Source organism: Bos mutus, chromosome 16 (genome assembly GCF_027580195.1).
Source record: "Bos mutus isolate GX-2022 chromosome 16, NWIPB_WYAK_1.1, whole genome shotgun sequence".
Classification (NCBI taxonomy): Eukaryota; Metazoa; Chordata; class Mammalia; order Artiodactyla; family Bovidae; genus Bos; species Bos mutus.
Window position 1 is genome coordinate 45,889,424 of NC_091632.1, and position 61,437 is coordinate 45,950,860.

At 41.8% G+C, this 61,437-nt stretch overlaps 1 protein-coding gene across 1 annotated transcript; it reads right to left on the reverse strand.

The window, feature by feature from the left end:
- Positions 1 to 27,080: 27,080 nt before the first annotated feature.
- FASLG (Fas ligand) lies at positions 27,081 to 58,146 on the reverse strand. Its single transcript, XM_005892281.2, has 5 exons — positions 57,992 to 58,146; positions 36,731 to 37,489; positions 36,086 to 36,131; positions 31,720 to 31,776; positions 27,081 to 30,465 (listed from the first exon to the last, which is right to left on the reverse strand). The coding sequence occupies exons 2-5, from the start codon at positions 37,064 to 37,066 to the stop codon at positions 30,071 to 30,073; spliced, it is 834 nt and encodes a 277-aa protein (XP_005892343.1). The 5' UTR covers positions 37,067 to 37,489; positions 57,992 to 58,146; the 3' UTR covers positions 27,081 to 30,070.
- Between the last annotated feature and the right edge of the window lie 3,291 nt (positions 58,147 to 61,437).

Here is a 61,437-nt window from a genome sequence, read left to right on the forward strand (position 1 = left end):
CATTGAAGAGGGAAATGGCAAACAACTCCAGTGTTCTTGCCTGGAGAATCCCAGGGATGGGGGAGCCTGGTAGGCTGCTGTGTATGGGGTCGCACAGTCAGACACGACTGACGCGACTTAGCAGCAGCTACAGCAGCAGCGTATAATATTTATTTAATTTACTATTTGTCTCCACCAACTGCAGTAAAAGCTCTGTGAGGATACAGGTCTTCTTTGTTCACCAATATATCTCAAGTCCCTGGAATTTTGCTTCCACATATATGCTGAATGAGTGGACGAACGTGTTCAGCAGCCCCCTCCACTGCAGAGCAATAGGGAACTGTCTACTGCATACTGCCTGGAATGAGGAACATCAAACCCAAAAAGGACTTGACTGTTAATCAAAGTAGAAGTTCAGGTCTTAGGATTTCATTTTCTCTTTCCTTCTCTCACGTAGGTCACCTGTCACTTTTTATGTGGACTACTGTACAGGAAAGAACTTTCACTTTCCTGCAGTATGGGTTCTACTCACTCACCTCAGAACAGGAAAGAAATGGAAGATTGAGATGATGAATTCTTACCGACACCCAAGCAAGGAAAAATTCTCTACCTTCAATAATCATCGAGCTCTAATTCTGTGCCAGGAATGGAAAACATGCTAAAGAAGGAAGGAAAGGACGCTGATCTCCTGGAGATTAAATTCCAATGTGATTACCTATCCCACCAAGGTCTGTGTCTGGGTGCCAGTTACTAGAACTCATTTGCCTTGTTGGGGACAGAAGAAAAACCCAGATATTCTATGTTACATTCACCCCTAGAACATGTGGCTCATGGTGTGACCCCCAGCTAGCTGCATGGGCCCACCTGGAAGCCTGTTAGAATGCAGACTCAATGCCCCTACCTCAAGCCTATGAATCAGAGACTGTATTTAAATAAGATTCCCAGGCAATTTTTATGCACAGAAATATTCCTATGCACTGCCTTGGAGCCCCCCACTCACAGTAAACCCATTGGTATCACGTGACTTGTGGCCAACAGAAATTTGAGGAAGAGAAATGAGAGAATCCAGCTCATATTCCCTTTTTCTAATAAACAAGGGTGATCATTTGATGCCATAGATGATAATAGGAATTGTAGTAGAAGGCTCTAGATTAATGTCCTTGATCATTTAAAAATTCATAGAACACAAAACTGTTCTGAAATAGATACACGATAATCATTGGCTAAACACTTTGAGCTTTCAAACACATTCAAGAGGCAGTATTTAAAGGCCTTAATACATTCGAGTCTGAAGCAAACATCCTGATTTCTAAGATGTCACTCTATCATTGGTTGCGGTTCCTGGGTCAGTTTGTTTGGTCTCTCTAAGCTTCCGTTTCCTCTTCTATAAATTAGAAATAATAATAGTACTTACCTTATATGATTTTTATGAGGACTAGATAAGGTAATTGTGTATAAAGAAGTAAGCATCCAACATACACACAAACTTTCTATTAGAAAATAATTTCTAGAGATCTAATGTGAAGCATGATAACTGTACTTAATAATGTATCTACCTCTGGAATGAGTAGATTTAGTGTTCTCAGCACAAAAAAAGGTAAAGAAAGGAAAAAAGAAAGAAACACAATGCTAAACATATAATAAGAATTCAATAAATTATAGCTTATATTATTATTATTATTTTGTTTCCATCAACATTTCATCTATTTGAAAAATATTTTAGGAATATAATGTAATGTGTCAGTCATGTCTGACTCTTTGTGACCCCATGGGCTATAGCCTGCCAGGCTCCTCTGTCAAGAATACTAGAGTGGTTTGTCATTTCCTTCTCCAGGGCTCTTCTCAACCCAGGGACTGAATCTGTGTCTCTTGCATTGGCAGGTGGATTCTTCACCGCTGAGCCACCTGGGAAGCCGTATTTTAGGAATAGGGTACAAAAATGGAGACAACCAGGGTAAAGTATGAGGCACCTACTTAGATTAGCTGATAAAGCAAGACCTCTCTGGGGAAAAAAGGTTGACATGGAAAGCTGGAGGATAAGAAATAGCCAGTCATGATGAGTCATGGAGTCATGCTGGGGAACGGAAGAGGAGTTCAAGACAGATACAGATCACACAGGGCTTCAGAGTCTAGAAGAGGGGAATGGAATTCATCCATCATCATGGAAAGCTACTGAATCCTTTCAGACAGAGGAGTGAATTGGAGAAACACAAATGTATATTGGGTGCCACTGGGGACAAAGGTCTGGGAAAAGTCCCTGGGACATATGAAGATGAATCAAACATGGGGTCAGCTTCTAAGGAACTGTTATTCTAATAGTCTGGCTTGAGACTTAATGCCAAAGTGGCAAAGTTCTCCTCCCATGTCCTCCCACCCTTCCTCTGCACCTCCTCACTGAACATGTCCAGGAACCAGCTCACCCATCAGCTCCTTTCCAGAACTTGTACTGACCTCTGTCCCCTGGATCCCTAGCTCCTTCATCTGGTCTCTCAGAGAACCTGGCACACGCCTGTGTAATAGAGCCTCGATCTCCTGTGGCTGTAATTAGTTGCATCCTTTCTATACTTGCTTATGGCTAAATCTATGCTTTCCATTTTGGTAATCTCACTACCGATTATAACGCTGGCAGATTGGCGCATGGTCAGTTCTCAATAAATGTTATTGTGAATAAAAGAACTAACATTTGTTTGCCATTTCTTTCTTTATGGCCAAAAATGTGTGTGCCAAATTCAGTTTCTGTGTTTCAGTGACAAACCAGAGACCCCCTGACTAGGGGTTTTCTCGAAGAGAATTATCTCTTTTAGTGACTGCCCCCTGGAAGAGGAAAATCAATTTGAAACGCATTTTACTACTAAGTCAATGTGTATTTTACACAACTTGTGGTTTCTCTTTTTAAATTCAGCCCAGAATTATTACCGTAGAAACCATAGAAGAACATATCCACCACCAGCATCTTGGTCTATTTTTTTAGCTTTTCCTCCCCATGGCCTTTTGTTGTGCTTCTCATCTCACAGAAGGGGAAACTGCAGCACAGGAAGGGCAGGCCACACAATGAGTCAGTGATCAAACAAGCTCTTCCTGTGAGCAGGGTGCTCTGGAGGTGTCTCTGAGGTGGCCACACTCATCTCTGACCTTGTCCTCCCCTCTCAGCACTGCTTTCTCTGCTAGGTCTCCTCCAGGCATAACTTCCACTCTTCCCTGGTCCTATTAGTCCCGCCCTGCATCCCCGGTCAGCCCCGGCTAACCCAGCCACGCCCACCGCAGACTCCTCACCCAGACAATCCCTCCTATGCTGGCCCCCTACCCTGCCTCAGAGTGGCTCATCACCTCCCTCATGCCATTCCCTCTCTGCCACCCCTTCTCCTACGGGTCACAAATGCTAGTTGAATCTTCAAGTTCTGCCCTTCTTTCCCTTGAAGTCCTGCTATTTGAAACAAATATAGAACCTCAAGTTGACAAAGAACTCAAAGAGTCATCCAATCCCACCTATGAAGGTACCTTACAAAGTAATAGCAGCTAGTCTGGTCTTCCAGTACAGTGGATGGGAGCCCACCTGCCAACGCAGGAGACAAGGGTCTGATCCATGGTCTGGGATGATTCCACATGCCACCAAGCCTGAGAGCCCCGACTACGGAAGCCCGTGTGCCCTAGAGCCCGCACGCCACTGAGGCCACGTGCTGCAACTGCTGAAGACTGCGCCTAGAGCCTGTGCTCCACAAAAGCCACCACAAGGAGAAGCCCGAAGTGGAGAGTAGCCACTACTCACTGCAGCTGCAGAAAGACTGTCCAGAGCAATGAAGACCCAGGGCCGTCAAAAATAAATAAATAATATTTTTTTTAAAAAATAGCAGCTAATCTGAAAAGCAGTTTGTTTTCCTGGGTAGTTAATGGAAAAGAAAGAAAGGTCAGCACTGAGAGGAGCCCAAATTAAGAACCAATTCAAGAATCAGGGTAAGCTAATTGCCACATCTGCTTGGTCATTCACTGGAAGAGTTAGAACTCAGGTCTACCAAAACTGTTCTTGGATCCAAGAAGATGGGAACAAAGAAGTCTGTTACATGAACATTCATCCTTGCTGGAGAAGATCCAAGTGTGGACAACAAGAAACTTATACAAAGTAGTATACAAAACAAGGAAAATACAATTAGGTATCAAAGTGAGCATTTCTTTAAAATTCGAAGAGAAATTGTAATGAATTCAGTTAAGTTCAATTCAGTCACTCAGTCGTGTCCAACTCTTTGCAACCCCATAGACTGCAGCACACCAGGATTCCCTGTCCATCACCAACTTCTGGAGCATGCTCAAACTCATGTCCATTGAGTCAGTGATGCCATCCAACCATCTCATCTGTTGTCCCCTTCTGCTCCTGCCTTCAATCTTTCCCAGCATCAGGGTCTTTTCAAATGAGCCAGTTCTTCACATCAGGTGGCCAAAGTATTGGAACTTCAGGTTCAGCATCAGTCTTTCCAATGAATATTCAGGACTGATTTCCTTTAGGATGGACTGGTTGGATCTCCTTGCAATCCAAGAGACTCTCAAGACTCTTCTCCAACAGCACAGGTCAAAAGCATCAACTCTTCAGTGCTTAGCTTTTTTTATAGTCCAACTCTCACACCCATACATGACTACTGGAAAAACCATAGCTTTGACTAGATGGACCTTTGTTGGTAAAATAATGTCTCTGCTTTTTAATACGCTATCTAGGTTGGTCATAGCTTTTCTTCCAAGGAGCAAGCATCTTTTAACTTCATGGCTGCAGTCACCATCTGCAGTGATGTTGGAGCCCAAGAATATAAAGTCTGTCACTGTTTCCATTGTTTCCCCAACTATTTGCCATTAAGTGATGGGACCGGATGCCATGATTTTCATTTTTTGAATGTTGAGTTTTAAGCTAGCTTTTTCATTCTCTTCTTTCACCTTCATCAAAAGGGTCTTTAGTTCCTCTTTGCTTTCTGCTGTAAGGGTGGGTCATCTGCATATCTGAGGTTATTGCTATTTCTCCCTGCAATCTTGATTCCAGCTTGTGCTTCATCCAGTCTAGCATTTTGCTTAATGTACTCTGCATATAAGTTAAACAAGCAAGGTGACAATATACAGTCTTGATGTACTCCTTCCTTTCCCAATTTGGAACCAGTCCATTGTTCCCTGTCCAATTCTCACTGTTGCTTCTTGACCTGCATACAGATTTCTCAGGAGGCAGGTAAGATGGTCTGATATTTCCATCTCTTTAGAGTTTTCCGCAGTTTGTTGTGATCCACACAGTCAAAGGTTTTAGCATAGTCAATGAAGCAGAAGTAGGTGTTCTTCTGGAATTTTCTTGCCTTTTCAATGACCCAACGGATGTTGGCAATTTGATCTCTGGTTCCTCTGCCTTTTCTAAATCCAGCTTGAACATCTGGAAGTTCTTGGTTCATGTACTGTTGAAGCCTGACTTGGAGAATCTTGAGCAGTACTTTGCTAGCATGTGAGATGAGTGCAGTTGTGCGGTAATTTGAATATTCTTTGGCCTTGCCTGTCTTTGAGATTGGAATGAAAACTGATCTTTTCCAGTCCTGTGGCCACTGCTGAGTTTTCCAGATTTGCTGGCATAATGAATGTAGCACTTTAACAGCATCATTTTTTAGGATTTGAAATAACTCAGCTGGAATTCCATCACTTCCACTAGCTTTGTTTGTAGTGATGGCCCACTTGACTTTGCACTCCAGGATGTTTGGCTCTAGGTGAGTGATCACACTATTGTGGTTATCTGGGTTATTAAGATCTTTTTTATATAGTTTTTCTGTGTATTGTTGCCACCTCTTCTTGATATTTTCTGCTTCTGTTAAGTCCATAACATTTTGTCCTTTATTGTGCTCATCTTTGCATGAAATGTTCCCTTGGTATCTCTAATTTTCTTGAAGAGATCTCTAGTCTTTCACATTCTATTGTTTCCATCTATTTCTTTGCATTGATCACTGAGGAAGGCTTTCTCATCTCTCCTTGCTATTCTTTGGAACTCTGTATTCAGATGGGTGTATCTTTCCTTTTTCCTTTGCTTTTTGCTTCTCTTCTTTTCTCAGCTATTTGTAAGGCCTCCTCAGACAATCATTTTGCCTTTTGGCATTTCTTTTTCTTTGGGATGGTTTTGATCACCACCTCCTGTACAATGTTATGAACCACTATCCATAGTTCTTCAGGCACCCTGTCTATCAGATCTAATCCCTTGAATCTATTTGTCACTGCCACTGTATAATCATAAGGATTTGATTTAGGTCATACCTGAATGGTCTAGTGGTTTTCGCTACTTTCTTCAATTTCAGTCTGAATTTGGCAATAAGGAGTTCATGATCTGAGTCACAGTCAGCTCCTGGTCTTGTTTTTGCTGACTGTATAGAGCTCCTTCATATTCGGCTGCAAAGAATATAATCAATCTGATTTTGATATTGACCATCTGGTGATGTACATGTGTAGAGTCTTCTCTTGTGTTGTTGGAAGAGGGTGTTTTCTATGGCCAGTGCATTCTTTTGGCAAAACTCTATTAGCCTTTGCCCTGCTTCATTTTGTACTCCAAGGCCAAACTTGCCTGTTACTCCAGGTATCTCTTGACTTCCTACTTTTGCATTCCAGTCCCCTATGATGAAAAGGACATCTTTTCTTGGTGTTAGTTCTAGGAGTTCTTGTAGGTCTTCATAGAACAAATTGCACATTTTTAAAAAGGTGATAAATATCACAAAATCCTAAGTAGTCCAATGTCAGAGCAGTGAGGATCCCTGGAGTTTTTTCTACCAGGGTAGGTACATCTGACTTTAATCCTGGAGTTCTTTTTCTTTTTTTGTTTCCTGCCTATATTTTGTTGAAAAGTTGTCTGTCTTCCTCTCCTCCATTTCCTCATCAATGAATCTCCCCCTAATTGCTGACACTGTTTTCTAGTCTACACAACTCCACTGAATCATCTCTCAAAGGTTCCCAGTGCCTCCTCATCACCTAATCAGATGGCTTTTACTCAGCCTTTGTCTCTTTCTCGTGGCAGACAATCATCGCTGAAAACAAGTCCTCCTGAAAACAAGTTCTCTTACTGAGTTGTGATTCATCTTTCTATCCAGAACTTTTTTCCCTTTCTTATCCCCTGACCTCAATTCTGTGCTGACCACTAATCAACCAGAATCAGATGATTAAGATTGCAGTTGTCCGTAAATATTGTCAATGGTCTAAAGTTGCTATTGTTATATTTCAATATTAATATACAAACTAAAGTTGCTTTTCCAGGACAAGATGAGCTCAGAGACCCCTAAGCCTTGGGCCACCTGGCTAGAGAATCATAAACTGGACACTTCTTGACTCCTAAAAACATGATTAAGAAATGTCACAGGATGATGATTTATCCCAGTTTTTCTGTTCTTCCCCTTAACAATATCCCTAACTGAAAGACCAAGGTTGAATGGCTCTGAGTCTTGTCTCCCACTCCTTTGCTTGACTCCCTGCAAATAAATCCTTGCTTTGCTGCAAATAATTGGTACCAGAGTTTGGCTTTCTGCCTTGTGGGCACACAAGCCCTTGCTTAGTTACATAAGCACACATGCCTTCTCAGAATTCTATCGGTGTTTGCATGCACAAGGCTATATTGTCACAATCTCCCTACCATATCTATTCATCTTTTTTTTTCTTGGTTTCACTTTCTCCTTCCATGTACCAAATTGGGTATAACCCAAGGCTCAATCCTCAATCCCTGCTTTGGCAGTCCAGGAGTTTCCCCATCACCTCACAAAGCTTCAAACATACAAGTAATGACCAAATCTGTAACTCTGGCCCTGATACCTCTTCTATGTCAGCTCTGCCAGTTGGACACCTCCATAGGAAAATCTCGCTGAACCTTAAACTCCATGTGTTCAAAGCCTAATGATACGCACTTCAAAACTGGATTCTGTGTTCCAAAAACTCACTAGATTCTGAAATTCAATGTTTCTAAAATTAAATGCATCATCTTCCCTCATAACTAGCTTTTTATCAGAACTTCCCCTTTCTGTTAAAGATCTGAACTAAGTAGATGAGTATCAAGTCATAATCTCAGATGAGAAAATGACACTATCTTTCTCCTATCCTGTCTACATAAAGCAATTCATTCTGGTTTGTTCCTCATGAGAACAGGAAGTTGCTCTGAAGAGTTGGCTGGAGGAGAGCATCTGCAACGCACTTCATGAACTTTTGTTTACATGCAATTCTGTGTCTGTCTCCACCTAGACTTAGAGCAGAGGCTCCAGGCCCCATTAGAACGAAAGCATGTTTTGTGGTCAACGATGCTATTGTGATTCTGGTAGCTAACAGGAACATTTAAAAGCATTTAAAAGATGAACATTGTGTTATCAACACTATTTTTAAAAACAAACAAACAAAACTAAGAAGCAAAAAAACTTTCCTTTATACTTGTAGAATTTGAGGTGCAAGAGCAAAAACAGCTCTTAACCCTCTTCTTAGTACCTCAAGGAACTAGAAAATGTCCCTACAAAAAGGAGCAGAATGGCGGAGTTCAGGGGGGAGCGTTCATTGAGGAGAGAGAGGAAGAAGAAAAGGGGAGGAGAGGGAGTGAGGAGGAGAAAGAAGAAGAAAAGAGAGAGCACTGAAGTAAAACAGGAGCCTCCAGCCTTTGCAGAAGAAAATGGATTCTTCAGTGCCCTAAGCAAAAAACAAAATTTTCTCAACTGAATATTGAGGAAAGAGAAATTGACTAATCAGTTTCAAAGATTGACACACTGAGTGGCTTCTAATGGAAACTGACCTGGAAGTCTGGAGAGAAGTTTTGTTAAGGAGGCAAAATTCAGGCAACCAAAGAAGCTGGGATGTAAAATGAATAGAAGCAAGAGCAATTTCCTTTTTAAAATCATAATATGATGACCAACCCTGGGACTTCCCTGGTGGTCCAGTGGTTAAGAATCTGCCTGCTGATGCAGGGACATACGTTTGTTTCCTGGTTCAGGAAGATCCCACATGCTGTGTCACAACTACTGAGCCCACGTTCTACAGCCTGTGCTCTGCAACAAGAGAAGCCACTGCACTAAGAAGCCCACACACCACAGCTAGAGAGTAGCCCCCTCTCACTGCAACTAGAGAAAAGCCCATGCACAGCAATGAAAAACACAGACTTTGTGGCGAAAAATACAGATCGGTATTTCATCATATCTGAGTAATCCAGAGTCTGTGTATATATCACAGCTGTAACTGGCTGGGCAGAATATACAGGTAATTCTTACAGTAATACATAATACATATATATCCACATTTATACCTAAAGTATATAATACAATCACAGCAGAAAATACCTTCAGTACTCAGAACTGAGCATGTCCAAATGACAAATGGCCAATTTGTCAATGTTCCCCAGGGTTCTGACTTTGGTTCTTCTCTTACACCATTCTTTTTCCTTTGTGATCCTCTCTTAATTTTGAGACCTGCGTATCCAGATCCATACTGTGCATTTTCACGTGTGTCCTTCAGGGTTTTTGTTTCTGTCTTATTGCCACGTAACAAACTACCACACATTCAATAGTAAAGAAACATTGATTCTCACGCTCATGAATCTGCAGATTGATTGTAGTTCTTTCAGCTCATCTAGAATGAGCTTGGCTAGGAAGTTCTGCTCCAAAGTGTGGGTTAAGCTCAGATCTGCTCTGTATGTGTTTTGTTCTGAGACCCAGAATGAAAGAGCTTTTTATTTTCATGGTAGATGGTAGAAGTGCCTTCCCTGAGCACAAATACACAATGCTGCTATGGCTTAGGCTTTGAAAGGGCAGCTGTCCTTTTCATCTGCATTCTATCAGTTGCAAGCCACGCACCCAAGAACACCATCAAAGGCTCAAAGAAGAGCAGTTTTCTCATAGAGGCTGAGAAAAGGAAGTGAATGATATTCAATCTGCTAAACTTCTCAAACTCAATAACTCCAAATCTTTCATGCTTGTTGTTCTCTTTTATTTAATGTCTGGCACCACTATACACTCAGTTAGAAAACCAAGAGTCATTATAACTTCTTCCTACCTTCAGGAACTGTTTATCAAATCTTACTGATTCTCATTTTTACATTTTATCTGTATTTAATTTAGGCCTAAAGTGAAAACTATAACGATTTTCTGACTATTGCAACTGTATTATTCCAGAGCTGGTTGTTCCTAAAATTAGAGAAAGCAAGTAAACCTAGGTAATCATTAAAAGCTCTTTTTTTTTTACAGTACTCCATTTAATAAATGTGGAAGAAATTGAGAGGGTAACAGGCAGGAAGGCCAGGGGTCTCCAAATGGAGGAAATAGCCTGCAAGTGTCAGACATTTTTATCTCTCTTAAGCGGCAGGAGGAAACAAACTAGCAATATTTTTTCCTTCTCTATACAAATTTAAAGGGAGGTTTCTCTTAAAATACTGTGTTGCCATAATGACACCTGGTTTCGCCTGAAGTTAGCTATTCTTGAGCCTAGAGATAACCAATGCCTTTTTCTTATGGAAATGTTTGTCTTAAGCTATGCTAATGTACTATGCCTTTACCCCGAACTCTGTCTCCAACTCGGTTCCGCCTCTTGGCCCAGAACCTACTTGACAAACCAGTATGGATATTGTTCCCCTAATCTATGTAAATGAAACTATTTGTATGGTGGTCTGCCCTTCTTCAAGATTCAAGTTAATCATTTCATGGCCTAGGATAAACCATTTGGTGCCAAGATTATCCCAAAATGCATCTTACGGGTGAGGGGCCTGGTGCCATTCTGAATTTTAAGACATTCCTTTCTTTCATTAACAGACTGCTAGTGACTATATAACATCCAGCTAAAGACTAGCAGGGGGGTACTCTTTCTGCCCCCTTCTGATGCCTATGTCAGAAGCTTTCTCTATCTCCTTTATACTTTAATAAAACTTTATTACACAAAAGCTCTGAGCGATCAAGCCTCGTCTCTGGCCCCGGATTGAATTCTTCTCCTCCGGGGGCCAAGAATCCCGGTGTATTTGCGTGATTCAACAACAACCTTTCAAAATGACCGAATTTGTAAACCCTAATCAACTATTGATGGCTTCCCTGGTGGCTCAGAGGGTAAAGCAGCTGCCTGCAATGTGGGAGACCTAGGTTTGATCCCTGGGTTGGGAAGATCCTCTGGCGAAGGAAATGGCAAATCAACTATTGACTCAAGGAAAAATCATCTGCAGCTGAAACCATTAGATCAGGCATTCTCAACCTCAGCACTACTAACTTTTCTCATCATCAGAATTCTTACTGTCTTTTTCTAATTTCACATCCTTGGAAGGCAAGGAGATCCAACAAGTCCATCCTAAAGGAAATCAGTCCTGAATATTCATTGGAAGGACTGATGTTGAAGCTGAAACTCCAATACTTTGGTCACCTGATGCAAAGAGCTGACTCATTTGAAAAGACCCTGATGCTGGGAAAGATTAAAGGTGTGAGGAGAAGGGGCTGACAGAGGATGAGATGTTTGGATGGCATCACCAACTCAATGGACATGAGTTTGGGTAAACTCCGGGAATTGGTGATGGACAGGGAGGCCTGGCATGCTGCAGTCCATGGGGTCACAAACAGTCGGACACGAATGAGTGACTGAACTGACTGAACTTCTCAAATGCTTGGGATACTGCACCTGTCAGTATGTTCTCTTCACTTGTATCCCATCTCAGTTCCCAACAAAAGTTTTGTTTTTTTTTTAAACTGGAGTATAGTTGCTTTACAATGCTGTGTTAGTTTCTGCTGTACAATGAAGTGAATCAGCTGTGTGTGTGTGTGTGTGTGTGTGTGTGTATTTCCTTCCTTTGGGACCTCCCTCCCAACCCACCCCATCCCACCCCTCTAGGTCACCACAGAGCACTGAGCTGAGCTCCCGGTACTATACAGCAGCTTCCCACTAACTTTCTGTTTTACATGTGGCAGTGCACATACGTCAGTCCCAACCTCCCAATTCATCCCATTCACCCCCACGTTCACACATCCACTCCCTACATCAGCATCTCTATTTCTGCCCTGCAAATAGTTTCATCTGTACCGATTTTTCCTAGATTCCACATACATGTGTTAATACACAATGTTTGCTTTTCTCTTTCTTTCTTCACTCTGTACGAAAAGTTTAAGCAATTTTGTATTACTCACCACATGTCTCATCACTTCCCTGGTAGCTCAGATGGTAAAGAATCTGCCTGCAATGAGGGAGACCCAGGTTTGATCCCTCAGTCGGGAAAATCCCCTGGAGAAGGGAGTGGCAACCCACTCCAGTATTCTTGCTTGGAGAATCCTATGGACAGAGGAACCTGGTGGGCTACAGTTCATGGGGTCGCGAAGAGTTGGACATGACTGAGCGGCTTTCACTTTCACCACATGCCAGCGTCTATTAGAACAGTAGCGACAGGATTCTTATTGCCAGCCAGCTGATGGGCTCTCCAACTCTAAAATCCTATTTTGTCTGCCTTCTCAGACAGACTTTCTTAAGTTGGGTTCCTTGGGAATAGACACCAAGAGAGAGATTTGTGGAAGATCTCATTTGTGTTTGTTCTCAGGAATACCACATTTCTGGGAGAGAAAGAAGCAGGACTAGACAAAGGGAGAAATTGAACTGCAAAGAAGTTGTGACAAAGGCCACTACTTATCCCATGGGTAGCTCTGGGAATAGAATGGCCCTTCAAAATTGTTTTGTTTTGTTTTTTTAATATTTTTTCCAAATTAAGTTTATCAAGTAAATTTACATTCAGTTAAATTCTCTCTTTTTAGTGTACAGTTCTATGAATTTTGACACACACACACACACACTCATATAACTGCCTCCACAATAAAGATATAAAATGCTTCTATCATCCCCAAAAGTTCTCTCACATGACTTTGTGATCAATCCCCACTCCCTTTTTGCCATGGCGACCACTGATTTGATTTTTGCCATTGTGGTTTTAGTCTCTTCTGAAATATCGTATGAATGGAATCATGCAGAATGTCACCTTCCGAATCTGGTTGTTTTAGACTGTGGCAGTGACACTGTGCCATCATGTCGGCCTGACCCTGATGCACACACCTACAGGAAGGGTGTGAAACCTTGCAGAAGGCAGCTGCTTTCAGCTGAGGGCAATTTCCATCAGCTGTGAACCTTCCACGGTCAACATTCTCCTTGCTTGAAAATGCGTGCCTTGGTCTTGAAGCGATGTGGGCAGTGCACCGTGCTACCCACTGTGGTGTAAGTGTGCTCTAAGGTTTGGACAGAGTCAGGTTCAACATGTTTTGGGGGTGGGGGTGAAGGGCATATTACATCAGAGTAGTTGAGGCACATAATATCCGCTTGCCCCACCCTAACGTCCTTTTATCTCAGGCAGTGGTTCCCTACACAGTCAGTTTTGCCCCAACAAGGGAACATTTGACACTGTCTGAAGACGTGTTTGGTTGCCACAACTGGGAGGGTAGGGGGTGGAGGTTGCTACTGGCCTCTCGTACGATGCTGCTAACCACCCATTAGCACACAATACAATATCATCCCCAACAAAGATTTATTCTCATGCTCAAAATGTCGATAGTGCTAAGGAATGAGAAAGTCAAAGGGCCTCCTGGGCAACATCAAAGACTAACCCTTGAAGCTGGAGGTTAGAGCTCTAAAAAAATCTGAGAATTGGGTCCCAGTCTTAACCTTGGTGGCTCAGACGGTAATGCGTCTGTCTACAATGCGGGAGACCCAGGTTCCATCCCTGGGTCAGGAAGATCCCCTGGAGAAGGAAATGGCAATCCACTCCAGTACTATTGCCTGGAAAATCCCATGGACAGAGAAGCCTGGTAGGCTACAGTCCATGGGGTTGCAAAGAGTCGGACACAAGTGAGCAATTTCACTTAACCTCAGTGTGCTCCAGACAAGTTTAAAATCTCAACTCTGACAAGTCCAGGATGCCAGAGGAAGGACCCTGCTTCAAAAAGCATGGTACCTTGAGACTGGAAAATAGGACATTTAAGTCAGTGCTCTAAAAATCCTTGAAACATCAGATTCCCTTGACCTTTCTGGGCCTGCAGAAGAGGCCCACTCCTCCATATTAAAAATTAACATTCCCCCTTGCTTGAAGATGACACAGAGGCCTCTGCCTTACAAGAAAAAAAAAAAAAAAAACTTGCAAAGATTAAAATTTGCTTCCACCTCCTCCTCTTAGCCATCAGAGCAAACTAGAGTCATTCACAAAGTGGCATATTATGGTGGGAAGACCAAACTCTACCACCGTTACCTTTCAGCTGAGATAGTCAATCAAAACAATCTTGCATGCTAGGCAGGGGGACGACAGGAGTGGTAGTCCTCACCGTATTTCCATTTAATTCATGTCTCATTCATAAGGAAACCATGTGGATCCTAGAGGATGACACTGGGCCGCAACAAACTCCATCCATACTACCTCTACATGCAGCTGCGGTGACAGACATGCCATTTTTAGTTAGAGCACACTGGCACTGTCTCGACAACAAAGAGTTTATCACTGATCTGGTCAAAGAATTCTTTTCCATATTATCAAAACAGGGCAGAAACAGTTCATGTTCCCATGGAAGGGACAATATTGTAGTTATGGCTTTGCTCTAAGGTGATACTCTCTCCCTCTGTCATAATCTAGTTTAAAGGGACTTGGACCATCTGAACATATATTAGTATATTCCGCAGGTGGCACCATGTTAGTCAGTTGAGATAAGCAAGAAATGGCAGGTATTTTGAAGGCCTTGGTAAGACACAAACACTCTAGACAATGGGAGCTGCATCCCATGAAGATTCAGAGGCCTGACTCACCAGTGAAAAACTGTAGGGGTCTAGTGGCCTGGGGGATGATTTAAACAACTCCTTTACTAGGATCTTCATGTCTCCTTGCCCTTATCCTTCCACTACAATTCATGCAGACCTCCAATCACCTCTGAATGACACCAAAAGCTACATGTCCAAAACGAAACTCACAACTTTCCCCAGAGACCCTGTTCCTCTCCTATGTTGTATCTCTTGGTGAGTGTCTCTACCACCCAACCCATTAATCCTATATGCCCCAGCTTTATCTCTCTCTTTACCCCAAATCCAATAAATCACTGAATCCTAAGCATCTCTCAAATCAGGCTTCTTATTTTTTCCACTGCTATTACTCTAATTCAGGCCTTCCCCATTTCTTTCCTTGTCCGACACTGGAGACAAATACACGAGTGGAAGGGATATCAGTTTTGGAAACCTGCTGGTCTGCTGACCTGGGTTTTAATTTTCATTTTACCCATTCTCTGCTATATGAACTTGAACAATTAAACTAACCTAAGACTTAGTTTCTTCCTCTGTAAAAAGAGATAATAAATATCCAAATAATAATGTTAGTATGAGGATACAATGAAACTAATGTGTAAATTGCCTGACGTAGAGGTCAGCATATTTTCCTAGAAGGGTAGACTTCATAGTGTAAAGCAGTCAAATTCCCTCCAAATTAAATTATAATAAATTTTATATAATTCCAATCAAAAGTTCAATAGGAGTTGGCACATAAGTGAATGAGGGGAGAGGCACTGGAGGAGTTGATTATAAACTCCACATGAAGAGTAAATATATAAAAATTGCCAGCAACAAAAAGTCATAAAGATGCAGTTATCAAAATAGAACGACTAGCCCAATAACAGACAAAAGGACCAAAGGAACAAAAGAGAGAGTTTGGAACAGTTAAAATATAAAATTCAACTGAGAAATTTTGCTTTCTATTTAGCTTTATCCAACAACTCATGAATTGAGGTGCACACCATCTAGTAAACAGGAGAGTTCTCCAAGGAGCTGTATAAAATGGATGCTTTTACAGAAATGGAACAGGACAAAGAGGTTATTAGCAAAAGAAAAGAAAGTTTCAAGCAAAGCTACCTCATCAGTGCTGACCAGAAATTTCCAGAAATTCCATTCCTGAGAGAAGTAGAAGCTGGAATTAAGTCTAGGTTTGCTGTTCTGGGGACAAGTGGTTCCATCTTAGGCCTGTTGACTTTTTTTCCCCTTTTTTTTAAACAGAAACAAACCCAAGCATAAGCAAAGCTTAGTCTAAGATTGTGTTATCCTTTTAAATGAATGGGAAATTAAAGCTAGGTGTGACTTATCTGATTTGAAAAATCTGTGTACTACTTATCTCAACTGTATAAAAGTAGATTTTTGTTATGGAACTGAAGCACAGTGAAAGCTCTCTATTAGAAGAAAACAGAGACATGTGTCTGTAAGTAGAAGGCGAGGGAAGTCTAAGTGTGACAAGAAGCTATAAAGAAAACAATAGATTTGCTTTTAAAAAGTAAACATTTCTACATGGAAAAAGTTAACAGACAAATGACACAATGGGAAGACACCTTTGTAATACATGTAACTGACAAAGAAAGAGCCACATTCATAACACACAAAGAGCTGTCGTAAACTGGTAAAAAAAATACAACAGCTTAATTTTTAAAAGTAAATTATATTAGCTAATTCACTGAAGAAGAACTATGAATGGCAATAAAGCCAAAAATTAAAGAGTTTCAACTTCGAAAATATTTTAAGGCAAATTATGGAGAGCATTTTTTTGCCTGCTAATGTAAAAAGTTTTAGAAATGAGTTAAAAAATAAAAAAATTAAAAAGCCAGGAAAAAAAAAAAGAAATGATAATATAAATAAAGCTTACAGTATAGAGAAAAGGTGTTCTCACCTGGTGTGGGTAGGAGTGAAAATTAGTACAACTTTTCACAGAGAAATTTGATAATACCCATTGAAAGTCATAACTACATAGCTTATACCTTCCAATTCAGTTTTTCTATCCTAAAGAAATACTAACAGAAATACACAAACACATATGTAAACATAGTCATTATAGCTTTTTTGAAACAGCAAAACTTTGGGAACAAATTAAATGTCCCTTCATAGAGAAATGACTCAAGATGTGCTGATGGTCTATGCACACAACCATTAAGAAGAAAGAGGTAGATGTGTAAGATAAATAGCTAGTGGGAAGTAGCTATATAACACAGGGAGCTCAGCCTGGCGTTCTGTGATGACCTGGAGATTTGGGGTCGGGGTAGGGGAGATGGGAGGGAGGCACAAGGGTACGGACATATGTATACTTATGACTGATTCACTTGTTGTGTGGCAGAAACCAACCCAACATTGTAAAGCAATTATTCTCCAATTAAAAAAAAAAAACTTTATAAATGAGGGACTTCCCTGGCCATTCAGTGGTTAAGACTTTGCCTTCTAATGCAGTAGGGCGCAGGTCCGCTCCCTCTTCAGAGAGCTAAGATCCCATATGTCTCAGGTCAAAAACCGAAAACATAAAACAGAAGTAATATTATAACAAATCAAAGACTTTAAGAAATGAAAACAGAAAAAAAAAAAGAAAAGAAAAGAAATAGGTAGATCTGTATGCTCAGAGAAAGAGATGTCCATATTGTTCTGTTCAATCATTTTTTCAACACAATGTTATTGAGCACCAGAATAAAAGTCGACCTGGATCTAATTGGAAAAATACACAAAGGAAAAAAAAAGTCTAGGAAATCATTACAATAGGTGCTGTAAAGGAAACAGAGTAGAAAATAGTAGGCGTAATCCTTGATTCATCTCTTTTCCATGCACCCAACACCCAATCAACAGACCTGAAAATTTTACTACTAAAACTAACAGATCAAAACTTTCCACTTCTCTCCAGTTCTCCTTTTATTATGCTTTTCAGCGGCTTCCACTAGAACCTAAACCCCTCACCCCAGTTTAGAAAGCCCTGCATCATCTGGGCTCCTGTCTACTTCTTCAGCATCATCTCTTGCCATCCCCAGACTCCAGCCCTGTGGTCTTTCCTGCTGTCCCTGCTCTTAATAATTGCTGAGCCCATTCCTGTTTTACAGCCATCACTTTTGACAGTGGTTTTCAACAAGGAGGAAGTTAGGAGCAGCGCCAGGGAGAAGTATGGAAATATTTGGGGGATATATTTAGTTGTGTGAAAAGATTTCAATCTAAAATGGAACTGGAGGGTACGCAGTGGTGGATCTCACACATGCGCCCTCAGAGGAATGGAATTTAAGAACCAGGAGACTGACTTCCTATAAACGTCTGGTTTATGAAAGACTGAGACTTATTACCTGACCAGTGAACATCTGCCAAGAATCTCTCTCCATCCTCAAGCCAAAAAACATGTTTCTTGGACTCTCCCTGAACTTCCCCTTCTTCACACTCCTTGCTCATAAATACAGCTCACCCTAAATCCTCAACAGACTTGCCTATAGCTTGCTACAGCACATGATTCCCAAAGAGCAATTCCTCTACTGTTCTCAAATAAACCTAATTTCTAGTAACTTGAGCTTGCCTCAGTTTACCTCTTTATTTAGGCTGACAGTTGTCAAGTAACTAGTGGACCTATTGTCATTTAAGCCCTTAAAAAAACTCAGCATATTTCTAGATGCATTATGGACTCAAAAATACCAAGAGTAAGCCCAGAAAAAGTTGTTGCCTCGGCTTGCAATGCACTCTAGCTTCATCTTCGCATTCCTGGCCCTTGTTATTTTAAATGGTACCTTCTCAGAAAGGCCTTCCCACTCATAGTTTTCTAGTCTCTCTTTACCTTATCACCCTCTGGTAATTCTCTGTATAGTGTTTATGGTATTTATAATATTTATAAATACTATAAATTTATAGTATTTATTATTGACTTGTCTGTTTATTTTCTCCACCACTCATGCTCCCAACTAGGATGTAAGTTTAAAAGAAGTGAGGAACTTACCTGACTTGTTTGCTATTGTATCCTCTGAACAATGATTGGCACCTGGTAGTTGCTTAATGAATGTTTGTTGAATGAATGAAGAATATTGGTAATATAATGGGGCGATATGATCTTGCTTTGGTTAAGATTTTTTGGATCATAAAAGCCTGGTCTTGAATCCTAGCTCTCTTACCATGTGATCTTGGGAAAGTTACTTAACCTCTCCAAGACTAAATCTGTTTTTGGTCATTTGCAAAATGGGTTTGTAGAGCTGCTGTGGGGATTAGTAAACATAAATGTTGGGCACTTTGCATAATCCTCACAAAAAGGAGTCAATAAGTTACAACTACTATTTCTACTTACATACTCCATGGCTTGGCTTAGGGCAAGAATTAAGTCATGTGATAAGTGTCCCACTATTTTTAAGCAAAGGGCTTCCCTGGTAGTTCAGCTGGTAAAGAATCCACCTGCAATGCAGGAGACCCTGGTTTGATTCCTTGTTGAGAAGATACCCTGGAGAATGGATAGGCTACCCACTCTAGTATTCTTGGGCTTCCCTGGTGGCTCAGATGGTAAAGAATCTGCCTGCAATGTGCGAGAACTGGGTTTGATTTCTGGGTGGTGGAGGAGGGTATGGCAACCCACTCCAATATTCTTACCTGGAGAATCCCCATAGACAGATGAGACTGGTGGGCTACAGTCCACGGGATTGCAAACAGTCAGGCATGACTGAGTGGCTAAGCACAGGGACACATTTTTCAGTAAAAGGGGTATTCTTACCCATCTTGTGAGCCATAAGATATGACAACATGGACTTAGAAGTAGGGCAGAAAAAATGTATTCATCTTCCTCTCAAATGTACTTTCAGCTACCTGAACACTGATTATACTCCTGCTCCCAATCTCAGAACAGAGCAATTTTTTCCGTTCTTCTGGAAAGTTAGAAAGAGTCACTTTGCCACCCAAAAGACATATGAACCATCTCAGCCCCTTGTGTGGTGTTCTTCTCTTTGCCACCCTCCAGACCCCTGCAGAAGCTTCCAGAATTTCTTAGAAGCCAGAACACAACCCACCAGATGATGCAAAGAGGATGCTGAGGTTTGAATTATCTTTCCTTGTAGTTCACACTTCGAGAGTTCTGTTTGACACCTTTGTGTCTCTTTCTCATCATCTGAGTCAATGCTGTTTTCTTTTCTCAATGAAGATATGGGTGAGAATAAGACACATTTCATGTTATTGGAATCCCCAGTTTCTTTAATCTACAGTTTTCAATCTGTTACAAAGATCTAGATTCTTAGTTCATTTACTTAAGGCCAGAGAACTCTGTAGCTTCCTGAATCTTTCACCTGCCTTCTCTTTCAAGCAGGAGAAACTTATAGAATCTTCCTTTCCAGAAAATGTGTACCAAGTTCCCTTCCAGAGACTGGAAGTGGTGCAGGGGTGGTGGTGTTACGGTGAGGTGTACAACAAGACTGAGACCTAAACCAAGTGAAACTAAAAGATCCTTGCCCAGAGAAACATTTGAGGTATCAACAGATGCCTCTACAACTCTCTAGCTTCCTTTGCAAAGGTTCTTGTCTTGCATATGGTATCTTACATGAGTGGACACTTTCAGACTTCAATAACATCAAGAGTGCCTCTTGGTAACTCACTTTGTCACTTTGTTCACCCATGGAAAGCCAAGGCTAGGACAAAAGCAGTAAGGAGTTCTATCCCTTCTGTGATGAGCGGCTGGAGAAGGTAGATTCCTTAGCAGTTCATGTCTCCTAAGAAGCCCTGAGTTAAGCAGGGGGTTTTAGCTATAGATAAGATAGCAAAATGGAGAAGACAATGGCACCCCACTCCAGTACTCTTGCCTGGAAAATCCCATGGATGGAGGAGGCTGGTGGGCTGCAGTCCATGTGGTCACTTAAGAGTCAGACACGACTGAGCGACTTCCCTTTCACTTTTCACTTTCATGCATTGGAGAAGGAAATGGCAACCCACTCCAGTGTTCTTGCCTGGAGAATCCCAGGGACGGGGGAGCCTGGTGGGCTGCCGTCTCTGGGGTCGCACAGAGTTGGACACGACTGAAGCGACTTAGCAGCAGCAGCAGCAAGATAGCAAAAAGCTTAAAGTGTTATATACCACCAGTCAAAAGTGAGTTAAATAGAATTAAATCACTCTATTTAATTACATGTCAGGCTTAAAAAATAGGCATCAAAATGGATCACCCTAGGTTGTGAATATAAAGAGCATGGTGAAGGTGAAATCAATCAGTCGTGTCCAACTCTGCGACCCCATGGACTGTAGCCTACCAGGCTTCTCCATCCATGGGATTCTCCAGGCAAGAATACTGGAGTGGGTTACCATTTCCTTCTCCAGGGGCTCTTCCCGACCCAGGGATCAAACCCAGGTCTCCCGCATTGGAGGCAAGAATACTGGAGTGGGTTACCATTTCCTTCTCCAGGGGATCTTCCCAACCCAGGGATCAAACCCAGGTCTCCCGCATTGGAGACACTTTAACCTCTGAGCCACCAGAGAAGCCATAATGAGCATAGAAAACATTCAATATATTCAACTAACTTTATAGAGAATCTGATACATGCCAACTGCTTTTATGTGTATTACTTCATATATTTTTAAAACAATAAAAACAAGAGACATGTGAGAAAATGTTTTTAAAGGCCATAAAGACATAAGATATTATTACTTTATTTACATAGCTCAGAATGAGATTTACCCAGATATTGTTCCTAAATAGTATTTTTATGTTTGATGGGATTCATACATGATAGGATTATGGATAATTGATTTTTAAGCAAGTAAGAAAGTTTTTAAGTGACTTTATCATGAAAGTTGGGGCTTTCCTGGTGGCTCAGATGGTAAAGAATCCGCCTACAATGCTGGAGACCTGGGTTCGATCCCTCAGTTGGGAAGACCCCCTGGAGGAGAGCATGGCAACCCAGTATTCTTGCCTGGAGAATCCCCCTGGACAGAGGAGCCTGGCAGGCTATAGTCCATAGGGTCGCAAACAGTCAGACATGACTGAGTGACTAAGCACACATACATATCAAGAAAGTTGCTGAGGAACATAGCAGTTCCGATGACTTACCTCAGGAGTGATTTTCCAAGTCACAATGTAGCCTTGTTCCCCTTGGCATTAACACTATTCCTATAAAGTCATAAGAACAGAAATCGGCATTCTTATTTTACAGAGGAGACAAATGAATCCCAAGTTGTTCGTGTCACTTACTTAAGGTCCCACATATAGAAGAGGCTGAACCCAAACCCAGGCCTTTGACCCCAAGCTCAATCTCTTTCCCTGTCACCTTATTAAAACCAGGATGCTATGTGCTGGCAGAGGGGCAGTAGGGGCAACTCATAAAGAATACAGAAGAGAGAAGAAATGAAAAACGAATCAAACAGCAAGTCTCAGCACTGAAACTCTGTGAACCGCATCAACAGAGTTACATCAGAATTATCCCAAAATCAATAGGATTACATCAATATAATGTATGTTATAGATAACAATATGATATAATGAAGAATATTGGTACTAGGCAAAAAGAGACTCATATTGAAATGCAAGGAGATAATGAATCACTGAAAATTAATGAGATGAGGCTCATGTTAAGTGTCATTTTATGATACAGTTTTAAGAAATCTCTTTGCATGTGGAAAGAACTTAAGACATAGGGTTAGACAATTACAGTTAAGTCCCACTTCCACCATTTCTTAGCCACGTCACCTTTAGCAAGGCTCACAACTTTCCAGGATTTCAGTTGTTTTGTGTATAAAATAAGGATAACAATCTACCTTACAGAGTTTAGTGAAAAATAAACAAGATAAGGTACATGAGAGAGCTTGACAAGCCATAAAATTCTACAGGAGTATTAAGCAGCAAAGACCTATGACCAGTGTGTAGAGGACTTCAATCTAAGAAATAACTTTCTAAAATGTAATGTAGTCCAGTACAGAAATGGGTTCCCTCACAGTTCAGTGAGTCCTCTCTTCTGAAACTATTCAAATAGAGAATATGTTTGGAAATGGGTTCCATTTGGAAATACGGCAAAGGGGACTTCTACACTAGAAGAAAGTTTGCCTTATTTCAAAGATTACTTATTGACTTAAGATCTGCGATGAGTAATTTTTGGCAACTGGGGCAATTTCAGGTTTATACATGGCAATCTTAATATACCCTGTCTTCCTTCCTTCTTAAGGCCATGATAGAGACACGTATATCTATGAGAAGAACTCAAGCAGAACCTAAAGGCTGGTCGGTCTTTATGCTGTCAGCTATCAGTGAAGAGCTAGTCCTTGTTGGTACAAACCCAAGGATGTGTAACAGGAAACAGGAGTTTTCTTTTTTTAAATTTGTCTGTTTTTATTTTTGGTTGTGCTGGGTCTTCATTGCAGCATGGGCGTTTCTTGGGTCTACTCTGTGGTTGCAGTGCGCGGGCTTCTCATTAAAGTGGCTTCTCTTGTTGCAGAGCACGGGTTCTAGGGTGCACGGGCCTCCGTAGCTGTGGCACGTGGGCTCAGCAGTGGCAGCTCCCAGGCTCTGGAGCAGAGGTTCAGTAGTTGTGGCACATGATCTTAGTTGCTCCACAGCCTGTGGGTTCTTCCCAGACCAGGGATCAAACCCATGTCCCCTGCAATGGCAGGTGGGTTCTTTATCACTGAGCCACGAGAGAATCCCCAGACAACAGTTTTCTGACTCCAACACAGACTGTACCTCCTACTCGAGAGTAGCAAAACCATACTACGTAAATGGCACAGCATCCTCCCAATTGCTCAGACAAAAAATGAAAGAACTGTCACTTCCCTCATGTCCCACATCCAATCCATTAGCAAACTTGTTTAACACTAACATCAAATTGACTCTCAGTACCCTGGTTCAAGCCACTGCCCTCTCCAACCTGGAGTGCTAAAGCAGCCTACAACTGTCCTCCCAACTCAGAGGCTGTTGTTCTTCATAAACAACTAGAGGTCACATCACTCTCTGTTTCTAGCCCTTTAAAGGCTTTCTATGACCCTTAGAATAAAATCCATACTCTTTTACAAAGTTCCCAAGGCCCTTCATCATCTGGCCTCTGGTAACCTTTCCAACCAGTTTTCATCAACTCACTCCACTCCAACCATATACCTTTTTCGTCTTATGCCTTTGCATTTTAATTTCTCTGCTTCATGTGTTCTGAGTGGTATCCCCTCAGCACTTATCAAACAATCCCCTCCTTCTTCTCCCCTCTCCACCATCTTATCTCCCTTACAATTTCTTCATTAGCACTTACTGTGTGTGCTCAGTCACTCAGTCACGTCCGACTCTTTGCGATCCCATGGATTGTGGCCCATCAGGCTCCTCTGAGAGGAGGAGATTCGTGAGATGCTCCAGGCAGGAATCCTGGAGTGGGTAGCCATTTCTTTCTCCATGGGAGTCTTCCTGACCCAGGAATTGAACCTGGATCTCTTGCCTCTCCTGCATTGGCAGGCACTGCCACCCATACCACTGCACCGCCTGGGGAGCCCATAACTAACTAGACACTTACTTGCTTCTTTTCTGTTGTCTATTTACCATGTCTCCCTTAGAACATAACTCCATAAGAGACTTTATTTTTTGTCGTACTCATGGTATCTTGGATAGTTTCTGGTAGATGGGAGACATTGAACAGTTTTTGAATGAATGAGCGTATGCTTCCTTTCAAGTACTAGGATTTGGGGTGACACATTTAAGGAAATAACTGCAGCAAATTTGAGGGATGCTGGTGATGTCTAACACTCAATTTTAGGTGTAACTTACACTGTGTGTATAATGTAATCTCTATCCATTAGCCCCAAACTGTCAATAAAATTTGTGTACACCCAGCAACCTGTGGTAGGAGTGCCTTGAGGGCAACGCAGATGGTCCACGATAGGAGTACCTTAGAGAACATGCACTGCCAGAATCCAGGTGAGAGCCAGGAAACCTGCTGTTAATGTCATGTGGACTGCTCAAAGAATGGAGGTCTTTCCTGAAATTTTCAGAAAACTTAGGACAACTTTTAGAACAGAAGACAACTTTCAACAGAATGTGATTGAGGTTCATGTCATTCTACTGAGAAAGAGAAGAAAGGATAACCCCATAGAATTGAAGGGGTCTCCGAGAAAGAGAAGAGACAGGCCCAGTGCACTTTTCTCTAAAGATGTACCAGGTAGAACAGTGAAGAAATGTCTGCCAGCAAAGGGAAAACTTTAGCGACAGCAAGAAAGTTGTCATTGAGGTGATGCTTTTCTACCCTCTGGGTGAAACGTAAGGAGCAAAATACCCACTTAGCTGTCTATATTTCCAAGGCTGGTGGTTTCTAGATGAATCCCAAAGATTCCTGGCTACTATCAGTAGTTATATTATTTCTGAATAATGTCCATTTTTGAGTCTGAAGGCCCTAAGAAATGGGCTTTAATTCAGCTTTCCTAGGATTACCTCATTCTGCCTCTGGATGATTCAAAACCCTGGAAAAGAAACACACAAATACATACACACAAAGAGAAAGTAAAAAATTGTTTCTACTAACATCAGAACTTAACCAAACTCCTTTGAAAAAATGTAATTTAACATACAATTTAACAGCACTCTTTCTTAGATAAGGACCAAGAAATGTCTATGGTTTAACCTCTTTAAGGAAATCTTACAGTGTGGCTTTGAGGAGGCAGCTTCTTAACCAATTCAACGTCTTCCAATGATCTGTTGTTTCAAGTTAGTCATTCTCACAGTGATGGCCCCAGTAAAGCTTTTTTTTCTGAAAAGCTGTGGTAAGTCAAAACCTACTTCAGAGGATACAAAGTCACCACTCTGGGGGGCTAAGAAAAAAAATATGGTTTTCTACGTTTTTAGTTCTTTGAATCAAAAGAAAGAAAACCTCAAACTACTGAACCAGAGGTGACCTTTTTTTTTTTCAATATGTGTTCTACTTTGGGTTTAGCATTTCATAAGGGAATGATGGCTGACTCTATTTTTGTTGAGCACATTCCAAAAGTTTTAGAGTTTTGACATCCCTTGTATTCCTGCTTACAGAAAAATAGCTAAAGAAACCGTTAGTACCTCTTCCCTGAAATGAATATTTAGAGCATAGTAAGTTACAAACTTGTCTTCAGAAAATCCCAAAGGCGTCCTAGCAGAGCAGACTCAGATGCGTAAAAGGGCCAGTAGTACCACAACTAGCTAATGGCATCAGGTCCCCTCTGGATGCCCAGCACCATTCCTCTTTCCTCTTTGCTCTAATACCATTATCTAGAAGGGCCCACTGACCCCTAAAAATGGTCCAGCCAACTTCCCATGACCATCAGAACCAGTTTACTTCAATGGATGGAGCCATATGAAGAATAAACTGATGAGGAAAATTCATTGTGAGGGTTGGGAGTACAATCAGCCAAAAGAAGGGTGAATACCTCTCTGACTTTCTCCAAGAGGTACCTGGTCAGAAACCTGACCATATAAAGCAGATTAATCAACAGAAGAGTTTTAAGGCGATCAGGTGACGTACTCCAACCTGGACCTTTGGTTTTGTTCATTAATTTATTCAACAAATACATATTGAAAAAAGTGAAAGTGTTAATGGCTCAGTCATGTCCGATCATTTGAGACCCTATGGTCTGCCAGGCTCCTCTGTCCATGGAATTTCCTAGGCGAGAATACTGGAGTGGGTTGCCATTCCCTTCTCCAGGGGATCTTCCAGACCCAGGGATCGAACCCAGGACTCCTGCACTGCAGGCAGATTCCTTATTGTCTGAACTACCAGGGAAAACAAATATGTATTGAGTATCTTCCAAATGACAGTTTCAGCTCTAATTACCTAAAAATTTTCCTCAACATTCTCCCCAAAGCTCCTGGTAATTCCAAGGACCAATTAGATCTTTCTTGTTTTCTAATTCCATGAATTAAGATGCACAATTTTTTTTCATCTGTAGCCTCAAACTACCATTGGATAATCTAGTCAAAGATGGATAAACATGCACACACATCCATGAGGCAACACAGCTATAGATTCACTACTCTGAAAAACATATCCACTGAAAGGCCTTTGCCTTATGATTAAAGTTATTTAGTCAACAAATATTTATTGAGCACCTAATATGTGCTGGCGGAGAAGGCAATGGCACCCCACTCCAATACTCTTGCCTGGAAAATTCCATGGATGGAGGAGCCTGGCGGGCTGCAGTCCATGGGGTCGCTAAGAGTTGGACACAACTGAGCGACTTCACTTTCACTTTTCACTTTCATGCATTGAGAAGGAAATGGCAACCCACTCCAGTACTATTGCCTGGAGAATCCCAGGGACGGGGGAGCCTGGTGGGCTGCCATCTATGGGGTCGCATAGAGTTGGACACGACTGAAGTGACTTAGCAGCAGCAGCAATATGTGCTGGCACTGAGTTAGGTAATCTGGAATAAATACAAAGGCAAACACAACAGAAAAGGTCTTGCTTTTGGAACTTTTATTCTAACAGGAAAAAAAAAAAAAAACAGATTTTTTAAATGGTCAAATAAATAACCTAGCCAGATTCCTGGCTAAAAAAAAATGGAGCTCATGTGTGTGGAAAGAACCTTCTCAGATGTTTGTCTCTACCAGGAAAATGAGAAACGAAGCCATTACTGATGGAAGAGGAAGGTTAAAGAAAGGTTTGGGTTGTTTTGTGGTTTGATTTGTCTTTTAGTGAAAGGAAATACGTGAGTATATATGTATTACATGCTAGTGGGCATTATTTCATAGACAGCTAGTTTGAAGATCAAGAAGAAAGAAGAAAATTTTTAAACAGGTAAAGCAGGGAAGAGGAAATGAGTCTAGTGCACAAATAAATGGTCCTCTTCCTCCTCCGTATTGGATGGAAGAAAGAGATCATTCAGATGCAGGTGGGTTTGTGTTTCAGTGGTAGAAGTGAGATTCCATGGTGGGAGGAGGGGATGTGGTTGGTTTACAAGAGGAAAAGACATGATGTAATTGTCTCAAACAGTGAAAAAAAAAAAAAAAATGCTCATGAAGAAACTGAAGAAAAAGTGGTGGGCCTTTGAATGCTGATTTGAAATCTCTGATCACTAATAAAAAGCAGTGGTTCTCAACCAGGAGGGACTTTGTCTCCTCACCCCCAGCCTGGGGACATTTGGCCTCATTCGGTGATATTTTTGGTTATCACACAGGGCGGGAGGGGAATGCTACTGGTATCTAGAGGGTAGCAGGCAGGGATACTGCTAAACATACTAAATGTGCAGGCAGGACAACCCTCACAACAAGAATCAGGAGCCCAGAATGTCAACAGAACCGAGGCTGGGAAACCCTGACATAAAGTGATGTCATATTTGTGTATAGACCATCTCGCAAAAGTTACAGAAGGAGACAGTGATGTTCCTTGTGGGCAGAGGTGGAGCCACAGGACAGGACGAGAAGAGGACTTACTTTCATCCTATATCTTCGTACACCTTTTACAATTTGTACCATGTGCATGTATTACCTATTCAAATAAATCAAAAGACAGAAATAATTCACTGATGGATAAATAATTGATTGGCTGATTTAAGTAGATGATAGATAAAAATAAAATGAAACTAATCAATCAGTTGGAGTTATTTTTCTCCAGCAACATCCAGCTGCTAGGATGCCAGCATAAGGAAAATGAAATTTTTACAAGAGGAAAATAGTGACTGTAACAGAGTATTTTGGAGTTCAGGGTCTTTGAAAGGTACTAATTGTAATGACAGATCATGGAAAAGAGTGAAGATAAAGAAGGAGCTGATAGATAAGCAAGAAAATGATATTATTTATTAATTGAATGTCAAATATGGAAAAATATATATTTTAGGAGAGAAAATGTTGGACCAATTGAGTTGGAATTACAGGAGATTGTGTTGTGAAAATAAGGTGCTGAAGTCAAATTTTAACAGAAGTGTTATTTTTAACAGTGACAAAATATAAGGAGAAGTCATGGTAATAAGCATTTGGACAACATAGGAAAAGGTCATTGTGACTGACCAAGGTGAGAGGGCAAGAAACAGGTGTTTGGATGGATCTCTCAGATTTGTAGCTTCTTCTGGAGAATGATGTACCTCCCCTTATTAATAATGGCAGATACTATTTTTGACATTCCACTATGCATCAGATACTTTATGTACGTATTACCCCACTTTTGTCCAAAAAAGGTCAAGTGACCTGCATAGTTATTAAGTAGAGGAACGAAGATTCAAATTCAGGTTTTTAGGCCCAAAGTCTATGCCCTTTCCATTGTGCCATGTCTCTGCCACCACGAAAAGACAAACTGTCATCAAATCTATGGGAAATAGGTGAGCTTAACACTGGCAATAATATTGGTAATGGAAACTGGGTAGTAGGAGAAAGAAGGGAAAGAGAATATAGTGAGGAGAGGAGAGCCTGGCAAAGATGCAAAAGTCTGCCTCATAACTCTTCTCACACTAGTATATTCTTCTTTAAGTGGGCTTAAGTCATAATGAATGAGGAAGCCATGGAGAAAAGAAATAATAAGGAAAAGATACAAACCTTAGTGATTTCCAAATAGAACACTTATAATGCCTACCTATATTATAAAATATAGTTTTTGTTATGGGTATTCTTTTCATTAAAATGTACAAAATACATATAAATATGGTTATATTATGGGAAAACAGCATTAATAACTGACAATCAAAGAGCTTTGAGGACTATTAGAGTTGGTTACCAAAAAGCATTCAAAATCTACCATCAAATGCAGCCCATATTCTAACATGCCCTTCCCAATTTCCACATTCTTTCTACTTATGTAACCCTCTAGTCACATACTCACACTCACACACACGCACACACCCCTACAATTGCACTGGAAATATACATGCTGTATAGGGAGTGCATTAAGTTCCCAAAAGATTTCTTTTGCTTCTCTGTTAACATGACCTGATGGCTCAGACTGTACATCTAGAAATAAAGATGCTGCCAGTGGGATGCTGGCCTTTCAGTCTCTTTAGCTTATCATGCAAGCCTGGTCCTCTTTTCCCATCCCTTATACATTCATGTCATATCCATATACATGAAAGACAGCCTCCCCTGAGGTAGACAGTAGACCCACCCCAAGAGGTGAGTTCAAAGGTGCCATTTTCAATGTGTCCGAATGCACTAGGCCACTTAAGATGAGTGTAGTTGCTGACACAAGCAACTGGTAGTCACTTTTCCCTGCCTTTGCACCTCCACATGGCAGCCCAGAGTTTCATGTTCATTGCTCACAGTCCTCCTCCTGTCTGGTTTGTGGACCTTAGGTGAGATAAGGAACTGTAGACCTGCTGGACTCTGTGGTCTCAAGATCCTCCTGGTTCATGTCTTCACTCATGACCTCAAGTGGACTTCAGAAAACTCTCATTCAAGACAATATTCTCAGGGCCTGTAATAAGGAATCATAATGGAGAGAATCCCAGAGTGCTTTTCTTAGAGTTTATATAAGCCAAAAAATGTCTTAGATTCCTCAAAACTGACCAGAGAGAGTTCAGATACATTGACATATAAATGGTCAGCACTGGTTAGATTGAATACAGCCCCCAGGTAGCTGCTGCGGGCCCACATCTTGCCAGAAGTGCAGTAGTTCATCATCTTCCCCTCCATCAGCACCATGTCCTGGGGGTACCTAAAGTTCCTGGAGTAGACCTTGTGGCTCAGGGGCTGGTTGTTGCAGGACTGACCCCGGAAGTACACTTTGGAATACACAAAATATAGCCCAGTTTCATTGATCACAAGGCTGCCCTTCTTGTACTTCACCCCAGAGACCAGGGCAATTCCATAGGTGTCTTCCCATTCCAAAGGCATGGATCTTGAGTTGAGCTTGCCTGAAATCAAACCAGAGAGGAGCTTTCAGCCAGGAATGCTCATGTATCCCACAGATCAAGCTTTCAAGGCAAAACTGTGGACCATTCCTTGAGCAAATGCTTTTTCCCTAAGTGACAGAGAACTGGGTGATGGGTCAGACCTGACCTGTTACTGAACTTCTTCAGCACGTTTATCAAATTGACTCCCTCGATTTTATCATCCACACAACTGGGACAATAACATATGTTTCTAACCAACTGCAGTGAGAAAAGACTAGGATGATTTTAGCTCTCTGGAACAGAGATTCTATGAACAGAGGTTCAGAACTAGCATCCAAATTGCTAGAGTTTGAGTCTCTTCATGAGAGGAGAAGTCAAATCCAAGGAACTCTGAAGTTCTAAAGTTGGAAAGGACCTTAGGAATCATCTAGTCCAACTCTTCACCTACACGAAAGATTCTTCAGTATGGGCAAAAATCCCCTTTCCTTTGTATCTGCACAGCATGGTGTACATACCTACTTCAAGCAGAGAATGCTGAAAATATTGCTTTCATACCTTTCATGTCTTTCCCTATTAGATTGTAAGCTCCTTGAAGGCAGGTGCCATGTGTGATTCAACTCCACATGCCCCAGGTTTGGCACAAAGCATGTGCTCAAGAAATATCTGTTGATCTAAACTGGATCATTTTACAGCCTCTGCTGACATAGTTTCAGGGACAGCAGCATGCCAGTTTCTGTGATACGCATCCACTTTGCAGATATTGGTGGACTTCACACTGACAGTGCCCCCACTGTCTTGCTATCAAATCATGTCACTCCACGGCACGACCACGTGTGCCAGGACCCAGCCTCCCTTCTCCTATTTCTGCATGGACAGAGTAAAGCTCTCCCAGAAAACCAGGGAAACACATATTGAAATAATTCACTGTTCACCATCTCCCCAGCTCTCACCTCTTGGACCTGTGTCCCAAATTCCCCAAGGGTCCTTGGAGCGAGTGAAGAGAGTGAGCTCCTTATGAGCAGGGATCATGTCATAAGCAGCTCCATTTCTCCTGTTTAGAGCAGGGCCTTGCCCAGAGCCGCCCTTTGTGTGTGTGTGTGTGTGTGTGTGTGTGCATGTGTGTGGTGTTGACGTAACTAGAAAGATGTGACTACTCTTGGGTTTCAAATACTGTCACTGGAAAGTATCAGCTCCCTCAGAGCACAGTCACGGAAACCAACCAGCTACTCTGCTTTTTGCCAAAGGCTTTCCCAAGATGGCCCTCCAGATACAGACCTGTTAAATGAGCTGCTTTTTTCAGTTCCTTTTTCTCAGAGGGTGGACTGGGGTGACCTGTATTATAGAGAGATGAAAGATACATATAAAAGTGACATAACTACTATTCTTTTTTGTGGGACTCTAAACAGGGCATTTAAATAAAAGATATTTTTATAAGCATAAATGGCAACAGTCTAACATCCACTAATCATTCAAGTCCAAACTGCAGGACTTACAGCAGCCTATATTTCAGAAACAGAGAGGTAAAAAGGAGTCAAATTAAGATAGACATGCATAAATTATAAATTACACAACAATATAAAGGTCAGTTTATAAAGCCCTCCATATAAGTTACTGCATTTATAACTCCCAACAATCCTTTGAGGCGGCAATCCTTACAGATGCCAAAATGAGCTTGGAAGTTGGGTGACTTGTCCAAGAAGACCCGCTAACTCAGTGTCAGAGTGGGACCAACACTCAGGTCTCCTGAGTCCAAATCCCGGGCTCTTGCGTCTCTGGCTCTGCTGCCCTCAGGACTACAGGACAAAGGTTGAAGAAGACTGCTGATGTCCAGGCCACCAGGTCTTCCCCAGCGGCATTCTACAGTTGGCCCCAGATTAATTCCTCTAAGGTCTCAAACACCGCGAATGACTCCTCATTAAACATGTAATTGCACACAGGTGTTCCCCACCACATGCTCTCTGCCCGTCTGTCCAGCCTCCTCTGGCTCACTCACCTACACTGGACACTGCCACACAGCAGTTCTGAGCACACCCAGCCTCCCTGCCTCTGTGCTTTTGTCCGTGCTACTCTTCCTGCCTGGAATGCCCTCCCAAACTGATCTCTGTGTCAAATTCCTATTGACACTACAAACACCATCTAAAATATCTCTTTTCCTGGAAAACCTTCCCAAGCCTTTCTAATCAAATATGATTTTTCCCTCCACTGAAACCTGGAAGCACTCTGGCTTCACCCTATTTTGTCCGTTCTGACTCACCTTTTTTTCAATGGTAACTGGATGACTGGTCTTACTCCTCCAAATAAATAGCAAATTCCTTACTATATGTTTAATCTACCAGAGTAATTAGCTCAGTTTCTAACCCAGGGCATGCAATCAGTACATGTGCATTAAATTAAACTGAAAGATTGAAAATAGACAACAGTTCTCAAAATAGATACTATTTCTCTGACTTGAGATCTTTCAGTGCAATAGCACTACCATTTGGCTAATGAGTTCAGCTAACTTAGACTTTGAAGAAAGTTGCATAGAAGAGTGCTCATCCACAGCAGGCTCCTCACGGTTAGCCTGTAAAACTCCATATGATGTGCGCATGCTCCCATCAACTGAGACTATGATGTGAGCAGTCATTCCCTCTGTAGCTGCCCAAGACCACACATCATGAGTGAGGTGTTAGCGAACAGGAAAGGCAAAACTGAGTCTCTTCTACATTCCTATACCACAAACCATCTGTGCAGCTATCTAGCATTCAGCCATAAACTGACAGGAAATGGAACAGAGAACCACATGCTGTCTATCTTTATATCCCTCAAGTGTTGGTCTCATAGAAGGTACTCAATAAAAATATCTGCTGGATAAATGCTGGAATAAATAAAGTAGAAATATACCCTACACTTTTGAGGATGACTGTTTCCTGCTCCAGGGTCTTTGCACATGACATTCTCAGAGCTGGACTGCTTTTCCCAGCCTCCCACACCCCCGGACCCTCCGCCACACATACACACACCCACATTAACAACACCTCCTTAGAGGGGAGTTTCCAGACCATTCTATCTTAGGTTGCATTTAGCACAGCTTGAAAGTCTGTTGTCTGTTTGCTTGCTTTTGTTTATCTTCTCTAGCATGCTAAGAGCTCCATGAGAGCAGGCCCCTTGTCTTTCTTGTTCTGCTATCACCCACTAACCCACACCCAGCCTGGCATGCAGGAAGCACTCCAAGAACATTTGTGAAACAATAAAAGATTCGGTGAGTTAACTGTGGAAAAATGACAGTGAACCAAATAAGAAAGTTTAAATAATCTACAGTAGTAAGTACCTCCCAGTTAACCTGTTGGAGTATAAGTCCTTCTAGATGCTTACTAAGAATATGAAAATATGTATATGTATTTAAAGAGTGAATATTAAATGAAATACACTGTTTTATAACTTGTCTTTTTATCTAACAACATGGACAATCTCTATGATATTGAATGTCCTTCTAGTATACAGCTTTAGTTGCTGCATGTTATGCTCTTGTGTGAATACACTGTGATGTGTTTAACTAATTTCCTATTGAGTGGCATTTAACTGTCTCCTAAATGGTTTATTAGAAATAGTCTTCTAAGAAAGTGGTGAACATCCTTATTATAAATTTTCAGACACATTTTATTTTCTTTAGATAGCTTTAGTGATGAGATTACAAGGTAAATTAACAGTATTAATCCTTTGATATATTTTTCCCAACTGCTCTTTAGAGAAGGTATAGTGGAGAAGGCAATGGCACCCCACTCCAGTACTCTTGCCTGGAAAATCCCATGGACGGAGGAGCCTGGTAGGCTGCAGTCCATGGGGTCGATAAGAGTCGGACACGACTGAGCGACCTCACTTTCACTTCTCACGTTCATGCATTGGAGAAGGAAATGGCAACCCACTCCAGTGTTCTTGCCTGGAGAATCCCAGGGACGGGAGCCTGGTGGGCTGCTGCCTATGGGGTCGCACAGAGTCTGACACGACTGAAGTGACTTAGGAGCAGCAGCAGCAGCAATTTACATGCCCACTGACTGTCACTAAGCAGACCCTTTTCACTCACATTTTTTGCCAATTGGGCTTTATTTTTTTAAACTTCACTAATTAGATGGGTCAACCTAGGTATCCCCCTTTTTAAAATTTGCATCTCTTATCTCATTAGTAGAGTTGCTAATTTGATTTCTATGTGATAACACACCAATTTCTGGCCCATCTGGTTTGGCCTAAGGAAGATACTTAATACTTGTTATTGGGACAGGTTGATCTGACTCATCTGCTAACTTGATTTTTAATCACTAAAAGGACTCTAGAGAGTGTTGAAAGATGAGTAATTTGGTACCCCTTTTACCGGCCACATTTCACTGATCTTCAAAGCTATTTTATATTAGAAATCCTCCAGAAGCTTTATTCTTCTAACGAACATTTGTACTCTGCTTGGGTACATCTGGAATTTCTCTTTACAGGTTCATACCCAGAATTAGAAACCAGAGGACCTTACCAATAGCTCCTACAAGAGCCTACCTTCCAGGGCAATAGGGTGTCTTGGGTTTCTCAGGCACAGCCTGAGAATTTGGAGCAGGCTTCCCTGACTAGATGACCAATGCTGTCTTCTCTTTGCAGAGGCATCTTGCCTGTCATCTTTATTTCTCATTCCATGACCATCAGAGACAGATAGGAGTAGGAGTTTCCCTGTGTCACAGGGCCAGAACATGTACTGGTAAGAGCTGGAGGTGACAAGGCATCAGGAGCCTGAGTTCCTTCTCAGCCCCATTCCAGCCTCTGTGCCCAGAGGTCTTGGGCACATTACTAATCTGTCTGGTGTTTTGTTTCTCTTCTGAACGGTGAGATGACTGGACTGGATGTTCTCTAAGCTCCTTTCCATCTTAGTTTAATGAGTATTCTAAATCCACAGTTTCCCAAACTATGTCCTGAAACTTTAAGAGGCCAACGTTCAACATTGTGATCTTCCTGTCCTGGATCTCACACAGAGGATTTCCCTTTATTATCAAAAATAGTGCGTGATTGTCTCCGAGTGAAGTGGGACTACCCTCTGAAAAATGCCTAACGTTTTCCTCCAAGCTTTCCAGCGGCTGCAAGAGAACCACCCTAATGTGGATGACTGCTTGCCCACTCTTTAAAAGCTTAAATATAACCTATTAAAATTTAAATCAGATCTGACTCTTAAGTAATCTCTTATAGAGTTTAAATAGGAGAGCAAGGATCTTTCCCAGCAACAGCTGTGTCTGCCTGCACCTCCCCTTCTCTCCTGAGGAGCTATAGCCGCTGCCCTGTGCATGGGAATCAGGAGGCCTGAGGAAGGGGGCAGGCCTGGAGCCAGCTCCTTGTGGGGGCAAAGGTCCAGGGTTGTACACGTGTGTTTCTCTTTCCAAATTCAAGCAGAAATTAGTTTTGAATTTTTTTGTGATACTTAACTAAACTAATTTTGAACAGTTAAACTCACTTCATATTTTAGGGCAGTTTCAAGAACCAAAATGACATGAGATTTTGGAATTGGTTAGGATTTCTCTTCCATAGTCTATATGTGCCCAAGAATAAGATGGAATTCAAGGTACTCCTCCAACATGGTTCGGTGCTGAGGACTGTTTTTAGAAACTCAGTGTGCAAGCATAAAAAAACTCACCTATTTGCTTCTCCAAAGATGATGCTGTATGCCTTTGGCTGGTGGACTGGCAAAAGAGAAAAGATATATAATAACTATGAAGCTCTTTAAGCAAAGGAAGAACTGTCAAATAAACTAAGCACTGGAAAGGAAATCTAAGCACGCAGAACCTCTCCTAACTCAGACTCTGGCCAAGCAATTGTGCCTGTCCATGCCTCAGTTTTGCGATTTGAAATAGTTCTAATACTTTTAAGCACTTCCAGGGAAATTTAGTTTGTGCATTTGAACAAATTCACTTCTCAGATGCCAAGTTCCTTTTCTTTGTTGAATCAAGTATGAGGTAGGTAGTAAAGGTCTTCCTTTCTCAGATGATCAGCCAACTGAGAAAGGAAGAACTCTTAACTGCCAGTCCTAATTTGATCCTGATCCCTCCCAAGATAGAAAATATTCCTTCCACCCATATGAGCCCCCATTTCTCTGCAGGTAGAATAGGATGGCTAGTGTGATTCATTTCTAAGACAGGAAGAAAGGATTGAGAAGTACGCTGCAAGCCAAGTGTGGTCCATGTGGATTCCTGTTGCCCTCCTCCCCCACTTCAGCAGGGCAGTTTCACCCCATCCCCCACCCCTGCACCTTCAGGGTGTGGCAATCCCCCAGGCAGCTTACCTCTCTGAGTTCAGCCAACTCCTTCTGTAGATGGAAGAGCTGAAATATCCCCAGCCCCAATCCAACCAGGGCCACCAGAACCATGAAAAACATCACAAGGAGACACAGGCCTGTGTTGTGGTCCCTCCTCTTCTTCAGAGGTGGTGGCGGTAGTGGAGGCAGGGGTGGCGGTGGCGGTAGTGTTGGGGGTGGCGGTGGTGGTGGCCTCCTTTGCCCCGGCCTTCCTGGCACTGAGGACGGACAGGGGAAGACTGATCCTGGAGGGGCCCAGGGGGAGCTGGCACTGCTGTCCACCCAGAAGATTGGGGGGTATGGGTAATTCAAGGGCTGCTGCATGGCATCCAGTGCCTCAGGCCAGCCCCCAGCCCAGGGTTTTCCTCTTCTTCAGTCGTGTGGAGGCCCAGGTGTCAAAGGCCAGACTCCTGTTTCTGACTGCTCAAGAGAAGGAAGCCGGTTCTCTCTTTATAGAGTTTCCAGAACTGAGGGAAACACCTCTCTTTCGTTCTCTTTCGGCTTCTCAAAGAGACACCCACTCACTCTGCATCTGACCCTGAGAAGCCTCAAGAAACTCAGAGCAAACCCCCCCGGGAAGTTTCCGCCCACAACTTTATGATGAAAGCTTTCAAAACCCCAATCGCTGCTGCCCTGCTCCCTCAAAGGCTGGGAGGGTGGGCTCGTTGTCCTCAGGCCCTGAGAGAGGGGGTAGCGTCAGAGCAGCTCTGCGGGCTCCAGCCGTTGTTCAGCTACAAGGAGAGTGGCCTGTGGGGCGAAAGCACCGAGTCATGGCCAGAGGAGTCACTTCTGTGTCTTACCTTTGGCAGGAGGGAATCAACCCCTGCTGCCATCCCTCCCCCACACCCAAATACTGTTTACGCTGACACAGCAAAGCACCAGAGTTTACAGGTTACAACATGCCCACCTACTCTATAACAGATCAGAGACTGCAAACCAGTGGCCCATATGCCTCACAGAGTCCTCAGACTTGCTTTGCTTGTGCCTTATAATGTTGTTTATTTCTATTTACTGTCCTCCTCAAAAAACAGGATAGTCCATACTGCAGACATTCATCTCTGTTTTGCTGAACCTAGAACTCAGACCAGAAAAGCAATAGCCATTGCGATACTTTAAGTATCACAAGATAAACCAACCACAGATGCCTGGGGCAAAAGATTACTGTTGAGACTCACAGTGGACTGCTGTTATCACTGAATAGTGTTCTTCCAAAGTGTAAGCACCGAATCCCAATCCCCAATGTAACTGTACTTGGAGATAATGCCTTTAAGGTGTAATTAAGGTTAAATGAGGTAGTCTGAGTGGGACCCTAACCCAACATGATTAATGTCCTTACAAGAAGAGGTAGAGGGCTCCCTTTGTGGCCCAGTGGTTGGGAATCTGCCTTGCAATACAGGGGACACATATTCCATTCTTGCTCTAGGAAGATCCCACATGCCATGGGGCAACTAAGCCCTAGAGCTGCATCTACTGAACCCACGTGCCCTAGAGCCCATGCTCTTCAATGAGAGAAGTCGCGGCAACGAGAAGCCCATGCTTGTCTACAACTAGAGAAAGCCCATGCACTTACAAGGACCCAGCAGAGCCAAAAATAAATAAATAAATACTTCTTGAAAAAAGAAGAAGCGGTAGAAGGGATGCATGTGTACAGACAAAAGGCCAAGTGAGGTGGTTATCTGTAAACACAGCAAGAAGGTGGTTATCTGTAAACCAAGAAAAGAGGACTTAGGAGAAACCAGCCCTACCAACACTTTGATCGTGGACTTCTATCATCTAGAACTGAGAAAATAAATTTTTGTTGTGTAGACCATTTAGAAAAATTGGGATAGTCCATATATGTTATAGTCATATTGGGGTTTGAAACACTAGAATATTGGGCAGTCTGGAGGCCCTGTCTGCAAACCCAGTCAGCTGGACTTGGGCCACTGCTGCAGCTCTCAAGGACAGGACATGGGTGTGCCAGGCTGCCTGGCTTGCACACCCTCCACTGTGTTTCCCATGAACCTCACTGTGAGAAATGGCCTTCCTGGGCCCTTTAGGCATCTCTGTTTGCTACCTCTGTTATGGTTGTCAACATTTGTTGGATCATGGAGAAAGCAAGGGAGTTTCAGAAAAACATCTATTTCTGCTTCATTGACTACCCTAAAGCTTTTGACTGTGTGAATTTCAACAAATTGGAAAATTCTTAAAGAGATGGGAGTACCAGACCACCTTACCTGCCTCCTGAGAAACCTGTATGCAGGTCAAGAAGTAATAGTTAGAACCAGACATGAAACAACTGACTGATTCAAAATTAGGAAAGGAGTATGACAAGGCTGTATATTGTCACCTTATATGCAGAATACATCGTGCAAAATGCCAGGCTGGAGGAATCATAAGGTGGAATCAAGATTGCCAGGAGAAATATCGAAAACCTCAGATATGCAGATGACACCACTCTAATGGAAGAAAGTGAAGAGGAACTAAAGAGCCTCTTGGTGAGGGTGAAAGAGGAGAGTGAAAAAGCTGGCTTAAAACTCAACATTCAAAAACTAAGACCACGGCATCCAGTCCCATCACTTCATGACAAATAGAAAGGGAAAAAGTGGAAACAGTGACAGATTTTATTTTCTTGGGCTCCAAAATCACTGCAGACAGTGATTGCAGCCATAAAATTAAAAAACCCTTGCTCCTTTGAAGGAAATCAATGACAAACTTAGCATATTAGAAAGCAAAGATATTATTTTGCCAACAAAGGTCCATATAGTCAAAGATATGGTTTTTCTAGTAGTCATGTACAGATGTGAGAGTTGGGTCTCTGAGTTGAAGAATTAATACTTTCAAATTGTGATATTGGAGAAGACTCTTGAGAGTCCCTTGGATTGCAAGGAGATCAAACCAATCAACCCTAAAGGAATCAACCCTGAATATTCATTGGAAGGACTGATGCTGAAGCTCTAATACTTTGGCCACCTGGTGTGAAGAGTTGGCTGATTAGAAAAGACCTGGATGCTGGGAAAGATGGAAGGCAAAAGGAGAAGAGGACGGTAGAGGATGAGATGGTTAGACAGCATCACTGACTCAGTGGACATGAATTTGAGCAAACTCCAGGAGAGAGCGGAGGACAGAGGAGCCTGGCATGTTGCAGTCCATGGGGTCACAAAAAGGAAGACCCGACTGAACAACAACAAGAAAACAACGAAAGAGATCATTTGACTTAATTTCAATATATAATAATTAAAAGGAGAGAAATAGAAACAATAGAGAAAAATAACAGCATATAATCACCAAACTGGGCTGACCTATATCCAGACTTGAACAGTGCTGGGAAGTCCCTCATTAACAGCAATCTGGAGTCCCATTTGGGAAAGGGTCCTGCGGGGAGCTGCCCGTGAGAACGGGGTCCTTTGTCTGAAGGACACAGCTCTGGGAGCTGCCTCAGTCCTTGAGGGTTTGCTTGCAAACATAGCTCTCTGTCCCGCCACCCCAGAGATTAGGCGCTTATTTACTGCAGGCACCTGGAGTTCTGTGCAAACTTCTCACGCACAGAGAAATGTTATCTGGTGTAAGAAATAACAGGGAGCCATTCCCATGCTCTCAAGATTTCTTGTGACTGTTTGTAAGATGTATAGGCCAACCAAGAAAAAATGTCAACTGTCTTGTCTTTCTCACGCTTTTCTGTATAAATATGAGATGTTGAATAAAGTTGGTGTCAGACCGCGTCCCTTCGTGGTGACGTGTCTGAACCTCTCGACCCCATCTTTGTAGTCTCTTGCTTTAGTTTCTTTCTTAGCCCCGCCGTGCACGTTCTCGGGACCCAATCGACTTTGCCGGCTGGCTCCGGCAGGGTCCTGGGTAGTGCGTCCATCCCATGGATGAGACTCCAAATTGCAGTTTCAAGGGCTCCCATTTACAATCCCAGGTTGCAAACTGATAACCATCATCAATTTGCACTTAAAAATGTAACTATGGTTTTCATAACTTTTGAACTGTCGTGTTAGAGGAGACTCTTGAGAGTCCCTTGGATACCAAGGAGATCAAACCAGTCCATCATAAAGGAGATCAGTCCTGAATATTCATTGGAAGGACTGATGCTGAAGCTGAAACTCCAGTCCTTTGGCCACCTGATGCGAAGAACTGACTCATTTGAAAAGACCCTGATGCTGGGAAAGATTGACGGCAAGAGGAGAAGGGGATGACAGAAGATGAGATAGTTGGATGGCATCACCAATTCAATGGACATGAGTTTGAGTAAACTCCAAGAGTTGGTGATGGACAGGGAGGCCTGGTGTGCTGCAGTCCGTGGGGTCGCAAAGAGTCGGACACGACTGAGCGACTGTTTCACCTTGTGCATTTTAGGATTTTCTTGGGCCCCGGGGTGGGTTTTGTTGACCCTCAGGGGCTCAAGAATTCCAAGACCTGCTCCCTTTCTTATCTAAAGTGCTGCCTTACTTGCTGTGCATGCAGGCAGGCATGGAATCCGAGCAGTGTCCAGGCAGGTGAGAAGCCGGTCAGAAGCCTGTTCTGCTTCTGAAGCCTAAACAAGACTTCCTCCATTTTAATTTTCCTAACATGACACAGTGTTCTCACTCTTTTACAGGTGGGCAGAGTTAACATGCTTTTAAATTCACATATGGGTTTCTTCATAGGCAAAAAAAAATAGTAAGTTTATAATTAATAATCAAAAAACATAATTTTAAGAGTTCCACCTTATGTACAACTAAAACACAACCCTTAAAGTATCCTGAAGTAATCCTTAAGAGCAGTTGTATAGAATCATATTTTTAAACTATAAAAAATTTCCTGAGAATGGCAAAGATTCAAATCAATGGAAAAAAACCCCCATATGCTGGATGGGGAGATTAGAAAAATGGTTAGGATTGTGTGCTTCTGATGTGAGACTTCCTGGGTTCAAATCCCAGCTTTTGCACTTGTTAGTTATGTGAGCTGGACAGGTCACTTTCCCTCCTCTGCACCACAGTTTTCTCATCTATAAAAATGGGCGTGATTATAATAATACCTATTTCACAGAGCAATATGAGAATTAACTGAGCCACAGCACTTGATACACTTAAAACAGTCCTCAACATAAAAGTAAGCACTCAACAAATGTTACTGTTCTTGTTGTGTTTGTGGGAAAATATAGTGTATCTTCCCACAAATTATCTGGCTGTAGACTTAATGTAATTTACCTTCTTTCACTAAGAATAAAATACAGGGGAGAGAAGAGAGACTGCAGCAAAAACTACAAGTCAATGTCTGATGTCCAGTATCCTGAGAGATGCTACCAGTGAACAGATGTACCAAAGGATTCCTGTTTCAGGCTAAGACCATGCTGCTTTTCTATCTCAAACTCCCACAGAAAATTCTAGACTTATTCAATAGGAATTATGCTGTAGTTTCACATTTTCCTCTGTCCTGCTTCTTGATTAATTCTGTGGTAGGCAGAATCAGAATCCTAATATCTGCCCCCACACCCCAATGCCCTCCAACCCTAGAGAGAACTCTGAACTGAAACAGAGACAAAGGGAGCAGTCTTAAACCTGGGTGCCGCTCTTTGATAATGCTACCCCAAGCATCGCAAGTTGGTAAAGTTCCTAGCAAAATAAACACCCTGACAAACAATGACAGGGGCCCATCATAGTTTGGGGTTCTACCAGAACCTTATGAATTAGCAAAAATTATCTTTTACAAATAGATGTTAACTGTGATCACTAAAGGGAAAAAATTGTGTATTTGCTCTTGGGAGATGCACTGAATAAATAAATCAAAGAGCCAGCAGGCTGGCAGCTCATCCAAATTGAAGAGTTTCTTTCCTTCTCACCTTCACCCTCCTACCTGCATCTCTGAGTCTGGAACCAGGGTTTGTTGAGGATGGATGGGGCAGAAAGACTCAAGAGTTGGTGATTTCTTTCAGCAGGTAGGACTGCCAGTCAGAGAGATTTAAAGAGATGTGCATGAGTTCATCTTTGTTTTTCTCCACATGTGAATCAGTTTTCTTAACATAATCCATCTTTTCTCCCAGTGAATCACAGTATATTTATCATATATGAAGTCTGTACCTATAGTTGGGTCTTTTTCTGGGCTCTTATCTTTGTCTCGTTGATTTCTTTCTCTATTCCAGTACTAGTGTCACACAGTTCTCAAAATTATAGCTTTATAAAATGTCTTAAGGCTAGTATGGCAAAATTTTCCCTTTGATCCTCTTTTTCAAAAAAAACTTGAGTATACTTAATCTCTCCTATATCTATTCAGTTCAGTTAGTTCAGTTCAGTCACTCAGTTGTATCCGACTCTTCGCGACCCCATGAATTGCAGCACACCAGGCCTCCCTGTCCATCACCAACTCATGTTCACTCAAACTCACATCCATCGAGTCAGTGTTGCCATCCAGCCATCTCATCCTCCATCGTCCCCTTCTCATCCTGCCCCCAATCCCTCCCAGCATCAGAGTCTTTTCCAATGAATCAACTCTTTGCATGAGGTGGCCAAAGTACTGGAGTTTCAGCTTTAGCATCAGTCCTTCCAAAGAACACCCAGGACTGATCTCCTTTAGAATGGACTGGTTGGATCTCCTTGCAGTCCAAGGGTCTCCCAAGAGTCTTCTCCAACACTATAGTTCAAAAGCATCAATTCTTCGGCGCTCAGCCTTCTTCACAGTCCAACTCTCACATCTATGCATGACTACTGGAAAAACCATAGCCTTGACTAGATGGACCTTTGTTGGCAAAGTAATGTCTCTGCTTTAGAAAAGAAAACTAGCATGGTCTTAAAATGTTCTACTGGACTCTTTTTACTGTAATTGCACAAATTTAGGCGAAGTGTTTTCTTTACAATGTTTTTGCCCTATTGACAGCTTTTCATCTATCCTTTATGGCTTTTAAATTTTTTCTCCAGGATGGTCTTATCCATTCTTTCTTAGATTAATTGCTTGGTATTTTGTAATTTTGTTGTGATAATAGACATCATTTTCTGGGGTATTTTTAGATTCTGTGGTAAGCAACCTCTACACAACCCCAATGATCCTCCACCTCCTGGCATTCACACTTTTTCATAAATCCCTCCCGTTACGTGTGGACTGGACCTGCTGACCCACTTCAAATAGAATAAGGCACAAGTGTTGGGATAGCACTTCCAAGATTAAGTCATTAAAAGACTGTAGCTTCTGCACTGCACATGACTGACTTCTCATTGTATCTTCATAGGGTGGAGAGAGGAAGCAAGATTTCCTCTGGCTCTCATTAGGGCACTAATCCCCTTCATGGGCTTCCCTGGTGGCTCAGACAATAAAGAATCTGTCTGCAATGCGGGAGACCTGGGTTTGATCCCTAGGTTGTGAAGATCCCCTAGAGGAGGATACGGCAACCCACTCCATTATTATGCCTGGAGAATCCCCATGGACAGATAAGCCTGGTGGGCTATAGTCCAGTCAGTAGTTCAGTCACTCAGTTGTGTACGACTCTTTGTGACCCAATGGACTATAGCATGCCAGATTCCCTGTCCATCACCAACTCCCAGAGCTAACTCAAACTCATGTCCATTGAGTCAGTGATGCCATCCAACCATCTCATCCTCTGTCATCCCCTTCTCCTCCTGCCTTAATCTTTCCTAGCATCAGTCTTTTCCAAGGAGTCAGTTCTTCACATCAGGTGGCCAAAGTATTGGAGCTTCAGCTTCAGCATCAGTCCTTCCATTGAATATCCAGGACTCATTTCCTTTAGGATTGACTGGTTGGATCTCAGTGAAGTCCAAGAGACTCTCAAGAGTCTTCTTCAACACCACAGTTCAAAAGCATCAATTCTTCAGTGTTCAGCTTTCTTTATAGTCCAACTCTCACATCCATACATGACCACTGGAAAAACCCTAGCTTTGACTAGACAGACCTTTGTTGGCAAAGTAATGTCTCTGCTTTTTGATATGCTGTCTAGGTTGGTCATAGCCTTTCTTCCAAGGAGCAAGCATCTTTTAATTTCATGGCTGCAGTCACCAACTGCAGTGATCTTGGAGCCCCCTAAAATGAAGTCTGTCACTGTTTCCATTGTTTCCCCATCTATTTGCCATGAAGTGATGGGACCAGATGCCATGATCTTCGTTTTTTGAATGCTGAGTTTTAAGCCAACTTTTTCACTCTCCTCTTTCACTTTCATCAAGAGGCTCTTTAGTTCTTCTTTGCTTTCTTCCATAAGGGTGGTGTCATCTGCATATCTGAGGTTATTAATATTTCTCCAGCTATCTTGATTACAGCTTGTGCTTCATCTAGCCTGGCATTTCGCATGATGTCCTCTGCATATAAGTTAAATAATAAGGGTGAAAATATACAGCCATGACATACTCCTTTCCCAATTTGGAACCAGTCTGTTGTTCCACGTCCAATTCTAACTGTTGCTTCTTGACCTGCATACAGATTTCACAGGAACCAGGTCTGGTCGTCTGGTATTCCCATCTCTTTAAGAATTTTCCACAGTTTGTTGTGAGCCACACAGTTAAAGGCTTTGGCATGGTCAATAAAGCAGAAGTAGATGTTTTTCTGGAACTCTCTTGCTTTTTCCATGATCCAATGGATGTTGGCAATTTGATCTCTGGTTCCTCTGCCTTTTCTAAATCCAGGTTGAACATCTGGAAGTTCACAGTTCATGTACTGTTGAAGCCTGGCTTGGAGAATTTTGAGCATTACTTTGCTAGTGTGTGAGATGAATGCAATTGTGTGGTAGTTTGAACATTCTTTGGCATTGTCTTTCTTTGGGATTGGAATGAAAACTGACCTTTTCCAGTCCTGTGGCCACTGCTGAGTTTTCCAAATTTGCTGGCATATTGAGTGCAGCACTTTCACAGCATCATCTTTTAGGATTTGAAATAGCTCATCTGGAATTCCATCACCTTACTAGTTTTGTTCATAGTCATTCATAGTTGCAAATGACTCTGACTTAAATAAATGCTCTTCATTCTGTAATAATTTAGACTCTTGTAAACTTATGGAACTCTCTTTATTTCTGATAGTGTGCCTATTGACTCCTGGGGTTTTCTTTCCTATTAACATAACATTATTAGCAGATAAAATGGTAAATTCTAATCTCCCTTTCTAATCCTATGCCTCATTCTTTTACTTTTCTTTTTGGATTGTCCCAAACCTCAAGAACTATATAAAACAGTAATTTTTATTATGGGTATCTAGCTCTTATCCCTAATCACAGAGAGACTATTCTAAAGTTTCTCATAATAAGTATGATGTTTTTCTAAGGTTTTGTTTTTATTTCGTTTTTATTTATTTTATTTTATTATTTTTTTTTATTTTATTTTATTTTTAAACTTTACAATATTGTATTAGTTTTGCCCAACATCGAAATGAATCCGCCACAGGTATACATGTGTTCCCCATCCTGAACCCTCCTCCCTCCTCCCTCCCCATACCCTCCCTCTGGGCCGTCCCAGTGCACCAGCCCCAAGCATCCAGCATCGTGCATCGAACCTGGACTGGTGACTCGTCTCATACATGATGTTACACATGTTTCAATGCCACTGTCAATAAAGTTTCCTACTATATCATCAGAATCTCATCAGCAAACAGATGGAACAGAAATTAGGATAGCTTGAGAAGGGCTTAGCAAAAAGGACAACCATATAAGTAAGATGTAGGGAAATCAAAAAGAAAACAGTATACTCTTTTATCAATAGAAGGAACAGGGTTGTTATGACCACTAGTTAAGAAGAATGATAAGTTATTGGAACCTAAGAAGGGCAGACTTGTATGGAGAAGACAGCCTAATAGGACTTGTGACTTCAAGTCAAGAATTGCAGCCAGTCCAAGGTGTACTTGGAGAATAAATATCTGTCCTACTACACAAGCTTCCCTTGTGGCTCAGCTGGCAAAGAATCCGCCTGCAATGCAGAAGACCTGGGTTTGATCCCTGGGTTGGGAAGATCCCCTGGAGAAGGGAAAGGCTACCCAGTCCAGTATTCTGGCCTGGAGAATTCCATGGACTATACAGTCCATGGGGTCGCAGAGAGTCGGATACAACTGAGCGACTTTCACTTCACTTTCACAATAGGATAGATTCTTCTCTTCTGCTGGGGCTTCCCATTAGGCAAATTCAATCAGAAGCCAGAGGGCAAGGAAGTCCATTGAAGTAGTCCACATAAGGTAAATTCACAGAAGAGAGAGCAAACTATAGTCCCATTGCCTACCATCACCTTCGTCATGTTCCTGCTGCCTAGAATTTTAATTCTGGGTTGTGATGGATCCTTACAGTTCCTTTGTACTAGTATTTTTTTTTTTTTTCTTCCAATTTTATTTTATTTTTAAACTTTACATAATTGTATTAGTTTTGCCAAATATCAAAATGAATCCACCACAGGTATACATTTAAATGGTAATTTAGCTGGATATACATTTCAAAATCTAACTTTTTTCCCCCCAAAGATTTGCAAGTAAGATTTCTTTCAAAATTTTTATCTACTTTCTTGATGCTTTGAAGTTTTCAGATATCTTCCAGCTCAGTAATACATCCAATATATTCTTCAGCTATATCTTTTCTAAAATTTAACAAATTCATTAAGATTTTTGTTTCAACTATAACATTTTTTCAAATCCAATATTTCCCACCAGTTCTTCTTTGAATTGTTTTCCTTGATTAATGTTGTCGGTATTTTACCTTCATATTTTTGGAAGGTATTTCTTATGCTTATTTTAAATGTATTTTCTATGGTCTGTTAATTTTCTTTGCCTGGCATAACTTGTTTGGTGGTGTCTTTCTTTTAGAGCACTGTATTCCTCATATGTCTGATCACTTTTCCTTGCGAGCTTACACATTCCTGCGAGTTTCAGTTCTCATGGAGCATAATATGAAGCATGTGTGTGGGAGCTAGAGGGAGGGAAGAGGTGGATGTGGCTAAAGCCCAGGAATCCAGGAGTAATTTATGCCCTTCCTAGGGAGCTTAGGGAGTTGGCAGTGCATCCCTCCTTAGGAGGAAGAGCCTCTGGCATTATAATCTGGGGTAAATCATCCCGTTTGCCACCTACCTTGCCAAAGAAAATCTACCGAGGGTTTACCTGACATTGCTCTTTTTTTTAAGAGATTTTCTTCCTCAGCTGGAGTCATTTATCTATACCTGCTGTTGACTCCTTCTCCCCACCTCAGCCAGATTCCAGCACTATGTTGATATTTCCCCCAGTGCTTCTGGGCATCCACTGCTGTTTATCTGCCTCAAAATGACAACCAAGCAAGATAGGAAAGAGAAACACACAGATTCATAAAGCTCTGGCCTGGCCCATCTCCGTGTGACATCTGACCCTCTTCTCCCCTGAGCTGCTGTAAATGTACATGCACACGTACACTGAGATGCAGCCGCCCCTTCTTCTCCCCTCAAGAGCTTCTCAGGTTGATGTTAGTTTCTCAGGCCCATCAAGACACTGCCTGTTTCTTGGAGTTGTTTCAAGGGTCAGAGTCAGAAACACATGTTCGTAAGTCATCTTGTCAGCTCTGCTATATTCTTTACATCCATTGCCTCTAGTGTTATTGTGAGGATTAATTAAATGAGTTGATTCACATGAGGCACTTAGGAAAGTGTCTGGAATACAGCATGTTTTACAACTGTTAGCAGTAATTATTATTTGTCATCATCATCATTAATATGCAGAATAAGTCTATGAAAATGAGTATATTATCTCATTATTATTATCTCATATTATATTATCTCATTATCTCTAATTATTCAGAATAATTAGATTATTAGATTAGATTAGATTAGATTCAGAGAAGAAAAGTAAACCTGGCAAGAGGTTGAGCCAGGCTTCAGTCACATTTAAGTCTATTTGATCTGCAAAGAGTGTGCTTTTTCTATTCTTTTTATCGGTGGCCCTTTTCTACTCCCACTTCACAATCTGATTGGCTCAGGAAAATCTGTAAGATATTGAAGGCTTTTTAACTCACTTCAGGAGGTGGATGACCACAACTTTCTCTGTGCTTCAATTTGATCTCTTGTCTCTAAGATAAAGGTAACTTTGATGTTCTTTTCCAATATAAAAGACTGAATTGGAGGATAAGCGATCAAGCACAACTCTTGTTTCTCCAGGTCACAGCAACTTGAATGGGGACAATCTGGAGACGTGGATGACAGCAGCAATGGGGCCAAAATTATCCTTCATCCCCGCCACTCCATGCAACAGTATTATTGGATGTCGAGACTATTCTCATTTTTTCCCTGTCTTTTGTGTATCAACTGGAGTCTGGACAGAAAAACAGAAGCCACTCCAAGTACGCAAAGTGGGGAAAGGATTAATACAGGAATTAAAGATTGGGCAAACAAAAGTCAGCAAGAACAACTTTAGGAAACTGAAGTTCAGACTCATGCTACAACCAGTAGTTTCAGCTTCCAACAACGCTGATACTGGTGATTTTTAGGTGAACAGCAGAAAGCTGTAGGAAAAACCCAAACCACTTCTGCTGTCCCCAAACACTTTCCAGTAACTACTGTGACAACCAGTGGCTTCTCCTCCATTACTTTCCAAATCTCATGGAATTGCTTCTCATTGGTGGAATCCAACTGGACTCTCACTTGCAATGGAGTGGAAGAATTGTCATTTCTCAGCTTTGTGTTCCTGGGAATGGGGAAGAGGATAGAGACAGGGGTAGTACTAAGTATTAACAAATTACACGTGGTACACTGTGTCTGTTTTGTTCAACATCACTGAGTAAAAACTCAACATATGTTGACTGAATTAATAATTCCAAGAGGGTCCCAGGTCATGAACAGGACTATTTAGTGGGAATTAAGATTCTATTGCAGCCTCGTTCAGTGATGTTACGTGCTCCATAGCCTGATAATACCCTACACGTGCTATCAGCCTGTCATTGACTTATTATGGAATCATGACAACATTGTATTTCTTCATCTTCCACTGAGGTGGGTCATGTCACTTCTTTGGTTGTCACTGATGCAAGTGTAAATCTGATCATGTAAGTCTGCTTCTTAAAAGTAACACTTCAGTGGCTGCCAGTTGCCTTTAGAATAAAATCTGAACACTTTATCATGACTTCCAAGACTCTGCATTATCTGGGCTCTTCCCAGCTCTCCAGCTTAACCGTTTCTACTCCCTTCCTCTCTCACCACACACAGGCCACATTGGCCTTTCAGTTCATCAAATGGGGCAAATTCTTCCTTGCCTCAGGATCTATGCCTAAGATGGTGCCTAGAAGGCTCTTTGCCCCAGCTCTGCCCCACTTTTATTTGACCAGGTGCTAGAACCCTTCAATGCTAAACTACATATCACTTTCTCAAAGAGGTCTTCACTTGCCACTTCATCTAAAGGAGATAATTCCATTTAATGTTCTCTCTCTGGGATTTTTTCCCCCTCTTCTGGTACTTATCACTATTCGATAGGAGGTATAAAATCACATTGCATTCAATTGTACACCCAGCCCAGCACAGTGCCTGGCAACTAATATGCACTCAATAAATAAATGCTGAAATTCTTTACAGGCTCCTCATAAAGTGATTTTACAGAATGCTCAAATTATGTTTCACTTTCTAAATTTCCCATCAGCTTTTGGCTTTTAAACCTGAGACAAGCCAAAAGACATTTGAGAGGAATAGACTTACTACCAAAGGCACCTGTTACCATTAATAATCCAACTGGATCCCAAGCACTCATTGGTCTTTCCTGCCTCCAGATGACCTCCTTTCCACCCAAAGTATGTCCCAAGAAGCCAGGGAGAGACTCCATCATCTCTCTTGCTCAAAGGTTTTAATACCATTTCATTGTATTACTATTTCTCTCGGGAGGTTCATCTTGTTCTCCTGCAGTTAGAACCCTGGTGGCTGACCTTGACATGGTAAGTTAGGTATGCCTCTGCTCACTGACCATATTTTCCTCTCAGTCTCTGTATGCAAACACAGAAATACATAGTATACAACTGGGAACAGTGTTGGAGGTCATACATTGGTTCCCTAAATCTTATCAGTGACCAATTGCTTTAATTTCTCAAAGACAAATGAATAAATATTCCAAGCCAAGAATAGTGCCTGGTATTAGAGGCACTCAATAAATGTATGCTGATTATATGAATATAGATGAAGAAACTGATACTTAAATAGATTAAGGGACTTGCCTGAAGTCACACAGCCTGTTGGTATTGAGCCAAAATTCTAATCCAAAAAGGACACAATGTAAGAGGGATTGTGAAACAAGACTGCTCTGTGAGCAGTGCTCCCAAGTTTATAGGGCTGAGAACCCACTGCCTATAGGCCAGTAGGAGACAGGATAGGACAATATCTATTAAGACTAAAAATGTCTGAAGAAATAAGATCAGAGCATAAATAAATGAAATAGAGACCAAAAAAACAATAGAAAGATTAATTAAACTAAGAGTTGGTTCTTTGAAAAGGTAAACAAAATTTACAAACCTTTATCCAGACATCAAGAAGAGGGCCCAAATCAATAAAACCAGGGGGAAAAAAGGAGAAGTTACAGCCAATACCACAGAAATGCAAAGGATCATAAGAGATTACCAGAAACAATTGAACACCAAAAAATGGACACTTTCCCAAGATAGAACCAGGAAGAAATAGAAAATATGAACAGATCAACTACCAGTAATAAAACTGAATGATGAATTAAAAAAAAAAACTGGATGACTTCACAGGTTAAATTTACCAAATGTTTAGAGAAGAGTTAATGCCTATTCTTCTCAAACTATTCCAAGAACTTGGAGAGGAAGGAAAGCTTCTTAACTCATTCTATGAGGGGCCAGAATCATCTTAATACCAAAACTAGACAAAGATATCACACAAAAAAGAAAATTACAGGCCAGTATCACTGATAAACATGGTGCCAAAATCCTCAACAAAATACTAACAAACCAAATTCAACAATACATTAAAAGGATCTTACACCATGATCAAGTGGGTTTAATATCAGGGATGCAAGGATGGTTCAGTATCCACAAACCAATCAGTGTGATATACCACATTAACATATTAAAGAATAAAAATCATATGATCATCTCAGTAAATGCATAAAAAGTTTTTGATGAGATTTAACATCTATTTATGATAAAAAAAATTCTCTCACAAAGCAGCTATAGAGAGAATATACCTGAACTATTATAATAAAGGCCATGTATGACCAGCTCACAGCCAAAATTATACTCAACAGTGAAAAGCTGAGAATATTTCATTTAACATCAGGAACAAGACAAGGATGCCCACACTCACCATTTGTATTCAACATACTGTTGGAAGTCCTAGCCACAGCACTCAGACAATAAAAAGAAATGAAAGGAATCCAAATGGGAGAGGAAGAAGTAAAACTGTTACTGTTTGCAGATGGCATGATACTATACACAGAAAATCCTAAAGATACCACACACAAAAAAAAATACTAGAACTCATCAATAAATTCAGTAAAGTTGCAGAGTATAAAATTAATATACAGATGTCTGCCACACTTCTATTTCCTAACAAGAAACTATCAAAAAAGAAATTAAGAAAACAATCCCATTTACAAGCACTGCAAAAGAATAAAAATAAGTCTAACTAAGGTGGTAAAAGAATGGTACTCAGAAAATTGTAAGACACTGTTGACAGAGATTGAAGGCAGCACAAACAGATGAAAAGATAGCCCATGCTCATAAATTGGAAGAATTAATATGATTAAAAAGAGCATACTACCCAATGTAATCTACAGACTCAATGCAATCCCCAGCAAAATATCAATGGCATTTTTCACTAGAAGAAATAATTCTAAAATTTGTATGGAAACACAAAAGATCCCAATAGTCAAAACAATCTTAAGAAAGAAAAGTAGAACTAGAAGTATTATGCTCCCTGATTTCAAACTATACTTCAAAGTTATAGTAATCAAAACAGTATGGTTCTGCACAAAAACAGACACATAATTCAGTGGGAAAAAGATATCCTAGAAGTGAACCCTGGTGGCTCAGACGGTAAAAGTGTCTGCTTACAATGTGGGAGACCCGGGTTTGATTCCTGTGTTGGGAAGATCCCCTGGAGAAGGAAATGGCACCCCACTCCAGTACTCTTGCCTGGAAAATCCCATGGACAGAGGAGCCTGGTAGGCTACAGTCCATGGGGTCACAAAGAGTTGGACACGACTGAGTGACTTCACTAGAAGTGAACCCACATTTTTATGGGTAATTAAAGAAGGCAAGAATACATGATGGAGAAAAGACAGCTTCTTTAATAAATGGTGTTGGGAAAACTATACAGCTACATGCAAAAGAATCAAACTGGCTTACTCTCTTAAAGTACAAAACTCAAACTAGATTCCTCTCTCAAAGCACAAAAATAAATTTGAAATGGATTAAAGACTTAAGACTTGAAACCACAAAACTTCTAGAAAAAACCATAAGCTCTTTGGCATCAGTCATGGTAGAATTTTTTTTTTCTTTGTGTATGTCCCCTCAGACAATGGAAACAAAACCAAAAATAAACAAATGGGGCTATATCAAACTAAAAAGCTTTTGCATAATGGAGAAAACTATCAACAAAATGAAAAGTCAACCTACTAAATGGGAGTGAGTGGAAGGAGATATTTGCAAAAAAATATATCCAATAAGGGGTTAATATCATACACAAACACACACATACACACACATATATATATATATAACTTACACAATTCAACATCAAAAATACAAACAACCCAACCAATTGAAAATGGGCAGAGGATCTGAACAGACATTTTTCCAAACAGGCACATGAAAAGATGCTTAATATCACTAATCATCAGGGAAATGCAAGTCAAAACCTCAATGAGAAATTATCTCATACTTGTCTGAATGGCTATTATCAAAAAGACAACAAACAACAAGTGCTTGGAAGGACGTGAAGAAAAGAGAACTCCCACCCAGGCACTGTGGACAGAACTGTAATCTGGTGCAGCTCCTATGAAACTCAGTATGGAGATTCCTTTAAAAATTAAAAACAGAACTACCATATGATCCAGCAATTCCACTCCTGGGTATTTATTTGAAGAAAAGGAAACAACTAATTCAAAAAGACATATGAACCCCTATGTTCACTGCAACCTTTTTTTTACAACTGCCAGGATATGGAAATAACTTAAGTGCCCAGAAACAGATGAATGGATAAAGAAGATATATATAAGGGAAAATTACTCAGCCATAATAAAGAATGAAATCTTGCCATCTGTGACAACCTGGATGAACCTAGAGGATATTAAGTAAAATAAGACACGCAGAGATAGACAAGTACTATCTGACTTCACTTATTATGTGGAATCTAAAAAACAAAGCAGGAGACACAGAAATAAAGAATAGATTTTTGGACATAGTGGGGGAAGGAGAAGGTGAGATAATTTGAGAGAACAGCATTGAAACATATTGCCTGGAAAATCCCATGGACAAAGGAGACTAGGGGGCTACAGTCTATAGGCTCACAAGAGTCGGACATGACTCAGTGACTAAACCACCACCACCATATACATTACCATATGTAAAACAGATAGCCAGTGGGAGTTTGATGTATGATGAAGGGAACCCAAAGCTGGTGCTCTGTGACAATCTTGAGGGATGGGGTAGGGAGGGAGGTGGAAGTGGGGATCAAGAGGGAGGGGACACATATATCTATGGTCGACTCATGTTGATGTATGGCAAAAAGTATCACAGTATTGTAATTATCCCCCAGTTAAATAAATAAATAATTTTTTTAAAAAAAGCAAATGAATAAACAGAAACGGATTCCTATATACAGAGCAAAAACAGGTGGTTGCCAGAGAAGAGGGTTGGGGCAGGTGAGGAGGAACTGGTAAGGGAGAGTAAGTACAAAATTCTAGCTGTAAAATAAGTGAGTCACAGATACGAAGTGTACAGTGAGGAGACTATAGTCAAGAATCGTGCAGTATCATTGTATGCAGACATATTGTACCTAGGCTTATCATGGTGACCATTTTAGTATATATAGAAATATCAAATAATAGAAACTAACATGGCATTGTAGCTCATGGCACTAAAAGCAAACAAACTCATACAAAAAGAGATCAGATTTGTGGTTACCAGAGGCAGCGTTTTGGGGGGAGGAGAAACTGGATGAAGGCAGTTAAAAGGGACAAACTTCCAGTTGTAAGATAAGTATGAGGGATATAATATACAACATAATAAATATAATTACTGCTGTATGTTATATATTGACTCCTGGGTCAGGAAGATCCTCTGGAGAAGGGAACGGCTTTCTACTTTATTATTCTTGCCTGGAGAATTCCATGGACAGAGGAGCCCAGCAGGCTGTAGTCCACGGGGTGGCAAAGAGTCAGACACAACTGAGCAACTTTCACTTTCACTGTGTTATATATGAAAGTTGTTAAGAGAGGAAATCCCAACAGTTCTCATCATAAGGAAAAAAATTTTTTCTACTTCTTAAATTTTGCATCTATAAAAGATGATGGATGTTCATTAAACTTGTGATAATTATTTCATGATGTATATATAATGTATATAATTATTTCATGATGTCTTCATAATGATGTCGAATCATTATGTTGTATACCGTAAACATATACAGTGCTATATGCCAGTTATAGCTCAATGATTAACTGGAAGTGCAAAAAGACTGGAAAGACCTAGGTCTTGTGGGCTCTTTTAAGAACCTTTATTGATGTTTGAAATGCTTCTCACATTTATCATGGTGTCATGGTGGGTTTGTGGGACGGTCACATGTACTAAGGACTGACTTAAATGTCAAAGTCGTTGTTTTTGTCACCCACTGTTTCCTTTGAGTGTCTAGCAGATGTTAGTCAGGGCTATGCAGCTGGAAGAGCCTTCTAACCTCAGGGTCTCAGGAGAAGAAAATTTGAGCATACTGCCTCTGAGTCTGGATATGTTTCACTGTCTATTACCGACGGCGGGACAGCCACACCCCAGTAAGTGAAAAGCCCTAGGCCTTGTACTAGTTTGCAATTTGATAAATGAGGTATTCTCCACTGAGCTTTCTTTGCAAACTAGCGATGTCTGACCAGTCTGAAACCTTACAGTAAAGTCCTAGAGCGTCAATGCTGGAATAGGGAAGAGCTGACTGACTCACGTCCCTAACTTCACAGATTTGGACCTGAGCTCAAGAGAGGTAAGAGGATTCTCCCCAAACCACAACCAGTATGGAGGAAGAACTAGGAAGAAATCCCACCCTATCTCCTGGTGCTTCCCTACCACACCTTCTACATCTGGAAATGAAACACAGGAAGCATTTGCTTCTGTTCAGTTCCATCCATACATGTCTTGAGCACCTAACAGGAGCCAAGCAGCATGGAAGGGTGCAAAGACAAAGCCATGGTCAAACACAACTCCTTCAGGAGCTCTGAATTTGGTGAGTTCTGTCCCTGTGGTCATTTTCATGCTAAGTTGCTTCAGTTATGTCTGACTCCATGGCCTGTAGTCCGCCAGGTTCCTTTGTGCATGGGATTCTCTAGCCAAAAATACTGAAGTGGGTTGCCATTTCCTCCTCCAGGGGATCTTCCCAACCCAGGAATCAAACCCAGGTTTCCAGCATTGCAGGCAGATTCTTTACCATCTGAGCCCCCATGGAAGCAAGAACTCTATACATTACCTTATTTTACCCTCAAGCAGCCCTCCATGATAAGAATTATCCTATCTCCATTTTACAAATGATTTGAGAGGCTAAATAACCTATGAGGAGGCTGAGCTTAGACATGAATTCAGGTCTTCCTACCAGACCACACTGTGATGCTAGGTTTTTCCTCTCATCACTTCCCCCTCATCCCTGCAAATTCTCACATGCCTTTGACAAATAAGTTCCCCTCCCCAAATACATACCATCAAAATCCCTATTTATCATTCTAGGGAACCTGAATTCCATGTGGAAGTTTCTTGTTCTCACTTTTAAACTCCTAGTCCCCACTTCTCCATGCCTCCTGTTTCATAAGGTCTACCTGTGTCTGAAGCCACACTCGCAACTGCTCAGCTCGCCTTACCTCCCTAAATGCACTGTACTCCACGACTGAGACCTGGACTGAATGCTCAGACTCCACCCCCTACTGTCTCCACCACAAGACAGACAGCCTGGTATTTCTGTCGCCTCTATTAACAGAAGAGGTAACCGGAACCCAGCAAAGCATCCTCTCACAACAGGAAGTGCTGGACCCCCACACCTCTACTCCTCAGGGTTCCTGCTCCCTGACCTCCTCGCACCGCCCTGTGTGTGGTTTCTACATCATGTTACACGTGATTTTTTCTTCCGTCTCCGCAGGGAATCTATCAGTCCAATCCATTCCTTCACTCCTTCCAGTTAAATACCTCACTCTATTTGATCTTAGTCAAGCTGCCTGATGGAGCCCCATATCCCCAAGTCCTGCCTGGTAAACTCTTCTTCCCAAAGTCAGCTCAGACATCAGCTCCTCTGTGAGGCCTTCCCAGGCACAGTGAATTCCTCCTCCTTCAAGGTTCCTGCAGCTTGTTTATTATAGCACTCAACACACCATGTCATTGGAAATCTAGTCTATTTCCTAAACAAAAGCATCTTAACTCTTGGGACACTTTCAAGTCAATTTTGCAATCCGTAATCTCTAGCCCAGAGGCTGGCACACAGGAAATGTTCAATAAATAGCCCCTGAGTATTGCTTGTCTAGATAGACCTGTGGAGAACTAGTACCAAACAGTAGAAGGTTCCACTTTCTCAGAGGCAGAGGGAACAACTTCTTTCATCAGTGGAGCCCCACTGTGCTTACAGTCACAGCGCTGTAAGCACGGCTCGAGCCACCCTGGGCTGGGGTCAGTTCCCAGTTCCGGGAGATTCCTAAGCTTGGGATAACGATGTGCTGGCGGAGACCTGGGGCTCAGGCTGCACTAGATGTTCTGAGGTCCCCTCTACTCCAAAGACTATATATGATAAGGGAGAAGTTGGTTAAAAGATCAAAAGACAGATAGGAAAAGGTGTGGACAGAGGAAGGTGGAGGTGAAAGAGCCATGAGCCGGAAGATAAAGATTTAGTGAGGAAAGGGAGGCTGAAAACTGGGGAAAGGAGACTGGAGGGACTGGCAAGAAGAAGGACAAAAAGAGGGAGACAGGTGCGTGGACACTGGGCATGATCAGATTCCCAAGATCCCGTGCCATAAGGACAAAGTCATCCAGAAAACTAAAACTGAAATGCTGAAAGCTGCTGCTCTTAAAAATCAGTCCAAAATGGACTTAATGCATCTCCCACCCAAACAGGAAACTAAATCCTCAGAAAATCAGCTGCAGCCGACAAAAACCAAGATGCGGAAGAACACAGTTACAGCACTTACTGCCTGGCGCCATCTGGTCCTTCCCATGTGCCGTGGGCTGGCCAGCCCCGAGTCAGCACGCCGGAGCATCAGTCCTTAAGCAACAAGGAGCCAAGGGAGGGCAGACAACTTCCCAGCTCTGGTGCCCCAATGGCTCCATAATCCGTCTACCCTCTTCACCCCAAACTTACTGCACGTTATAGGTGGTGACACTGCAGGCTGAGCTCTGGGACCAGACCAACTTCCGAACAGGAAATAACAGGAGACCTGCTCTCCTGTCACCTTGGGGCTACAGGCCGTGCTCTAACTTCATACCCTTATTCTTATCAACCAGCAACCATCTGGTGCCCCAAGCAATGCTTACCTAGTGTCACACCGGGGCTTAAATCTGTACCTATAACTAAACTACATTATGATGAATAAGTTATTTAATGTTTATACCTTAGATGTCTTATCTGTGAAATGGGGGTAATGATGACAATATACTTTATGTGGTGATTTGATGATTAAATGAAAAAATACATAGTGAGCATCCAATAAAACATCTATTCTCTTAACCTTTGCTAAAAATCAAATAGAACATATGTCTGTAACTTTTAGAAGAGAGTATATCTGGTATGCCACTATAAAAATATTTAGCTCTTGTGTCTTTTATGAGACAATGGGTAACTGAGAAAGTCCTTATTCAAAAAAATAAAATGATAAACTGTAGCCAAAAAAATAGGATCCTGAGTGTCACAGAGTATCCAGATACTGAATCAGATCCTTTATGTAGATTATCATATCAGTTCCTCAAAATAACCCAGTTAGATTAAATATCCCCATTGGCAATAAGGAGACCAAAGCTCAGAAAGATTAAGTCATTTTTCAAAAGAGTGGCAGGGCCTGGGTTCAAACCCAGGCTGTCCAGCTCCAGTGTCCATAATACACTGCATCCAGGAATGGGGTTTTGTTCCCCCATCCCTGAAGCCCTGCCCTCATGCCCATTCCTCTCACACTCGGGCCTGCTTTGCTCGCTGTTGTCTTCCCTAGGCCTGTTGCCCTGCCAGATTCTCCTTCCAGGGCCATGCCCTGGCACCTTGCTCCAGTCCCCTGGTAAATGCCCCATCGATCTACCAAGGCACCTACCTGGCATCTCCTGTTCCATGCTTCACCACTGCAGAGGCCAGCCTGCCTGTCTTTTTATCGCCAGCTCCAGAAACCTGCCCCCATCACCATACAGAGGTTAACCTCTGCATCTTGCTGTCCACAGCAGGTCTGTCCTGCCCCTCACGGAATTGGTTTTCACGGACACTGAGATACCTAAATCCATCCCCAGGACAGTGACTGACCCACTGGCTGAATCAACTTCCTCTCTGCAGATACCTAACTTGTGAGAACCCCAATCCTACAATGCACTTCATCTTCATATATCACTCACATATCAAGGTAATTGGACCGTACAGAAAGGGAGACCTCAGCCCTGGGTCTGGCACTCCTCAGGCTCCAACCCTCTGAGGGTAGGGATTCCGGGGGGAGAGCAGAGGTGCTGGGGTTTCCTTTATCTTGCAGCTCTGCACCATCCTTGTTCCTGCACAGCAAGGCCTGCTCTCACGTCTGCACCCTAACCCGTGTGTAAACCTACATTCTGACAGCTGACACAGAATGCAGGTTCACACACAAGTTAGGATGTGTGTGTGTGTGCACACGTGAGTGTGTTTAACAGCCTGCAACGGCCCTGCTCACTCTCCCTGGGCTCAGATTAACCCATACCACCACACAGGACAGAGGGAGGGCCCAGAGAGGGCTGGGCAGAGAATAAAGACACAGACAAGAACCCAGTGACGATGGCCACTAAAGCAGTTTCATTTCCACAACACTCCTTCGGTCAATTGTTTCAACTCCAACTCCACAGAGTTGAAGAGTAAGGGGACTGCGGTGGGAGGGACACTGAGGAAGTGGTCAGAGGGTGGCAGGAAGCACTTCCTTTCACAGGTCTCAGGGGCAGAAGCTAAGTATTATGACCTCTCGGTTCAAACATCTCTTCTCCTGTCCCATAGCCCCTTTCTCCAGTTTATAGACACGTATTTTCTGTTTTCTCCACTTTTTTTCATATCTTCCTGTACCTATGTGCTGTCTTCCCTCTTGAAGAGAGATCCCTGTGCTCACAGCCATGGAGCTGGAAATGAAATTCATCTTAGCATCCAGCCATCAGTTCATTCTTTCTTTCTTTCACTCTCTATCTAGCATGGACCTGCCTTGGGTTTCAACAGTGTGATCATCCAGTATAACTTCTTAGTTGTCCAGTTGGAAATCTGAGATAAAAGAGCTTTCCAAACTGAAATGAGCATCGTGGCTGGCAGTATTTCATTTCTATTAATGAAATATCTCAGAATGATTAAACATGAAATAGACACAATTTCTTGTTTCCTGTGCACAAATGTCTCTCTCCCTTCCTGTCTCATATCCTCCATGTTTAGGCACACAGCAGGCATCTGCTCATTTTGTGGGCAGTTTCATGTCACAAGGTCAGTGGACAATTGATAGTTGGTTGACTGTGTCCCAGAAACTAAGCCTAGCCCACATTGGATCTGAAGATATCCGTGACTTAGGACATCTCTTGTCCTGAAAGAAGTGTTGAGCATTATTGTCACTCACATTCCTCTTCTTCAATCTAGCAGAAAGGAGTTTTTAAAATTTAATCTTGCAGTGCTCAAGTTTTGCCATATACAAATATGGAGGAGGTATAACCCAGAGTATTGTAGACTTGAATGTCAGCCCAAAATCAAATACTTCAGAAATAAAGTGCAGTACACTAGAGATAAAACATCCAAAACCTAACATTAGAGATAAGAGAACGGAAGCCCAGAAAAGAAGTGAATTACTCCATAATTAAGAGCATTATGGATTTTGAGTGTCTACCAAAAATCAAATACTTCAGAAAGAAAATGGAGTACCCCAGAGAGAAAATGTCCAAAACCTAATATTTATAGATGAGAAAACGGAAGACCAGGAAAGAAGTGAATTACTCAGTCTCACCCAGGTTGTGAGTGGCAGAGTCAGGGCCAAAACCTCCAGTCTCCCAGCATTCGTCAAGGCCAGGTATATCTGACCACGTGCTCCAAACACCCTGATCACCCTGGATATGGGGCTCCATCCACATGACATATTGGTTCCATTCAGATAAATCTATAATGATCTTTTGTTCCCAGATGGTTTCAGAAACTTTGTTTGTCCTCACTGAGGAGCACAGATTGTGCTTCTTGATTATTTCACTGGATAGGAAAAAAAAAACGAAATGGTATTTTCCCTCTTGATGAACACCCTCTACAAGAAAATATCCAACTTTCTTAAAAAAAAAAAAATACCAGCTTTTAAATGGAACCAGGATGGTATTGAGGAATGGGAGACACAATTTTAGGAGCCAAGCCCTTAAAGCTTAGATGGAAAGACATGTTTCTAGAGAACACTCTTGCATGTAGGAAGGA

Excerpts from the sequence above, each read along its gene's own strand:
- FASLG (XM_005892281.2), bottom strand. The coding sequence starts at position 37,066 with ATGCAGCAGCCCTTGAATTACCCATACCCCCCAATCTTCTGGGTGGAC. Across the intron at positions 36,132-36,730 it reads AGTTGGCTGAACTCAGAGAG|TCCACCAGCCAAAGGCATAC; the intron begins GTAAGCTGCCTG and ends CTCTTTTGCCAG. Across the intron at positions 31,777-36,085 it reads ATCTTTGGAGAAGCAAATAG|GTCACCCCAGTCCACCCTCT; the intron begins GTGAGTTTTTTT and ends TCTATAATACAG.